Below are 72,089 nucleotides of genomic sequence, written 5' to 3' on the forward strand. Positions count from 1 at the left end.
TACCAAACAGATTTGTTGTTCCGTTACTGTTTGGGATACGAACCAAAGGAATTGTTCCAAGTACGTGACTTATTTATAAGTTGGAGGCGTGGGAATACAGAAGGAACTAGGTGAACTATAGGGTTAGTTACTTGGTCTCAACTATAAGCAGTTAGTGTAACTTTGTGTAGCGGCTTAATCCTGAGAGTATTCAATTATGGACTAGGTCCCGGGTTTTTCTGTATTTGCAGTTTCCTCGTTAACAAAATCTTGTTGTGTCATTTACTTTTATATTTCGCATTATAATTGTTTTATTATAATTAAAGTAAATTACACAAACTTAATTCCTATTTACTTGATAAGCAATCGTATTGTGTTTGGTTAAGTCCGAACCTTTGTATCAAGTAAACATACTTCGTTGTTGTATTGTCTCGATCTCGTATCCATAGACGATCACACGAAGTGTGAACCGATTAGTAGTATTGTCTCGACTCAGTCCATAGACAATCACTTTCAGAGAAAGGACTTATAGGTAGGAAAAGTTTTAGCTTGAGGTATATTTGGGTACCCTCGCCTTTTCATAGACTATTTGTAAATCTAAAAATGTCTTGCGATAATCCAATGTTAACAGACTCCGTTCTGTGCGTGATTGATTGCAAGAGATTCAAGTTGATTGTGTGCAGGTGTTTATTGAAGATCTAAGAAGATTTGAAGACAAAGAATACTTTGAAGATTTTTGATTTGGGATTCATAATCTTTGGTGTGCATAATACTTTTTTCGGTAAAATAGGATCCAACTATAATCGGTTTATCCTTGTGGTAGATTAGATTGATTAATTGTGTAGATCGGCTCAATACAATTCTTTGTGATTAAAAGTATTGATTGCAAAATCTTAACAATTACTTCGGTAGTTGATAATAAGATGGATCTAAGAACCTGACGAACGAGTTTATTGAGATAAACAGAAGATCCTTTGTCGAACTCATATCACTTGGTTGAAAAGAGTTGATACCAAACAGATTTGTTCCTTTACTGTTCGGAATACGAACCAAAGGAATTGTTCCAAGTACGTGACTTATTACAGGTCGGAGGCGTGGGAATACAGACGGAACTAGGTGAACTATAGGTTTAGTTGCTTGGTCTCAACTATACGAAGTTGGCTTAATCCTGAGAGTATTCAATTCTAGACAAGGTCCCGGGGTTTTCCTGCATTTGCGGTTTGCTCGTTAACAAAACCTTGCTGTGTCATTTACTTTTATTTTCCGCAATTATAATTGTTATTATTATAATTTAAAGTAAATTACACAAACGTTAATTCCTATTTACTTGATAAGCAATCCTATTGTGTTTGGTTAAGTCCAAACCTTTTATCAAGTAAACATACTTCGTTATTATATTGTCTCGATCTCGTATCCATAGACGATCACACAAGTGTGAACCGATTTGTTGTATTGTCTCGACTCCGTACATAGACAATCACTTTCGGAGAAAGGAATTATAGGTGGAAAAGTTTTAGATTGAGGTATATTTGGGTACCCTCGTCTTCTCATTATGAATAAATTATTTGATTTATAATTTTTCTTGTCATAGTTTTTGATTTACATGGCATGTGCTTGCATGCTTTTATCTTATTGATATGTATGTGTATGGGATGTTTGATTTCGGTTTTATAACCTTGATATTCGATCTCATATGTTGTGAACCCTTATGGTTTGGGTGAATTTTTGGTTTAGCAGGATTAATTTCTAGCCCTTGTTGGTAGGATTTATCAAAGGATCATGAGGGGTTATGATTGAAATAATATGTGAAAAAGTCATAATATGTTGAATCGTTTGGTTTAGCATAAAAGCATATGTATTTCACGTTTTTCAACTTTTGCTTGCAATAGTTAAAACCGGTTTTCAACCTTTCTCTGGTAAAGGTTGGTTGTTGTTATTCTTTTGTTTTGCATAAGGATGACAACATAATGATATTTCGATATCAATTCTCCCTGAAAGAAGATGCAAACATATTGGAGAAGTGGATAAGAAATTTGAGGCAATGACTTTGTTAGTTAATCGTTTTCCTGTTTAAGAAAAGCCTGAGTTTATTGCATTTATTTAATGCTTTTGCTTAACAAAATTTCGGTACAATTGATGTTTTATTCCATTATTTGTATATGGATGTGTGTGTGATTCAATTGGTTCCGGTTAAGAAAAACTATTGTTATCTTGCTTTATTGTTTGGTATCAATTGTTTAGGCTTACAAAATTTTGGTGCAATTGCGGTGCTTTAATGTCTATGTTGTTTCAATTGCTTCCGGTTGAGGTGAATAATTATGCAAGTTGATTTATTTGGTTTGTATGAATTGTTTATGGCTTAACCAAAGAAAAGGTTTACGGGATGAATTGTTTAGTCCAATTCGATTTCGTATAAGAGAAACTAATCTTAGTTAGACTTATCAAAGTGGAGGTTTCGGTTATTCAAGTCTAATCGAATGCCTTAACAAGGAATGCTAGTTAACTAACCTAATACTTGTCTTGTTTAAAATTGAAAGGTCTAAGTTATATGGATAATTAGAACCTGATGAGAAAAATAGAGTTATCTTTATTATGGTCTTATCGAATAAGCGATTGTATTTGTACAATCGGTTTAGCAAAGGAACTAAGGTGCTTAGTCGATTTTTGGTTTGCTAAAATATTAGGGAAAATTGCTTCGGGCAATTGTTTCCTTGGTAACATATTAAAACAAAATTACTTTGTAGTTTCGGTTTTGATATTGGTTATCAAAAATGGTGTGTGGAACCCTCGTGCTTAACTCTTATAGGTTTGCAAGTCTATTTTGATATTTGTAAGATCCTTACTATTAGTCCTTTATTTTTTCGTTTCTTTGTCATTTTGTGACAAAAAAGGGGAGAAATATATGGAGTAAACAAGTGATACTGGTATTGATTTATATTGATTGGTATCACTAAGGGAAAGGACATTGGTGCTAAAACGTTTATCTAACGAAAAGGGTAAAGCATAGACTAAGGGGGGTAGCATATCATATGATAATTGTAGTTATATGGACTACAAAGGAGAATAACAAAGACGTGCGGATTGAAAATCTACCTATCTTACCTTTAGGGGGAGTATTAGCTTTTTTATTATAATGTCAACAACGGCATTTATAGATTGAATGTATACAGCTCATTGTGTTGTTGAATTCGGGAATCAAGCGTATCTGTAATGAATTCTTATAATTTTTTTATCCATATGATGTAAGAGTTATGTCACTAAAATTGACAAAGGGGGAGATTGTTAGATCATAGCTCGGTTGAACCCACCAAGAGTTGGTATGTCAAGTTTGGTTGTCATATTTTAGTTAACCAAAACTCATTTAGAGAGTCGCTTGATTATGTACTAGAGTCAAATTCGTATAGGTTAGCTTGAAAGTATTAGGGTATGAGACATTACAAGTATTGATAAGACTTGAAGAAGTGAAGAAGCAAGGAGATACAACGACAACATCATCCTTCTACTTGAGGTTAGTGATATTTGACTTGAATTGTCCCATTCCCTAACGTATCTTTCATATCGTGCATATTGAAAACATAACTGCGAAGCATGAATGATTATGTTAGAGCATTTCTCGGTCAAACTCGCATGTGTTGCTATCTCAAGCATGTTTGTCAATGTTAGTGATCAAAAATATAAGTCTTGATTTCTAGTCTACTATAGCTAAGTCTTGGAATAGGATAGAAAGTGTAGTTGATCTCAAGTACTTCATGGCGATTCATCATACAATAAGAAGAACTACTCAAGGAACTGGTGGAACTTCTCGACAAAAAGGTATGTGAAGACTTGAGCTTATTTGTCCCTCAAAAGTCTATCTACTCTATCTCCTACTTCTTGAGACAAAAAGTCGTATGCTATATATAGACTTAGATTATACACATTTTGTATTTCGAGCCGAGTATACCTCGCCTATCTATATCTCGAAATATGTGTTGGTAAGCGTTTATCTTAGACCATGTTTATCTTTACCTAGTGACGTATGTCATGATATGTTTCAGTCACTTTGAAAATTTCTTTGACGAGAAATGGTGTAACAACTGTATAACGTCCTCTAAGAATGTTTCAATGGTTGGAATGAGAGTTTACATTACATAACCAATGATGGACATAAGTATTGTTGTGGAAACATATATGTGCATAAGTCTATCCCTTGAACCAAATTTTGCGAACTTTGTTGATCAAGAGAAATCAGAAGAATGGCTTGTTGCCAAGTCCGCGAACTCAGTCGGCGAACTTCCAAACTTCTCATCCCGAGAAATTTTGCTGGAGTTGTCAAACTTGTTGCGTGAGTACCAGTCTGCGAACCCAGTCTGTGAACCGGCGGAAAGTCTTTGCCGAGATTTTCTGCTGGAGTTTGTAAACTCTGCCCGGTTGCTTAAGTCCGCGAACCTAGTATGCGAACTTAAGAAGGTTATATATCTGAAGATGATTTCTGAACTTAAACGTATAAAGACTAAGGAATGCAATTTGCAAACCGTGGCTATAAAGTTCATGAACCGATTCGAGTGAATTAAATCATCTTTGCTTCAATTGTGTCTTGTGTAGTACATAAGATTTCCTTGCAATTGAACAAATCTCTAATTAGTTCATTTGAGTCATTTAAACTAGTTATGGTGAAGAAGAATATGGTTGGTATGAAATGATCATATGGCTAACCTTTTGGTTAACTACTGTTGAACCAACAATGTACACATTTGGGCAAGATGAGCAGAGTCTCAGATTTAAATACCCTTGATAAAGGAAAAGAAGAAGTAAATATTGATGAGCAAGATGCTCATCTTAATACACCATGACTACTTGAAGCTGCATCCCTCTTTTATGTAAAAGGTGGATGCTCCTTGTTCTCAAGATGACTCATCTTGGAAAAGTTGTCGAGGTTGTATTAAATTCGTTGTTAAGTTTTTTGTTTTTTTTTTGGTCCTCGGGTTCCTTCATCCCTTCTCCGAGAGTCTGTGTCTCGGCAATTCTTTGAATAATTGTGCTTCTCCTTTCCCCGGGTCTCACATGTGTGATTGAACAAGTACACATACCGAACCCACACGAACGTCATTGTTCCTAGGGATTCTTGGAACACCTTATAAATACTGTGTTCCATAAGGTCAAAAGATTCTACTGGACTCTTTTTGTACACAATGGATGGAAGCAACAAGGTAGATGAAGTTGAGAAGGACAATTTTCTTGAGTTGAATCCTGTTTCTATAACATGCTTTCATGTTGTTGATCATGAAAAGAAACTACCAGTTCAGATGTCATCATAACTGGTAGGAAATCTTCTTCGAGACTTTGAAGTAGTACGTAACAACTCGGAATTGCAACAAGGAATCTTGATTTTCTGAAAAAAACTGAAAAAGGCAACTGATGAGCTCGTCCATTTTCAATCTCTAGTTGCTGACAGAGTTTAGAGTGTTTTAATCATGTTTCTTGTTTTAGTTGCCTAGTATTTCTTCTTTTTGGTTTAGTTGGAAGAATAACTAGTGCTTGAATAGCAATGATTGTGACTACACGTAGCTATCATTTTTCATCTTCTTGTTCTTTTTTAGGTTTATTGGTTTAAATTCTAAAAATATTTGGAGGATGATGGTACGCAGTATTTAATCTTTATGATTTGTTATATTACAATTTGTTATGGGATATTGGTGTTTACGTCCCTGAACTATGTTGTCCCATATTTTGTCAAAGTAAAGTCGTTCGTGATCGGTATTCATGTATTTATTTATTTAAGGATGAATAGACTTTTGACATATACAAAAGTTAAGCCTATATTGTCAATTCTTTGATGGAAGATAGGTTAAAATCTTTTGTGTTCAAGGATTATGTCTATTAAATATCTTTATGCAAATAGTGATGGAAGATAGAATGAATCCTTGTGTATTTCATAGTATTGATCTTCAATGATCCATATTTTATGTAATATTGTGAGGCTCCGTAATGTGTCTTATGTTGAGCACGATACAATCAAGTTGATTAATTTTTGATTAGCTTTGTTGGTTGTTCCGTAAGGTACTTTATGTTGAGCATTATTGAACTAAATTAATCATCTTGTTTGGTTATTTAGTTATTGCTCCATAAGTCTTTTTATGTCGAGCAAAACAAATGACAATTAAATTGATTACTTTTGTAATTAGTTTGGTTGTGTATTCCAATTAGATTAATTATGGGTTCTATTGTAATTAATCTAGTTGAGTATTTTCATACTCCGTAAGATTCCTCTTATGTTGAGTATATGAACGACTATCCTATTCATTTTCTAATGGTTATGTTAGTCGTATGCTCCGTAAGTTCTCTTATGTCGAGCATAATCAATTAAGTTGATCACTTTTGTGTTTAATTTGATTTCATATTCCGATTAAATTAATCATGGGTTTACTTGTGATTAATTTGATTGAGTTTTTGGATATAGAAAATCATTCTCATGGTTTTTGGTGTCCAATCAAAATCCTTCTTTTCTTTTGAAATTAAGGTCGCTCTTGTTGTTCCCTTGGGAATGACATCAAATGGGGGAGAGTTCTTTTGAACTTGTGCTTAATGGTCATATCTTGAGGGGTGTGCGGATGTGGAATTTTAAAGGGGTTATCTTGTATCTTTAAACTCCTTGATGAATGATGTTGGCTTCGGCTATATGATTGCATCTAAATTAGATGGTATGTATTTTATTTTAGTCATGAAATGTCTCTTACGAAAATTTCATTATGATCCCATTCTTGTACCTTTGCAATTTTATTGACAAAAAGGGGGAGAATTAATATGTAGTTCACACTACAAATACATATGATTTTCGGATCATTGTGTAACGAGGAGTGGTTTCCATGTGAGATGGAGTATTGACTAAGGGGGAGTGATACATATCACCATAGTATTATTGTGAAAGTTGTGATACAATTGGACTTTGACACTGTGTAATAATACTATGACATTGTATAACAATGATCGAGATCGATGCTTTCTCATTGTTATAGCTACAGATCTTCAACAACGGTGATGCTAAACTTACAACCTTTGGGATCATTGGAGTACTTGGAAGTGACGAAGATTTCGAGGAATGTTGAAGATTAGACATGTGGAATAGGAGCTACTAAAGTTTCTTTATCTATTTTGTATTCCATATGTATTGATAGTTTTGTCACTAAAATTGACAAAAGGGGAGATTGTTAGAGCATTGCTCGGTCGAACTTGCATGCGTTGCTATCTCAAGCATGTTTGTCAATATTAGTGATCAAAACTGTAAGTCTTGATTTCTAGTCTATTATAGCTAAGTCTCAGACTAGGATAGAAAGTGTAGTTGATCTCAAGGACTTCATGGCGATTCACCATACAAGAAGAAGAACTACTCAAGGAACCGGTGGAACTTCTCGACAAAAAGGTATGTGAAGACTTGAACTTATCTGTCACTCAAAAGTCTATCTACTCTATCTCCTACTTCTTGAGACAAAAAGTCGTATGCTATATATAGACTTAGATTATACACATTTGGTATTTTGAGACGAGTATACCTCGCCTATCTATATCTCGAAATATATGTTGGTAAGCGTTTCGCTTCAACCATGTTTATCTTTACCTAGTGACGTAAGTCATGATATGTTTCAATCACTTTGAAAATTTCTTTGACGAGAAATGGTGTAACAATTACATAACGTCCTCTAAGAATGTTTCAATGGTTGGGATGAGAGTTTAGATTACATAACCAATGATGGACATAAATATTGTTGTGGAAACACATATGTGCATAAGTCCTATCCCTTGAACCAAAGTTTGCGAACTTTGTTGATCAAGAGAAACCGGAAGAATGGCTTGTTGCCAAGTCCGCGAACTGCCGAACTTCTCATCCCGAGAAATTCTGCCGGAGTTGAAAAACTTGTTGCTTGAGTACCAGTCCGTGAAACCAGTCGCAAACCCAGTCCACGAACCGGCGGAAAGTCTTTGCCGAGATTTTCTGCTGGAGTTTGTAAACTCTGCCCGGTTGCTTAAGTCCGCGAACCTAGTGTGCGAACTTAAGAAGGTTATATATCTGAAGATGATTTCTGAACTTAAACTTATAAAGACTAAGGAATGCAATTTGCAAACCGTGGATATAAAGTTCATGAACCGATTCGAGTGAATCAAATCATCTTTGCTTCAATTATGTCTTGTGTAGTACATAAGATTTCCTTGCAATTGAACAACTCTCTAACTAGTTAATTTGAGTCATTTGAACTAGTTATGGTGAAGAATAATGTGGTTGGTATGAAATGCTCATATGGCTAACCTTTTGGTTAACTATTGTTGAACCAACAATGTACACGTTTGGATACGGTTAACAAACCTAGAAGCGTGAATTTCATTTGTGTATAACAAGATAAGTTTTCGATCTAACGGTTGAGAAATATTAGCTTGAATCTAAATCAGGTTTTCATCTAACGGTGAATATTGTTTGCTTTTTGACCAAGGAGAAACCTTGATTTGAAAGACTATATAAGGGGACATCTAGCAACTCTGCTAAACTAATCTCCAAACTTCACGTGTGATACTAGTTTGTGTGCTAGAGTCGTGTCTCCTTTAACCTTTGGTTTTCTTCTTCTAAAACCAGGTTAACGACTTAAAGACTTCATTGGAATTGTGAAGCCAGACCGATACTACTTTTATCGTAGTTGTGTGATCTGATCTTGCATCTTCTATCGTACGAGTACAATCATATTGATTGGTTTGAGATTAATATCTCCGATAGGCAAGATATAAAAAGTAGTCACAAACATCTTCGTCTCATTGTTTGTGATTCCGCAACATCTTGTTTCGCTACCATACGATTAAGATTGTTATGAGGTGATTGATTTATCTAGGATGTTCTTCGGGAATATAAGACCGGATTATCAATTGGTTCATGTTCACCTTGATTATTATCAAAAGACGGTACAAAAACTTTAGGGTTTTTATGTGGGAGACAGATTGATCCTTTGATAGACTTGTCTGTGTGAGACAGATTTGTTTATTGTCAAAGCCTACGATTTTGAGTCGTAGAAACTCTTAGTTATGGGTGAGATCAGCTAAGGGAATCAAGTGCGCAGTATCCTGCTGGGATCAGAGGCGTAGGGAGTACAATTGTACCTTGGATCAGTGGAAGACTGACTGGGGTTCAACTAAAGTCCAGTCCGAAGTTAGCTTGGAGTAGGCTAGTGTCTGTAGCGACTTAATATAATGTGTGTTCAATCTGGACTAGGTCCCTGGGTTTTTATGCGTTTGCGGTTTCCTCGTTAACAAAATTTCTGGTGTTTGTGTTATTTCAATTTCCGCATTATATTGTTTTATCTTTAGAATTGAAATAATACAGATTGTGCGTTTAGATCGTCAATTAGAATAATCCAACCTTTGGTTGTTGATTGTCATTGATTGATCCTTGGATATTGGTCTTTGGTACCATCCAAGTTATTCCTTGTGTTTGATTAAAGACTCATTGATTTCTATTATCCCGAGTAAATCAAAACAAGAGATAGATATTAACTCCTTGAGATACTTTTACCTAGATTGATTCTGACTGTCTAGTTGATTCTCTAGAAAGTATTTCAGAGTTAGTCCATACAGATTGCTAAGCGAAATATTGGATGGTGTTGTTAGACCCCCGCTTTTTCAGATTACACTCTAGTTAGACGTAGTATTGAGGAATACAATACGAAGTTTATTGCTTAAACCGTTAAACTTTGTATATAAGACATCGACATAATCGTTTGAATGTTATTGTGATTATGTATGGGTATGAGGTGAAGATTTCATCCTAGGAAACAATGTTTTACATTCGTTTAAAGGAAGTACATTCATGAACTCGTTTTGTGAATCGAAAGGGAAATCGCTAGGCTTATTAGTATTATGATTCATTGCATATCTTTTGAAATACCAATATGTGTGATTAGAATATCCGCTCATGACTTGTTTATGTTCTTGGTAAAACTATTCACAAGGCCTGACTTTTGTATTGGTATGACTTTTATTAGTGAAACTGATCTTAAGTAATCACCTGAAATGGTATGATCGATTTAGTGTTATTGGTATGACCAACTCCAGGCAAAGGGGAACCGATCCTATGAAGAGGTGCAACCGATCACAAAGGGGAATCGATCCTTGTAAGAGGTGCAACACATTTTTAGCAGATGGGGGAACCAATCCTATGAACATGTACAACACATTTTTAGTGAAAGGGGAACTGTTCCTATGGATATGTGCAGTAAATACAAGTAGTTACCATAAGTATGTGGGGAACCGATCCTAGTACCTAGTCAACCGAATTTTTGGAAAGCTAGTGTGACTATGCACAGTACTCATATGGAGGTAGAACCGAAAATTGTTTTGGTAGAACCGTTAAACCTATGATTTGTGATTGAGTGTTCTTAATCAATCACATAGTTCTTGAAAGTCAGATGAAACAATTCCAAACTTGTTTGTGAGTGTGGAAACTCGGTTTCAAGATTGTAAGTATGAAAGAGGACTTACAAAGTAAAGATTTTGGCATTCTTTGAACATGAGAAATAACGCTTATCTTTTATTGTTCAAAGATATTCCTCAATAGCTAAAGGAAAATCCCGGATCGAAATATAAGTTAAGAATCTTTTAATTAAGGTTGTTAATTTTACTTTTATAAAAATGAAAATTCGTAATGTGCATTTACTAATTGGAGATTTTCTAAGAGATTTCCGGTCAACGTTTAGACAAAGCATTTCCAGGAATTATGGAAACCGAATCTGGAATATATTGCATATATTGAGAATATTTTCGGTTTTGGAAATTCCTTGGTGTCCAAACTTCCTTGGTCTATAAATACCAAAGTTTGCATTTCGAGCAAACTAATCCTCAGAGCCAGCAAAACTACCTAATTGTGTTGTTACTGGTGGAACCGCCTATTCGAAGAGAAAGTAACCTAATTAGGTGAAATCTCTTACGTCCATTCAGTTTAAAGACTTCTTTGGGATTGAGAATCTCTATTAGTACCATTGGTGGGAAACTAGATAATTGCGGTTTATTATTAGTTTTCAATTGATTTGATTGACTAACGGTTGTTGAACTTTTATTGCACCTAGTTTGTTTATGCTTGAGAATCTTCTCTTCTGATATAAGATTCACTCAAACTAGATCGAAGTTTCGACGGAGATCTTTAGACTTTTTGTAGATCTAAAGACGTCTTGTGATAATCCATTGTTAACAGACTCCGTTTTGTGCGTGATTGATCACAACAGATTCAAGTTGATTGTGTGCAGGTGTTTATTGAAGATCTAAGAAGATTTGAAAACAAAGAAGACTTTGAAGATTTCTGATTTGGGTTCATAATCTTTGGTGTGCACAATACTTGCTTCGGTTAAAGAGGATCCAACTATAATCGGTTTATCCTTGTGGTGGATTGGATTGATCAGTTGAGTAGATCGGCATCAATACGATTCTTTATGATTCAAGGTATTGATTGCAAAATCTAGGCGATTACTTTGGTAGTCATTAGTGGATAGATCTAAGGACCTGACAAAGGAGTTTATTGAGATAGACGGAAGAGCCTTTTGTCGAACTCACATCACTTGGTTGAAAAGAGTTGATACCAAACATATTTGTTGTTTCTTTACTGTTTGGAATACGAACCAAAGGAATTGTTCCAAGTACGTGACTTATTCATAAGTTGGAGGCATGGGAATACAGACGGGACTAGGTGAACTATAGGTTTAGTTGCTTGGTCTCAACTATAAGAAGTTGGTTTGATTTTGTATAGCGGGTTAATCCTGAGAGTATTCAATTCTGGACTAGGTCCCGGGGTTTTTCTGCATTTGCGATTTTTTCGTTAACAGAATCTTGTTGTGTCTTCTTACTTTTCTATTTCCACAATTATAATTGTTTTATTATAATTAGAAGTAAAATACACAAACTTTAATTCCTATTTACTTGATAGTAATCCTATTGTGTTTGATTAAGTCTGAACCCTTTATCAAGTAAACATACTTCGTTGTTATATTGTCTCGATCTCTATCCATAGACAATCACACGAAGTATGAACCGGTTAGTTGTATTGTCTCGACTCTGTCCATAGACAATCACTTTTGGAGAAAGGACTTATAGGTGGAAAAGTTTTAGATTGAGGTATATTTGGGTACCCTCGTCTTTTCACTTTATTATATAAGACATTGCGTAACCATGTTCGGTGAGTTTTTGTAGTTATGTGTTTCCTTGCAAAAGCAAATAGCAGAACCGTATCTTTACGAATTTCATTAACAGAACAATGCATTCCCGTGCCGTTATGGAATGGGTTAACCACTAGTTTCCACATGAAACAATGGCATACAAACAAGTAATAACTAACTGAGATGGTGTTTTTGTGTCAGTGTGCGTCAACCTGCATCCAAGCAATCTTTGTAATATGAGTTTGTCTTTGGAACGTTGATAGCTTATGCAAGGACTATCATCTAGCCTACATTTTCTGCTAACATTTAAGAAAATGATCTAGTTGGTTATAGAATTCGAAGCATGAGGTCTTCTGTTCTTTTCTATACTCAAGCATCTCCATGGTTAAGTCTGCTCAAGTGCATACAGGATTATCTAGAGATCCTGAATTTCCAAGTATCTCTCTAAGTTTAGGCACGGTCTCTCTCTGATTCTTCAACAATTATTTCTTTCTTCCGGCTTACAGTAAAATAAGTATAGGTTGCAATTTATAACCCCAAAGAACCTATATGCAAATGATACGAGCCCCCGAAAAAATGGTATCCCTTTATAAATTACCAAAATTAAATACAACTTGGAGTTCGCAAAATTAAAATCTGATAAAATTTGTTACTTTCCACCAGTAACAAATAGTACAAATATTAGGTTCTAGTTATACTGTTGTGTTCCACCAAGTTTGATCTAAGTCAACCGAATTTGATATAGTTCCTTCCACTATGTTGAAAAGGGCCAGACATCGTGTATGTAGTGGTATGCTGGTAGCACATTACACATTCCCTGGAGTTATTCTGTTTTATAATTTCACTGAATGTAGAATGCAAAAGTGGGAAAAACCATTTGAAGATCAAATCCAAAGAAACTTATGCCCAAGAACAAAATCAATAAACAAACCCATTAATATTAGTAGGAATTAAATGTTTGGCCCTCTCCCCAATTTCTCTTACCATAATGTCTTTAGGCCTAAAATCCATTTATTTATTTTTTAACCCACTTTATTGAAATGAACCCTAAAAAAAGGAGGGTGCAATTTGACATAAACTCTATCCTTATGTGTAAAAATATAATAAAATTTGATATTTTTTTTTTAAGGTTGCAATTTTCTAACCAACTTAGATATATTTAGAAAGGTTGTTGAATGACCTACATAACGAGCTAAAATACAAATACCAAATATTCGTTTTTCTAGAATTTTTTATTCCTTAAATGATTTTGAATTTTATTTTTTATTTTTTAGTGACAGATATTATCCACATAGTTTTCTAGAGTATAACTATTTTTCATCGTATTTTTTTTTATGTGCAGATATTATCTACAACTTCTTTTAATGTGCATCTATTATCCATAATGTTTTTCTAGTGTCTAGCTATTATCCATATTGTAAATTAACATTCCATAATTTTGTATACTATAGTATATACATTATTATAAGAGCTAAAAAAAAAAACTCTATTGATTCCATAATTTGTGCAATATATGCACACAAGTAAATATATGCAAAAAAATATGTACAATCAATCAAATCAAGAAAATGAGTTTATAATACATATTTTTTAAAATGAACAAACACATTAATATGAAGTTATGTAAAAAATATCTACAACAAGAATTATGTGCAGGAAATATCCACAACTAAAAGATTATTTTGGTCTTCCAATAAAAACAATTGTTTCAGGGTTATGAGGATAATTTGCATAATTATTTCTATGACCCTAGGGCCAAGAGAGTAAGACCCGTATTTTCTAGGGTCATAAAAATAATTAACTCTTTTTTATAATCAATTGAAAAATTAAAAAAAAAACCCCTGAATCTCTACTTAATTTAATAACATCCCCGCTACTCATCATTACCATCAAATACCTATACTAACTTACAGAACATCACCAATATTACTCATCTTCACCGTCGAACACCCATGGATTCTCACTTTCAACTTTTGCTTCTTCTTCAAGAGAGCAGCCACTCTTGATATTGAAACCCATTCAACTAGCGTATCTTTAATAAAATCAGCCACAGCTTTACAAGCTACATCCTCTAAGCATTTAACACCTAGATAATCAATTGGAGTAACTAGTTCAAAAAGATATTTCTAGTCATCACCCAGTTTCTAGATAAATTTCTCATCCCACTTACCTAATTATTCTTTCTCAATCTCTTGATACCCATGTTTTCTAAGAAACTCCACAACTTTCTCCAAGGTCTCATTTGAAATATTTGGTAATGGAATATTGTCACTATCAGCAACATTACCAGTTTCAATCATGTGGGTGATAGTTGTAGCCAACACAACAGTTAATTTTTCGATTTGAAAGGCGACCTCCTTTTTATCATGTTTAGGTTTAGTTGAACCAACTACCGATTCTTCTTCAATTTATTGAATATTCAGATTCGTCATTTGTTGTTGTTGAGGATGAAGTAGCAACAGCCCTAGCTAGAGTTTTCTCACAATTTTCTTTCAGTTGTAAGTTCTCCATGGTTTTACCTACATCTAATGTTTTTGGCGACGAAGATGAAGCCATTGTTAATGAAAGAAAAACCCTAGAATTTAACTGCTCACATTAGCGTCACAAGAACGCAGTAGGTTTTCTGAGGTGAAATGAAATTATATAAGCATGTTTTATTGTCTTTTATGCAACTTTTCAGGGTTTATGTCCATGTTTTATCGAAATAGAAATTCTTTACGAAAAAGTAACTCCGAATCAAAATCGTTTATATTTTTTTCGGAAATCGAATAGGTTTCAGAAGTCACAGTATTTCCAAATCCAACGGGGTTTTCTTTCTTTTATTTAGTGTGATACTATTTTGCATCAGATTCCAAAAACTAAATAAAAGCTCGAGCACTATCAACCTTGAATAGTGACCTTGCTAGAGGTGGACCAACAGAGATAAATCAAATTGGTTCACAGACCCTATAGGGGTATTATATTTAAATCATTGGTTGGACCCATTATGTTAATTTAACGGTGGAGAAGTCTCGTCCACCATTTTAGTGTCATAGTTAGTGCCTTCAGATTTATTTATTGGGGGCTAGTGCTCTATGTATTAAATGTTTGCCGAGATGGACGAGATCACATTGAGATGTGTTTCTTAGTCTCAAGATTAAATCATGCCGAGACAGCCTATGTTATGCCAAGACAAGTTAGATAATCTAGGTGTACTACAAGTATTTAATTGCATAAAAGATATACATCCCTAAAAAAGTTGATTTTCTTGATGTACAATATATATGAAACTAAGACATTACGAGAGAGCGGGTTCAAATTTAGAAACAAACACACTAAGATTTCACCGAGATAATATTGTCAGTATGTCTCGATCCAAGACAAAACCGAGACTCAAAATTCATTATACCGGGACTACTTGTTTTGTATGGGGAATACCAATCGGTTACCATCAAGAGAAAAAGATAACGAGTGTCCCTGTGGTAGGAAACTACTAAGTTACCCTTAAGTTTGAAAGCTTAATCTAAATTTAAATCGAAATAGAAAAAATTCAAATTAGTTTCTACCCTTTCCTCCTTCCGCTTATTTCTGGACATCGTTGAATCCAGAAAGATTACCCACTAAATACAAATTAGTTTTGTTTTTTTCTATTTCTTTTTATTTTGTAATTACCGGAAATATACATCTTTCTTTATTAATGGATTTGATACGAGTCCCAGAAGTAAATGTTTTTATAATTTGAGAGTTAAGTGTTCGGCCTTCTCCTCATTTTATGTTACTCTCAATTCCCTTGGCTTGAGAAGGCTTCAAAAAATTTGAGCTTACTTGAAAATTGGAAAATAAAAAAGGATCAGATTTGACCTTTGTCGCCACCCTACCTACAGAAGGTGGGTATAAGCATATATCCTAACCATACCCTATATGTCATAGCATAGGGTCGGTTTCTACTTAACCAATCGTTTGCTTAGGCCGGGCCGAGCGGGTTTGGTTATAACTCCCGTTTTTTTTTTCTTTTTTCTGCAATGTTAATAAAAAACACCCACGAAAAACAAAATCAAATTTATCACCACTATGTTTATCATCATCTCTGTCATCATTATCAAAGTCTTCTTCTTCATCATTAACGAAAATAAGAGTTACTTTTATTATGATTACTAGCATTGTTATTATTGGACGAAGTATATAAGTAGATCGACTAAAATAAGAATAAAAATACTCTTAAGAAGAGCATTAACAAATCTACCAACTAATAAGACTAGTATGCAACTCATGTTGCACAACGTTTCCAGTGGGAGTTGTCAAATTATCATGGCAGAGATTTGCCTCACACCCGTTGCCCAGATACATTAGATTATTTTGTTTATAATTAACCTGGTTATTTACATGGATATACATAGTTTAAAGGACTTGCCACACATGATTAAGAGCTAAGTTACCTATCAAAGAATTCTGTGTTAGAAAGGCTTAACCATAATAGAATATCAATTATAAATTCATTTACCATGTACACCCTTGTCAATGGAAAGTAAATGCATCTAACCAAAATGTATATTCTCGAATTATTGGTAATCTTTAAAATATTTTTAAATATTGTCATTTGAACAGTCACAAGCTTATTCACCACCGTTCATACAGACATACCGTGGATAAGGTTAGCTAAAATCGGCAGTCATTCCATATACCGTAAGACTCTGAGCAGGAACATGATCAAACTAACCAACCTCAATCACCTTAGTATGCACAACAAGTAACATAACAAAAATCATCTCAGAAGCATAGACGGAGCGGAACAAATTAAATCCATGGGAATCTGGGATCAAGTTTTTGAAATCACATATTTCCTTCTGTTTCAAGAAGACAGTTCACGACTTTGTCAAGATATTAAGGAGACCATAATAGTTTACATGCCTACCCTTAAATACTGGTCTAGTTTATTTCAATAAAACTGATAGTAATAAAAACTACCAAAAATTATTATGGGATTGTAAATAGGAAATACAAAAAGGAATGAAAGATATATTTGTTTCCTTAATTACACAAATTTCATTAATATTTTAGATTGGTCCCATTAAAAAATATTTTATAAATATAAAAACTCAAAGATATATTAGGGAGTTCACTGGAAAAATATGACTATAAACAGAAGTTGGACATAATTTTAAAACAAACCAAAATGGAATGAAAGACGGTCTTTTTGAAACAGAGGGAGTATCTAATAGCAAAGCGTAATTTGTACTTCTTAATGGGCCGGTGGACTGACCACCTTTTTTCATTCCCTTGGTGTTCTATTATTATTGTTTGTTAGTGTTTTTGTTTCCTTATTAGTTGGTAGAGTCATACCGAGTATAGTCGGTTCAAAAAGATTTTCCTTAAGGCCAAGCACTATGTTGTGCTGTATCCCTTCCCTATCCCTGTTTGTAGAGAAGGGATATGGGCCACAAGGCAACTTCATTATAGTTTATTTTTTGCCCTTCTCTACACTGTACAGAAACTCAATTTTCATGTAAATAGTGCCAAACGGATATTGAGTATCCGTTTTTTTTCGGTTGGAATATTTGTATAGGTAAAAAAAGATAATTTAGAGTAAAAAAGAAGATATAATAGGTAAAAGAATAGTTTTGGTAAAAAAAGAGTGGAAAAGGAAAGTTTTAGTGTAAAACTTGGAAAACCAGAAACGGATACTTAGATTCCGTGTAAAAAGTCATGGATATTGAGTATCGTTTCAACTAAAAAACGGATACTCAGTTTATGTAAAGCAGAATTTTACACGAAAACTGAGTTTTCGTGCCATTTTCCTTCCTTACTGCCTGGATCAGATCTGATTCACTTTGAAATGTAGGGAAGGAATATCCCTTCCCCATCCCCTATTTGTAGATAAGGGATATGGGTCACAAGACAACTTCACTACGATCTGTTTTTATTCCTTCTCTAGAATGCACGAAAACTCAATTTTCGTGTAAATAATTCCAAACGGATACTGAATATCCTTTTGTTTTTGTAGGAAATACCATATGGTCCTAGGAATAATATATTAGATAGAGTCTAGTCCAGTTGACTCAGTCATGTGTCTGTTTGGTCCTATTTGGGAAAATATATTATAGTTTGGTCCTAGAAATTATGGTTTGGCCCTAGGGTGATGTCATGGATGATGTAATTTTCATTGTATGGTGGCAGAATTATCCTTATATTATTGTTTGGTCCTAGAAAATAATGGTTTGGTCCTAGGGTGACCACATATATACCAAAATTACTAGAAAATATCTCATTCTCAGATTTACTTTCTCTCTCATCTTCTTTTCTTTTTCAGATCTACTTTTCTCTCTCTCTTTTCTTTTTTTTTTCTTGATGATTTGATCAGATTTGATGTTGAAGACGATGACGAACCCGATCTACTTGATGAAGACGACGACAATCTCATGTTGTTGTTGCTGCTTGTGTTGAATATGAAGATGAACTCTGTTTTTAGGGTTTTTCTGTTGCTGTCTTGATAAAGAAGAAGGTGAAGACGATGTTGTTGTTTGTTTCTGTTGAAGACGACGTTGAAGATGATGTTGAAGACGACGATGAATATGATGTTGTTGAAATCGATGAAGAAGATGAAGATTTGGGTGTTTTTCGTCGTTTTTTGTTGTTGTTGTTGAAGATGAATGACGACGATGAATTTTGATGAAGTTCTTTGCTGTTGCTGTTGTTGTTGAAGATGAAGATGATGCTTCTAATGTTTTTATATGGAGTTCATTCCAGAAATGAAGTCTGGTTTGTATAGGTTTTTGTATGGACTTCATTTCTGGAATGAACTCTGGTTTGTATAGGTTTTTACATGGACTCTCTTTCTGCGAGTTGCAACACTTTGATGTTATTTAGATTTTAGTAAGAGTACCCAATTGAATTAGTTGATTCCATTATCAAAGTCAGTCTCACTTATAGAGCCAAAAGGGTATAGTTCATTTCTGGAATGAAGTCTGTTTTTTTAGGTTTTTATATGGACTTCATTTCTGAAATGAACTCTGGTTTGTATAGGTTTTTATATGGACTTCATTTCTGTAATGAAGTCTGTTTTTTTTTAGGTTCTTATATGGACTTCATTTCTGGAATGAACTCTGGTTTGTATAGGTTTTTATATGGACTTCATTTCTGGAATGAAGTCTGTTTATTTAGGTTTTTATATGGACTTCATTTCTGGAATGAACTCTGGTTTGTATAGGTTTTTATATGGACTTCATTTCTGGAATGAAGTCTGTTTTTTTAGGTTTTTATATGGACTTCATTTCTGGAATGAAGTCTGTTTTTTTAGGTTTTTATATGGATTTTTTCATTTCTGGAATGGACTCGGATTTGTATAGGTTTTTATATGGATTTCATTTATGGAATGAACTGCTACAAGAAAATAAGTAAAAATTAACACGGAAGGGTACTTTTGTCAGTTTAATATTTTTAAAGAATTATGGACCAAACAGTAAAGGCGTTTTCCTAAAGGACCAAACAGACATGGGCCCACCTAAAAAAGGACCAAACGATATTTTTCTGTTGGAATATTTGTATAGATAAAAAAAGATAACTTAGAGTAAAAAAAGAAGATATAATAGGTAAAACAAAGAGTTTTCGTAAAAAAAAAAGTGTGAAAAGGGAAAGTTTTAATGTAAAACTTGGAAAACCAGAAACGAATACTTAGGTTCCGTGTAAAAAGTCACGGATATTGAATATCCATTTCAACTAAAAAACGAATACTCAGTTTCCGTAAAACATAATTTTACACATAAACTGAGTTTCCGTGCCATTTCTCTTCCCTACTACCTGGATCAGATTTGATCCACTTTGAAATGTAGGGAAGGAATATCCCATCTGTAGATGGTGAAATTTGGATAAGGGGCAAAAGTATCATTTCAAGACCATAAATGAAACTCAACTCTCATGTGAGAGATTAATCCCTTGTCCCTCAAGGCGCCCCTAGCCATGATTTGTAGTATACGTCCCCGCAAGACACTGCTGGTCGTGATGCCGTGATTGCTAACGCACATCCCCACGAGATACTGCTGGTCACGTACGTTCTGTATAGCGTAAAACGTCCCCGGTAGACTTATGAACCAAAAGAACCACAATTCCAGCATGTCTTTGCGAGACGCAGCTGATTGTGATGGTATGATTTATAGTATACATCCTAGACAAGATACTGCTTGTCGTGTAGGCTCTGTAGATGCGTAAAAACGTTCTTGGCGGACTTATAACCCAGAGGGGAGACACACATGTCTTTTGTAGAACGACTCATCCTATTTGAGATCAAGGATTATTCCTAGCACATCATCACGAGATACACTGGTCATGTCTACCCTAGGCCCTGTCTTGACTTACTGAGGTTTCCGAATAATTCATAAGGCATCCCCGCGAGATACGTTAGTTATTCTGCCTCTGGTCCCTTTCGACAGATTCCTAGAACATCTTTCTGAGATACACTGGTCATGACGGCCCCATAAATACGGATACAATTGATTCCTAGCACATCTTTGCAAGATACGCTGGTCAAAGAAAAGTGAAACGACATCTCGCAGAGACATTATTAGGCGTGCAACAATTATTTTCTCTCCCAAACATGTCCCAGCTGATTTCAGAGAGATTCCATCGTGTTGGCCAAGTCTTGAACAGACTCCATCCCGTTGGCCAAATATCAGACAGTCTCAAACCCTTCAGATAAATATCAGACGGTCTCAAACCCGTAAGCCAAATCTATGACGACCTCAAACCCGTCGGCCAAATCTCTGACGACCTCAGTCGCGTCAACCAAATCTCAGGTGGCCTCATCCGAAACTGAGCCATCTCGTGTGAAGAGTTTCATACACGCATAAAACTCAGGCACACGCCTCACTTAAGGCTCAAGCCTATTTCTCAGCCTCTCAAACATACTCATGTCTAGTAAATTGAGCATGAACTATACATGTCTATCCAAAAACATGGATAAGCTCTCTTGAGCTCCGCATGCTCAACAACGGGACCCACAAGCAATAATACGGTCATACTCTGCAAACAATTTCTGACGCATTACATGCCTTTTCACATGACTCATCCTAGTCATTCTCAAAAATAAGAGAATATATCTCTATCTTGGCCAACTCGGCTAAAGAGAATATTTCTCTCTCTTAACACATCATCACAAAAGCTGACTCAACTTCACAAAAATGGGAGGATATCAATTAGGGTTTTGGTCTGGCGGTCTACGACACGTGTGAGAAGTACTCGTCCTATTTCTCACCATAGAATAAAGTAAAGGCGGTGGAATAATGAGATAAACTCAATCTAGTTTATCTCTATCTATTCCTGAAGAGATGGGAAAATTGCTCCGCACGGCATGATAAAAAATCTTTATCTTCACCGACAGGAGATTAGAGAATTCAGCTATGAATAGGTCATCTACTTCTCCAAGATAACACACAACTTTCTCATGAGCTCTCAGAACAATTCTTCTTCAAACTTTAGAATTCTCTGATCTCTATCTTTATCTGTTTTCCTCCCTAAGACCAACTCTAACCTCTCCTATGACTGAAGCAGCCTTTGAACGACCATTGTGCGTGGTTTAGGTGAAGATTGTTCGTGCTGAATCTCTCGTAACTCACTTTCAGAAATCCTAGAATCTCACTTTAACCTCTCACCGATTTTAGGTAAATACATTTTGGCGACCACGATGGAAGGTTGTTCACTCAGTTATAGGTCTCAATCTTGGTCACTATTAGTAAGGAAGTTGTTTCATCAATCCAAATATAAAAGCATTCCATTTTGTATGTGCTTCTTATTGAGGAAGGTGAAGATTCATCAAGATTGATATTATAGGATAGCAAAGGACAAGTTGATATCCTTTGACTTTAAAATTAAGTGTTTTAAGGAAATGTATGATGTTAATTCGTGTAAGAGTTTTAAGGAAATATATGATGTTCCTCCGGGTGTTTTCATAAAGGTATTTCAATACATCGAAATACTCGCTCATGCTTGAATATTAGTTTGAAGCAGCCAAAAACAAAAAGAAGAAGAAAAGAAGTCCAGAGAGATTCTGAGAGTGAAAAATGTCAGAAAGAGGAAAGGGATTAGGCAAAGGAGGTTCAAGGAGATACAGGAAAATATTGATAGACAATATTCATGGTATTACTAAACCAGCTATTAAAAGGTTAGAGAAGAAAAGGTAGAGTGAAACGATCAGTTGATTTATTTATGAAGAAAGACACTTATTGCTGTGAATGCATGTTTTTAGATCAGGGTTAATTTGGGGGTTTGTAAAGGAATAACTTTGATCAGGGTTCAATATGTTCTTGAATAAGCGGGGGTCTAACAACCACACCCAATATTTCGTTTGGAAATCTGAGAGAATTTACTCCAATATACTTTCAAGAGAATCAACTAGACAGTCAGACTCAATCTATAGGAAAGTATATCGAAGAGTTTATATCTCTATCTCTCAATTCAATATGCAATCAACAAATAGGAATTTGCGAGCTCGATTGAATATAAGAGAAGTAACTTGAACGGTACTAAAGACCAATGTTCAAGGATCAATCAATTTCAATCAACAAAGAAAGGTTGTATTTACCAATTGATCAATTCAATGCACAACCAATGATATTTCAATTATATAACAAAATATAATGCGGAAAAGAAATAACATAGACACCAGAAATTTGTTAACGAGGAAAAGCGCAAATGCAGAAAAACCCCGGGACCTAGTCCAGCTTTGAACACCATACGATATTAATCCGCTACAGACACTAGCCTACTACCAATGGACTTCAGACTGGATTGTAGTTGAACCCTAATCAATCCCACACTGATTCAAGGTATAGTTGCACTCCTTACGTCTCTGATCCCAGCAGGATACTACGCACTTGATTCCCTTAGCTGATCTCACCCACAACCAAGAGTTCCTACGACCCAAAATCGAAGACTTGATAAACAAATATGTCTCACGCATAAAAGTCTATTGGAATAGATAAATCTGTCTCCCACATAAATACCTATGATTTTTGTTCCGTCTTTTGATAAATCAATGTGAACATGAACCAATTGATAAACCGGACTTATATTTCCAAAGAACATCCTAGTATTATCAATCACCTCACAATAATCTCAATCGTATGGAAGCGAAACTAGATATTATGGAATCACAAACGATGAGACGAAGATGTTTGTGACTAATTTTTATCTTGCCTATCGGAGAAATAAATCTCGAGCAAATCTTAGAGAAGATAGTACCAAAACGATAGAATCAAGCAAGATCAGAACATGCAACTACAGAGAAAATAGTTGGGTATGGCTTCACAATCCCAATGATGTCTTCAAATCGTTAACCTACAAGGTTAAAGAAGAATCAACTCTAGCTTATGCAACTAGTATCACACAAGAGGTGTGGGGATTAGGTATCCCAGTTGCTAGAGTTCTCCTTTATATAATTTTCAAATCAGGGTTTTCCGTCTAAGTTACCTTGGTAACAAAGCATTCAATATTCACCGTTAGATGAAAACCTAATTAAACCCAAGCTAATATCTTTCAACCGTTAGATCGAACTTAGCTTGTCACATACAAATGAAATGTACCTTCATTTAGGTTTGAGTAACCGTACCTAAACGTGTACACCAAGTTGGCTCAACAATAGTTAACCGAAGTTAGTCATATGAACACTCTCATATCAACCTTGTTTATCTTAACCATAACTAGCTCAAATGACTCAAATGAAACTAGTTAAAGAGTTGTTCAATTGATATATTATCATAGAGGTGTATAAGAACACAATTGAAGCAAAGTCGGTTTGATTCACTCGAATCAATTCATGAGCATTATATCCACGGTTTGCAAAGATTTCATTCCTTATTATATATAAACGTAAGTTCATGTACACAACCGATTTTAGAACTTTAACCTTCAAGTATGCAAAGGGGTACGCATACTTGAAATATCCGGACAAAGATTGGGTTTCGCCAGTACGCAAACGGGTACACGTACTTCCAATCCCATCATAAAAACTCGGACATGAACCTCACGCCAGTATGCATACGGGTACGTATACTTAGGTTCCCGAATTTCTCAAACCAACAGGTACGTATACGGGCATGCATACTATGGTTCCCAGACATGGATTACATATGTGCAAGAGTGCACAACATGTCACATTCCAATAATGGTTAAGTGTTATAAAATCTTATTTTAATCATTGAAACTTTCTTAGAGGATGACAATAGCCGTTTTCACACATTATTAGCATCAAAGCAATTTTCAAGTTATTGAAATAATCATTACGAAACATTCCAAGTCTACACCAAATGACTGTATCACGCAAACCATGTAAGATGTTACTCGGCAATTTTCACATGATCATCTTTTGACTTTCGTCAATAATATAAGATCAACATTTTTTTGATGAAGTTCCACAAGCTCACCTTAGTAGTTCTTCGTCTTCAAATGATGAACGTCGTGAAGTCTAATGCTCAACTACACGATCTATGTCCTAGTCCGAGACATCTTTAAGTAGATTATAAATCAAGACTTATAGTTTTGATCACTAACATTGACAAGCAAGCTTGAGATAACAATGCTTGTGATTTCGACCGAGCAATGCTCTAACAGTTCTTTCAGTTTGTTAATGAAGTAATACGAAGCTATTATAAGCTTTGTCATATTGGGTTGTAATGATTTACAAAATGAATTAGAATTGTAGCTTTTTATGGTTACATTACACTGTCTAGTGAAATTGTTATAGTTTTTGTTCTTAACTTGTTGAGTCAACTTGAGCAGTGCATTCGAGTTATCAGTTTCTCTCAAGACCGGGGAACTGTGGTTATGAGCAGTTTATTCATCAACTTAGGGTGTATCTAGAAGTATACCTACAAGATTATATACGTACAAACCAGAGGTGAGAATTATTTTGAGGAGTGCCAAAAATTTCGAAGTATATTCTTGCACGGTTCGGTTGTAGGACTGCTTCAAGTTGTACCACTTGAACCATCTCTCCTCAAGGTAGCCAACCAGATAAAACTGTTTCCTTACAATTGTCTTGAATATTTTCCACGACAATACTCCCTTACCTAGGTTTTTTCCTTGACAAGGTTTCCACCAGGTTAGAGCATGCTTTTGTAGCTTCAATGTCGCGAAAGCAATCTTTTCCTTTGAACCATATTCAAAGAAGAAAAAAAACGTCTCTAGACGTTCAATCCAATCATCCAATTTTTTTACATCGGCACTCCCATCGTGAAGTGGAATGTCAACACGAAAATCAATTTTCAGATTCTTACCATGAAGTTCAGTTGATGTAATACTTTTAAGAAACTCGTTTTTCTTCTTTTCTTCGTCCTCATCTTCTTATTCTTCTTCTTCTTCCTCGTTCTCTTATTCCGAAGCTTCAGTTGAAGGTATAATCTTTTTCTTCGTATTCGGCTTGGGTATGAGAAATAATATACATTCAGTCAATTCTTCAGGGTGGTTTGAATCGACTTTATATCTGTTTGTAGCGTAGCCACATTTTCTTCCATAGTTTGTGGTTCCCTTCGCTTAGGTTCATCACCTGACTTCGTCATCATTGATCCCCTTATTCTCCCAACGTCTTCTAGCTTCTCTATTACCTCACCAATCTTTCTGCAGAGAGATTTAGTGAAAACCATAAACCACAGAAATTTACCCTATAAACTAACCTCTCGTGATGCCAACTTGATACATATGATCTTTATACCTTGGTAACTATTGTTATAAAGGCGAAATTCAAAATAATAATAGACAGAAACTTGGAAAACAGAACATAAGTAGTAATTCAAATAAATGTATCTTCTCTAGATTATGAACAAGAAAACGATTTACAATGCTCTCTTTGTTATGCGCACAATCTCTCTAAACAATAGTTAAGCCTAAACTATTTGCTAAAGCTTGCCTTTGACAATAACACAAGTATTTGTCTACAAGCTTTCTCTAGGTCCGTGTCTAGTTAACAACAAAACCTCCCTATTTATAGCTTTCATCGTACTCAGCCGACAAGGTATTCTACTAGGAATCTATTTCCTAAACTAAGAGTGTTTCCTAAAACAAAACTCTTGATAACAAGGAATTATGCCCACATAAGGTTTCCTCCCTAATTTAGGATTCTTCCCTCAACTTAGTTTGAGGTTTACTAAGAGAGGAGTAGGGATACACCTGTATCACTTATATCCATATATATTTATTCCCTGCATGGAAGCTTTTAGCAGGATGTTACAAGCAACTGAAATTTATGGTTTAATCTCTCCGGTACATCCAGTTTAATTTCCGATGGTCCTAAAATTTCTAATATGTTTTTTGCCGATGATTGCATCATATTTCGCCTGCTTCAGGAAATTCTCTTCTTATTTTGATGAATATTATTAACCAATTATGTGAGGTATCTGGTCAAATGGTTAGTCTCCTAAGTCTAGTATTCACTTTAGTAATAATCTGTGTGAGTCATCTAGAAAGATCTCACGGCATAGATGCCATTGATGGAAACATATTTGGGTATCCCTCTTTTTTATATGTAAGAATAAGAATGATCGCTTTGCTGAATAGATAAAATAGGTTATCATCTTCAATCTTGGCAGGGGAGATTAGTGAATCAGTCTGGCAAAAGTACTCAGATTCGGGCTATAGTTGGTTGTATGGATCCACACCAAATGAGTTGTATGCATGTTCCGGATAAATCAATTAAGAAAATGGAGGCTCTACAAAGGAATTACTGGTGAAATGAAGTGAGAAGTTCTCCATGACTGGTCGCGATTGTGCCCTCTGGAAATGTAACAAGTCCAATCATGTTTCAGATTTTCTCAAGGCTCTACCCATTGAGGGACCCAATCAGAGGCTTGGGGCGCGCCAATGTAATTAGTGCAATTCTTTATTATCGTTTGGGTATTCCCCTTTTTAAGGTAGATAGTTTTGGTACAAGATCGGTACATGGATTGTTTTGGAGATCACGCTTTGCACTATGCTCATGAGGTGGGCTCAAATTTCGGCATGACCTTATTAGAGACACTATTGCTGATATGTGTTATCGTGCTGGGGAGCATGCTAGGAAGGAAGTCGCTTTGGATTTCTTATCTAATGAGTGTGGGGCGCTGAGACCTGCGAATATTCTGATTTATAACTGGGATAGGGGCCGTGACGTCTGTTTAGATGTGACTGGGGTATCTCCTTTTACTGGAGGAAAAGTTTGTGATTTTCAGCCAGGTTTAGCTTTGAGGAATGCTATTTCACGTAAACATAAAAAAATACTTTGATACATGCTTGGTTCAAGATTTTGGCTTTGACACCTTAGCTTTCACAATATTTGGGGAACTTGGTTAGGATTTCATGGATCTATTGAGGAGGTTGCACAATCATTTATCTAAATTTGATGTTAGCGCAAACAAATGTAATTTCTTTTTACTACTCCCTCCGTTCCTTTTTAATAGGCTAGTTTTTATAAATAAGTGTTTCAGAAAAATAGGCTGGTTTCCTAATTGGGAAAGTAAATGTTACTTTAATTTTTTTGGACCACTTTCTCTTAACTTCTTTTGATAATATCATTTGACCATTTCACTTTACTTCTTTTATTGACATGAGGACCACTTTCAATTATTAGTTTTCTTAATTTCTTTAAATTTTTTCTAAAAACAAAACCAGTTTATTAAAAAGGAACAGAGGGAGTAGTTTTGTTGTTGATTCTCTTTTAGAAGATGATTAATTTATTAAAAAAAATACTCCTAAAAAAGAAAAAGAAAAAACTTTTACAAGATCCGTATTTTTCAAGCTAATCCGGTCCAAAGGCGAACCATATCCAGGTGTCCACTAAAACCCTACATGGGGCTACAGAAAAGAAACCTTCTTCTTCTCCTTCTGAAACAAATCCTGTAACACACTCCCATTGTGCTTAAGCCCTAATCTCGCCATGGCTGCTACATCAAGAGGTCTCATTTCAAAACTTGGATCATCTCTACCATCGATAACAACAAGAGGGGTATATCAGTTTAGAAGATTATTCAGTTCAGAGTCATTGGTTGATGATAGTAATGGATCAGAAGCAAGAACAAGAGTAATGACACCAAATTCAAGAAGAACGGGAGCAATAGCTGTCAAGTGTGGAATGACTGCAGTTTGGGATAAATGGGGAGCTAGGGTTCCAATTACTATACTCTGGTTAGATGATAATATTGTTTCTCAAGTTAAAACTATTGATAAAGAAGGGATTACATCTTTACAGGTTTTGTAATTTTGATTTCAATTTTTCTTTTATGAAAGCTTTGGTTCTTAGGGTTTGATTTTGAAAATGTTGTATTTTGGTGTGTTAGCTAGGTTGGGTGTGGGCAAAAAAAGGAAAAACATTTGACAAAACCTGAGGTTGGTCATTTTAGAGCTCAAGGTGTGCCAATGAAGAGGAAACTGAGGGAATTTCCAGTAACTGAAGATGGACTTTTGCCTGTTGGTACTCCTATCACTGTCCGTCATTTCGTTCCGGGGCAATACCTTGATGTTACAGCAATAAACCTTGGTAAAGGTTTTCAGGTACTTGCTTCCTAGTCAACCCAGTTGCATACATTTCTTATTTGTATATATCTAAACTATTGTTAGTTGAGCGTATCTCCAGATTCTTATGCAATTTTCTAAAAGTAATATGTTTCGTAATTGAATTTGGGCAAATCTAGGGCGGTTGCTTTAGGCAATCACTGCAAGCGTTCAACCCCCGGAATTGTTTTACTAGTTTAACATTACTGTCAGACGTTGCATGGTTATGCTGCTTTAGGTAATCACTGCAAAGTCCAAACCATTGAAGACACAAACTGGTTGTCATAATTTTATTTTTGAAGTCTTTTTGTCGGTTATTGCACCGGATCATAGTTCGCGGGGTTTTGAAATTGATTGGTAACATCTTGGGTTAGAGCTAGGAGGATGAAGAGTCTGGAGTCCATATGTAGGGGTCAAAATTATTGTTTCAGCTTGTGTAACTGTGTCTGTGCTCCTTAATGTATACACGGTGGTAAGGCAGTAGGCCTTGCAATAGGGACTGAGATTAGAGCGAGTAATTTACTAATTTTATGGTGCCTGGTATCAGTAGAAGTTGTAAGTTGAGATAGAGAGAACCAGCAACTGCTCTATTATGTTGTTTACCATGCTGCTATGTATGTTTTTCAAGTGCTCTTCCAAAAATACAGATGGAAGTGCATTTTCTTGCTGATCAGCTGATCTTTTGGAAAGCTAATGAAACCTGTATTAATCTTAATCACCTCACTAAAATGGCTGAAAGCCGAACAAGAGATTTGGACCAAATCATACATTGATAAGCTGTTTTGGTGCTTGTTAATGTTAGTATTGCCCATTCCAAATGTAATAGTAGGATCAGTTCTAGTTTTTCTGTTATATGATTATGTTTTACCATGGTAAGCTAAATTCCCCCTCTCTCTCAATCTCAAATAACGGTAATGCATATTTTTTCGTGTTGTACACAGGGTGTAATGAAAAGACACGGTTTTGCGGGAGGGCCTGAATCTCATGGTTCATCAAAATTCCATAGAGGTCCTGGTTCTACTGGTCAAAGGGATGCTCCTGGAAAGGTACTTGTTAAATATGTAACATGATGGTGATATGAAACATGTGATTTACTTTACTGGAATCATTGATCTTAAGAAAATTGGGATTATTGTTTGCTGTTTCAATAATTGGAATTTGGGTGGAGGGGGAATATGGTAGATGTTTATAGCTGTATAAACCTTTTTGGATGAGATTGGCAAGGGTGGTCGTGGAGGCAGAGGGTGAAATTTAGACAACATATCAATTATTAGCTTACCATGTTTGTTAATTAATTAGATAATTGTCATTGGTATTCATATTCTTTCGAGAGAGAGAGAGTGTTTCAGTTGTCTTGAATTTTTGAGTAAAGAAAAATAATCCTATGTTTTGGTGTTTTGCTGGAAGATCAACTTGAACATTAGTTTAGTGTAACCGAGAAGTCAGTTTGTTTAAAACCTACATGGTTAATTGATGAAATCTTTGCTGCTGTATGTAACAAAAGAGGACTCATGGGTATGTCAGCATGTTGGGTATTCAAGTGATTAGAAGTTCTCCTTTTCTTCAAGTAGTTAATTGAAACATAAAGTGTTATGTATGATGCATGTAGGTCTAAAGGTGGGGTAGTCAACAGGTATGTGCACTAAAATTTTGGTGCATATTTGTTCTAGTTTACTTTGTACTCAAAATGTTGATTTCAGAGATTGATGTAGAGCTTAAATCCTTCTAAAGTTCTAGTAAATTAGTAACACACGACTTAGCTTCTAAGATAAAATGCTAAGAATGTAGTTTATAGTGGCTGGAATATCTAGAAGGTTTTACCTTAATTTTGCATTGGAATTCGATTGAAGTAGTTTATCAGTAGGATCTTTTATCTTTGAGTTGGAATTTGATTGAAGTAGTTTATCATTAGGTTCTTCATGGTTCATTGATTTTGGTTACAATTGATTCGTTTTTGTTGAAATTCTGATGATATATTCCATGTGTAGAAATCATTCTTGAACAAATTATTATTTGCATTATGTATGCTCTCATTTACGCAACAGTTTTGGAAGATTTCGTGAACAAATTTGATTTAAGCTGGCTCTCTCTTTTTGTCCTTGATATTTCTAGGCTGATGTCTAGAGCGCACAGTGGATGGTAGTTTTGAATACGTTGTCATGCTTAGTTGCAGAACATTGTGTATCTTGAGGCATGTTGATCTATTCTTAAATCTGTTTCAGCAGCGGTTGGTTTACCCACTGGTGTTGGGTTTTGTCATGACGAAGAATATTGAACTAAGACTGTTACGTATTTTCTTTGAGATTGGTTGCAAACTCCAGAGCATATGATTTTTATATATGCAACTTTACGTGAGCAATATATCTCTAGATCAGCTTTGACATAATTGCAATCACTCACGTTTTGTCAGTTGGATTTTAGATTTGCTTATGCACCTTTACTTTTATCGTGAAGTTTGATGCAATTTTGCATGTTGTTGGGATGTCATTTTTCGGATTTCTTAAAGTTGGGTTCCTGGTCATAATCGGCCCACATGTAGCTAGGCTATGGGTTGAGTCCTCTGATGAGAAGATTGGCTGAGGCACCTTTATGTTCTATTACCATTCCTCTTCTGCTTTTGTTTTCTGTTGTATAATTTGTTTCTTTAAGTGATCCCTGGTCTAAGTAATCCTTAAGTTCATTCAAAAAAAAAAAAAAAAATCCTTAAGTTGGACCAGATTTTTATGGTCTCAAGTCTTAACTGTACTAAGTGCTGTTTCACTGTGGTTCTGTGATAATGATGTAAATTTCTCTTGGTACCTGAAGTACTTGAAATTTAAACTTTCAAATGGGTTGCTTTGTAAAATTAGCTTTTTTTGGTCCAGCTAGGAGTTTTGTACAGTTAGATATTAGTTATGAAATTACACACGGCACACTAACATGACATGACTTCTGCTCACCCTGCTGACACTGTCTAGTGTCCTAAAATATTAGGTACATGATTACAATGGAAGAAATTGATCCCAGACACAGGCCTGTTTCTTGTTTTCATTTCGTATATAACTTGGACTTCTGGGAGTTTTTTTGGTAACAGTTTTGGAAGTACTTTCTGCATTTTAAGAAGAATGAATAGAGAAACACTGTTAAGGCATAAGGGTGCATTATCACAGTAAGTATATGACGTAAGAACTAGGTTGTTTTAGTCGGATCAGTTTTATGAACTACGGGTGCATTTGGTCTACTATGTTGCATAGTTGGATAGTGGTGTTGGCACTAATTTTCGAACTGCATCTTTTGTTTGTAGAATTTTTCTTTTGATATATCTTTACAAATGAATGTTTTTTTAGTGAATGTTAAGGAATCTAATGAACTGCATATTTGTTGCATCATGCACTATTCTGTCTTATTTGAATTCCATTGTTGTTGCAGGCAGATAGCTTCTATGCAATGGTTATCATCACACTTTCTTCACTATAGGGTTTCTGGGCACACTTTCCTCACTATAGCATCTAACTTTCACCTTTTGTTTTTTCTTGCGCTAGAGTTTGTGGATTTTTTTCCGATAAATAGGACTGTTTTTGCAGTTCTCTATATATATCTATAAATTAACGACGGTTATTGTACTGCTCTACACTGATCATATTCATTTAGGATTATTGGATATGCTGATTAGTTCAGGAAAGTTTTTTGGAACGTGTGTGTTATTATTTTTCAGACATTCTTTTTGGCATCTAATTTAGTACTTTGTTGCTATCAATTGTGGGTTTGGTAGTCACATTTTCTTATTCTTTTAATGTGAAACAGGTTTTCAAGGGGAGAAAGATGCCTGGGCGAATGGGTGGGGTGCAAATCACGGTGAAAAATGTTTGGGTCTACAAAATTGATCCAGCAAGGAACTTGATGTGGGTGAGAGGCCAGGTATAGTTACCTAACTACGTGAGTTCTGTTTGATGCAAAGAAGATCCTTGTCTCGATAGATGGTAATAAAGCAAATATTCGTCTTGGTCATGTGGTACAGACACATACAGGAAAGGCAATGTCATCTTATGAGTTGAAAGACTCGTATTTGTTTGATCATTATTACCAACTGGTATTTTTATTGTACCAGTTGGATGATAAAGTGAATATGCTAGTATAGCCAAATGTCTTCGTTATTAGTTTCATGTCACACCAAACACAGAGTACTACTTATAGTCTTCTTAAATAGGTCTACGTGCACCTTGTCTTATTACAATAGCATTTGGTTTTACCTTTGCGTTGCAGGTTCCTGGTGCAGAAGGAAACTTTGTAGCTTTAAAGGATGCTTGGTACAAGAAACCAAATATCTCAACTCTTCCATTCCCAACTTACTTTCCCCCCCCAGAAGAAGAAACATCAGAACTGGAACCTCTTGTTGCTGATCTTGGAGAACTAGATCCGTTTATGGCTGCAGATTAAACAACAAGTTTCATATACCGAAGCTGGTCTTTCTTTCTTTATAGCTGTTGCACCAGTTCGATTGCAATTTAAATATAGTTGTCAAAATAGAAGAACCAGGCGAGAAAATTCAGTGGTTCTATTATTCTCATAATACTTAGGATTACGTGGAGATTCCAGAGACAAAGAGAAGGATAGCCGAACTTGTAAATTGTTGAGGTTTATAACTCTGATTTGTGAGACTAGCTAGATTTTCTGCTAGTTTTTTTTTTTCCTTCAATAAGTATTTGAATTTTTTTATCAGTTCTTAAATTGTATTTGCTTTTGAGTTCTAGAGTTTAGAGTACAGTGGTGAAAATCATTGAGAAAAAGGAAGCGTCCCTCTGCTGCTAATTGTCATATGCTTTGTGCCAAAATTGCAATGGGCAGCCTGGATTCTAAACTAACTCATTTTGGGATATCATGTCCAGTCAGATCTTCTTATTTATTATGTAAGAATCAATTGTATATCCTTGTTTTCCAGTTTTTTAATGTGATTTCAAGGAGTAAATGTCACAGAAATGATCACCCATACTTGAGCTGTATATCTCTTTTCATTACTTCTTAGAGTGTCAGAAGGCAGCCTCTTCGCATACAACAACTCGGTCATTACTCCCCAGACCCAGAGTGCCCTTCTAATACTTATCAGGGATGCCTGGTCTGTCTACTGAATGTGCATTCGACTCCTTTTTATCACCTAAAATGGGGACATTTACAGTTTTATACTATGTGCCATCAGCTGCATCTGGTTTGGCAATTCAATTTTCCAGTGTCTGAGACAAAGTATTAAAAACTGTTGTTTCATCAGAATCCAAACTTAAGTGGCTTCAAGTTGGAACAACTTAATCCGCAACCCTATCCTATCCTATTCTAACTTTTACAAGGATCACTACTTTCCAAACTAATCCGGTCCAAGGCGAACCTTATCCAGGTGTCCTCTTTAGTTAAATGACCAGATTACCCTCAGACCCTAAAACCTCCTCTTATTTCATTTCTTCGAAACCCTAATCCTTTAAATACCGAGCGAGAGTTCAGCCTCCATTCCTTTCTCACACACAACAAAAGTTTTGAGGAAGAAATAGACGGAGAGGAGGAGCGAAGATGAGAGCTAAGGTAAGATATCTCTAGTATCTCAGTATCTAGATTCATAGTATAAATCGATTGATCTATGCATGATATGTGATTCCATGAGCTTTTATCATTCTAGATCTGTTTGTTTTAGGGTTTCTCTCTGCGTTTTGTATGCTTTAAAATGATTTCTTGTACTTTTGTTTGAGCTTGTAAGTAGTGGCTATGAAAATGTTTAAGAAGATAGTGTTAACTGTTTAACATAATCCTGTAATCTGTATGAGTTGTTTTTGCTGCTTTTTAAATGTGGATTTCTTCTCGCAGTTGTTAGATGTGTTCTTTACATGGTTAAGATTTGGGTTTTTTCCTGAAAGTATTTAGGGTTTTTTTTCCTGAAAGTATTTTAGGGTTTTTTTGTTGTTACGGTGCAGATGATGATGTTTAATTTATATTTCTTCACTTTGAACTTAATGGAGTTGTTTTATTAACTTCTCCTTGAGGATACGTTCAATTTCTGATGCACAGTCTTCATAAAGTATCTTTTGCTGTTTTTATGTGTTTTTCTAGATTTTTTTCTGTTGGGTTTGTATTTGAATTGGATTCGACCATTATAGTAACTGCGGTAAGGATTATGCAAAAAACTACCAAGTCTTTTGCATTTGCTGTTGACTTTTATTATTTTTGTTCTTCTCCCCTGTGATTGTAGTGATTGTGTAGCTGTATTACCTCTGCTGTTTTTAACTAGTCATGCTTATTTTATAATAGGCTTGTGTTTTGCTTTCTCAATTAGTTTTGGTGCATGAAATGATATCTGGATCTGTCTTTTAGCTTGTAAGCAATGTTGGATTCAGTATACTAAATATTATCTTGTAAGCATTGTTGGATACAAAATTATTTAGGAAGATAATGTTTAGCTTGACTTCTCAAGGGTTTATAAATATAGTTGATTCAAATCAAAGTTGAAAGGTGCAGATGATGAAGTTAATTTAATATTTTTTCACTTTGAACTTAATGGTGTTGTTTCATTCACTTCTCCTTGAGGATCAATTCACTTTCTGATGCACAGTCTTCACGGTGTATGAGCTTTTGTATTTTGAAGTCACATGTCTGAAGTTCTGAACTGTATTCATTTGAACTTTGTTTTTTCCCAACACTGCTGTTGCCGTGCCTGTTCTGTATACATGTCATGCTTATTGCTTGTACAGATAGTTATTTTCTCGCCTATGCATGCTTGTCCGATGATATATACAGGACTTTTTTTTATGTCACAGCTTTATGTAAACTTTATGCTGTAGTTTGATTGTAAATTGAGTTTGGGTGACTGGTCCTTTAAGAAAATCAAGTAAGATGTTTTCTACTTTTCTTGTGACTCTTTGCAGTGGAAGAAGAAGAGGATGAGGAGACTTAAGAGGAAGCGCCGAAAGATGAGACAAAGATCCAAGTAGATTACTTTCGGTTGAAGAGGGACGTTGTAGAATGCTGGTTCTTTCTTGACATGCCTGAAGTATCTTGCTCATCTGCAGAAGCCTGAAGTATCCACCGAAGCTGCTGTAGTAAGGAAGATAACATGGTACCTGATAGTTGGAGCTGAGTTTTTTAATTGTTCCCAAGACATTTTGCACTTTTAGTTTCTTCCAAACAAACAGATGTCTCTTGCTTGATTCATCTGTTTGACTTCTGTAGAGACCTATTATATAGTAGTTCTGAACACAGTGGGGATGCTATCTTATCTTTATCTAAATACAATGGGGTTAAAGATGTTTGAATTTCTATTGTTGGTCATAATTTAGGTTCGATTATGTTTTGATGATTTTTGCAGTGCTTAGTGTTTTTAAATTTGGGTTGATAAACCTGAATGGCATGGTTCTATCTGAACTTTTGATGCTTGAGCTGATCATGAGATGGGCCATTTGTCTTATGGTCCATTGGTAATTGTGTGCTTACATTGTTTTCAACTTTATCATGGATTGTCTACCTTGTAAGTTGTAACTGATAACCTTTTATGGATCTTGTGTGTTAACATTGATTTTGCAACTTTGCTGTGGAGGCCAACAAAAAACTTGTGTGTGGACCTGATAATTTGTACTGCTAAGGAGGAACGCTATTGCTCTATCCTTGTTGGAGTTGCTTCTGATTAGTCTTGCGAGTGTAAATCAAAGAATGAATGAAACTGGGCAGTCAAAGCACCTTGTGTGAATAGCTCTCCAGTTAAGGATAAGTTCTCCCATTAACATTCTTTGCTCTGCCCAACATATGCCACTGTTTTGAATGAAAAGAGGATATAATTTGAATCACAAAATCGGATCATGATTATCTGAAACGATTCCGAGTTTAAATGCAATTAGACATATCATCATTATCTGAAGCGATTCCGAGTTCAAATGCAATTAGATTTGAGTCATAGGATTAGACATTCAAAGAGGCCCGCCCTATATCGAAGGCGCGTATATCTCACAGAACATTCGGATTTTCTTCTGTTAGATACAAAGAGATGGAATAGGGATTTATACCCCCAACAACCGAACCAAAGGTTAATTAGCTGTCGCATTAACCTTGACTGAAGGAAAATTAGTTAATAGTCAAACCAGATATAACTAACTAAAGAGATTCCAAAACGTTTCATTAGAGCAACGGCTCTTAATATTATTAAAAAAATCACAAGGAGAATAATTGAACAAAAGAATATTTGTTGATTTTTAAATTGATTGGGATGAAGATGAGTCTTCTTCTTCTTCAGTGAGAGAGGAGAAGACTCTATCTCTCACCAACAATTCTCTTCCCATAACAAAAACCCACTGAAGAAGATCCTTTATATTATTACTCGTAGGGAAACAGCTGGCCATATCTTTCTTTATTTATTAATAGTATTATATTATTGGAAACCTTTGATTCAATGGGGGAAGCAGCAGCAAAATCCTCTGAAGCTGAGGAATCTGGGAATACTTCTTCTGTGGTGGTGGTGGTACCTCAAGAAACAGAGTCAGAATCGGCAATGAGAACGATTCCGGTTGAGGGGTCATCTTCTTCCAAGAGTAGTAGTCCTTCTTGGTGTACCCCCATTAGGTACACACTGTCTCTCTATTATTAACTTTCTATCGGTATTCTCGGTTTTGTTATGGGGTTTTCTTAGGGTTTCACATGTGATTTTCTTTTCTTTTTTGCCATCTGATTTGTTTAATTATCAATTGTGATGCGAAAAAATAGTTATTGTATGACATTGAAGATTTGTATGTTGAATGGTAAAGTAAACTTTTTTTAATTAGAGCGAGGATTTTGGTGGGAGTGATGGTTGAATGTGGTAAGTTTAGGGAGTTTAGTGAATTGCAGAGAAGGAATTACTGCGTTGGCCGAGAAATTTATTTAATTTGAGACTCATTTCAAGTATTGGTGTTAACTGTTGATTTTTTTTTTAGGTTGCTTGTGATCTTTTGTGTGATAAACATGTTAAATTATATTGACCGGGGAGTAATTGCAAGCAATGGTGTGAATGGAGACCGTAAGAAGTGTGACAAAAATGGTGTGTGCACTGCTGGGACCGGAATTCAGTAAGATATACTAGAGTTTTTTCATTACATCTTGTGTGGAATACTTGTATGCATATTATGTTATGTGACTCAGGAGAACTGAGTTTGTTAATTGATTGATTTGTACTAATAGAATCACATGTAAATTCTGAAAAGAGCTTCCAACAGTCTAATTAGTTTGTCTTTGCTCACTTTCATCGTTTTACAGGGGAACCTTCGACTTAAACAATTTCGAGGATGGAGTTTTGTCATCTGCTTTCATGGTTGGCCTTCTGGTGGCCTCTCCAATCTTCGCATCCTTAGCAAAGAGGTAAGTCTTGTGAGTTATGGTGCTATTGCTCTGTGTGTGTCGCCTTCATTGGAATAAGAGTTTGCATTAAGCCCCTTGTCTTTCGTTTAATACTCTGTCAAGAGTTTAAACAATTTTGCACACATACCAGTTTGCTCATGTTACGGATTCTATTGTACAGTAACGAAGAAGAATCTCTGAGATTCTGTGAACATCAATTGTTGTATGTTGTTTATTGCAGCCACAATCCTTTTAGGCTTATTGGTGTTGGATTAGCTGTTTGGACCTTAGCTACAGCCGGTTGTGGTGGTTCATTCAATTATTGGAGCATTGCAGTTTGTCGCATGTGAGTACCAATATCATGAAATTTGAGTAATTTATGCACGTGAGTCATCTCTCTAGAAACTACTGAAATATGATATCTACTGTTGTTTTCAGGTTGGTAGGTGTTGGTGAGGCTTCTTTTATAAGCCTCGCGGCTCCTTTTATTGATGACAGTGCTCCAGCTGCTCAGGTTTGTGTTTCTTATTCTAAAACATTAAGTTTATCGTTTTATTCAGTTTACCATTCTATATGTTGGGCGCATTTTCCTATGCTGCATTAATACATATGGTTTGCAAATAGGCTAGCTTTTGATATAATTCGACACTGTTGTTTCTTTTGTTTTTACCAGAAAACAGTATGGCTTGCGCTCTTTTATATGTGTATACCGACTGGAATTGCAATTGGCTATGTCTACGGTGGATTGGTAAGCTAAAGCTTATTTTCTAGAAAAGTGTAAGGTTGGACAGATTAGTGATGGTATCCTCACTGAAAACCGTACTAGTTCATCTCAAATCTTTCTATGAGCGCTATGAACCTCCGGAACACATTTATGTCAGCACACTTGTTTCATACTACCTACGCCCCTCGAAAAGTGGGTCTTTCGCTTTTCTAATTTTTCCGCAAAATAGGCAGAATTAGAAAAGTGAAAGACCCACTTTTTGTGGGACGGAGGGAGTATCTCTTAACTAAAGAGACAGGGGACATATGAAAGGAAAATGAAATTCTTTCAAGTTTCCCTCATAGGTTACTAGTTAAATGTTCATTGTGTTATAATTTTAAGCTTTACAATGAAGTCAGTGATTTACTTCTTTGTTTCTGTATATTGCTAGGTCGGAAATCATCTTGGTTGGCGTTATGCTTTCTTCGGTGAAGCAATTCTGATGCTCCCTTTTGCTGTTCTTGGCTTTGTTATGAAGCCTTTGCAGTTGAAAGGTGATATTTTTTGACTTTCTTGCTATCAGCAGTTGAAAGGTTATAGTCATCCTCAAATTCTAAATTTTATTCTGTGAGTATAGGTTTTAGTGAAGCAGCCAAGACTCTGACCTCTGCAGAGATAGTTGAACCTGTATCTGGAGTGAAAGGTACTGCACATGCAATTGATTTGGATTAGCGATTTTCAAAATTTTCCCTTATCCTGTTGAATCTCTTAATTTGTGTTACATTGTACGACACAAAGAGTCCAGTTTTGTGTTTATTCTACATTTCCATTGTTTTTTCTCTGTAAGCCAAATTTCATAAGCAGTAGGTCGTATCTGACTGGCACATTTTTGGGTCTGTGTTTCTCTTTAACTCGATCTCTGTTATAGAATTGTAGTCTAATTTTTTGTATAGCAGCAGAGGATGCTAGGGGCAAAGATGATGTCCCAGCTAGACAGGGGCAGTTCAGCGGCAAGATCCCAAAGAAAACATCTTGGTGAGTATGTAGTGGACAACCAAGATTATGTTGCTGGATTTATTCTATTCAGCTGGATACTTGTTCAGAGAAAACTGTTCTTCATGTTAAGAACGTTCTGTTTTTTGAGTTTGTGCTTTCTAGTTATTTTGTATTACGGTATTTTAAGGTTTTTTAAGGATACTCCAGAAGCCTAGGTTCAATCCAATGTCGTCCAAATTTGCCGAGTTAGTTAACATGAAGTAAAGGATGCAACATATCATTCCTGCAGTAGATCTTGATGAGCGCCAAAATATTTGATGATATAAAGTGTAAAATATGACATATTCATGGCAAATTTGTTTATGGCAGGTCAAAGTGTACTTTCCGTCAGATTTCAAGGTTCGGGAAAGATATGAAAGTGCTCTTGCTTGAAAAGGTTTATCTGGTTAATGTTCTAGGTACTTGAATGTAATCCTACTTGCTACAGTGCAATTATTTGTTTTATTATTATAATACTGGTGCATATGCTGTACACTACTTCAAGGTGTCACGGTTGGTGAGCTAGATAAGGCTAAAAATGCGGACATGGTCGTACACATATTTAATTGTCCTAGACTCCCAGTAATTGTGTGTTTTATGTTTTGGTTATAAGTTGTTTTCTTGGATCAAACACTTGCCACATATATGTATGAAAGACATTTACCTATGAATCTATGATATATAATGTCCATGCACAACTATGTGCAAGTACATGCAAGATATGCACACAACTTTAAACATTATTATTATTTGCAAATACCTGCTGAAGTATTGGACGCGTCCACTTGCCTGACACTGGCAAATCTAGTTACCATTGTGTCCTTCTATTGTAGAAAATGACCAATGTGTCCTTCTACTGTAGAAAATGACCAATGGAGCTTTGCAATATTCCTGGTCATGCATGCCTATGCTCTCATAGTTTTACTGCTGTTTAAGGTTGCTTACGTAGTTTTCCTGGTAGTGATAGATGTTGGAAACTTGTTGGGAAAAGCAAACTCTGTATGTTTTTTTAGGTTAAGTTGTAAGTTTCTGATTAAGTTTATGTCTGCAGGTTACGTAGCATACACCTTTGTTATAGGGGCTTACTCGTACTGGGGGCCAAAGGCTGGTTACAGTATTTATCAGATGGTAAAGTTTCCAAAAAATCATGCACTGCAATCACTTGATTGTCACTAATGCCTATCAAATCTTTCTAAAGATGACTCTTACTGTCCAACATAATATGGCTTAAGCCTCTGATCTGTCGTTGTAGCCCATAACCTATATCTCATTTCTTGCTCTGGGAACAATCTTTAATCCCCCACAGCATCAGAAACTTCTGTGGCCATTCTTCTTTTCATATTGGTTATGGAGGAGTGGTTAGTGATTAATTGGTAAGCTAGTTTCAACCTTAGGTCACAGATCCGGCTCCCAACAATTTTACCATCTATACTAGAGAGGCACCTACAGAAAATGCTATGTTTTGTTTCTCCTTTACCAGTGTCTGTCTTGTTACTAAAGGTTTCCTTTCTCCAGACCAATGCCGATATGACGTTTGGGGGGATCACAATCATTTGTGGAATAGTTGGAACGCTGGCTGGAGGTTTCTTCCTTGATCGAATAAGTTCCACAATTAACAATGCATTTAAGGTAAATGGTAATGCACACAGAATGAGGGTCTATGGATATGGTTTGTCTTATGTTGGTTGTTTGCCTTCTCAATATTCTTGCACCTTATATTCTAGTCAGATGGATCTGAACACCAATAAGTCTGATTATCTAGCTCAAAATGACATTATTACCACTTCAGTCCATGATTTGTCAGGGTATCAAAAGGAACTTGGTTTTTTTATTTTCATTTTTTGGCTGTTTGTTATTGTGGGGTGCACTTCTTTATTTCATCATTTTGCATACTTCGAACCTTGTTTGTTCCTAAACACCATCTTTATTCTGTAACAGCTTCTTTCTGGAGCAACGATTCTAGGAGGTGTACTTTGCTTTGGTTCCTTTTGCTTCAAGAGCATGTATGGATTCATAGCTCTTTTCGCACTCGGTCAACTGTTTCTCTTTGCAGCTCAGGTATTTCGGAGTTACCACATAAATCTGCTTTTGGGATTATACTTGCAGTTCTGAATGATAGCCATGATTGAATCTTGTTTCTGAAGGGGTTATGTGATAATAACAAGAAATAATGGTTATTTTGATCCTTGAACAAATGATCATCAATGTCTTGTCAATCTATAATATAACAACAGCTTGTGACTATGCATGAATTGGGTGAAACTATCTTTTTAATTGACGTAAGGTGTCCTGCTGATAATACTATATAACCATTACATTTTCTTCCATGTTCCAGGCACCTGTAAATTTCGTATGTCTTCATTGTGTTAAACCCAGTTTGAGGCCGATCTCTATGGCAATGTCTACAGTTGCAATTCATATATTTGGTGATGTTCCTTCTTCACCACTTGTTGGGCTCCTTCAGGTTCGTCATTCCTGATTTGGAACTTTATAGCTTTATGATCATTGTTGCAGCAATTATGAATCATCTGCTTATACTTGGCATAGATTAAGTTTTCTTGTGATTTGATATGTTGTACTAGGATAGATAGAGTAAAGATTTATCGAAGAGTCATGGAACAAACCAATGCATTCCCATAGAATCCAATTTCCTAACATCTATATTTAACGCTGGACAATTATATCAAAGTATGAATAAGCTTATCTGAAATTTGATAGGTAATGCTGTTCTTCTCGTATTTCTCACTTGGGATATAGTTTAATCTTCACTGTATGCAAAGTGCCATTTATACTGCCAAGTGTACCAAATGATTTCAAGTTGACTACTGTTATCTTATCTTTTCACCTCTTCCGTTCGAGAAATTAGTCAACGATTAGTCTGTTGCTGCATCTGAACTTCTCTTTAATAATATTATTATTTTGGTAAACCTCCTACAGGATCATCTCAACAATTGGAGGAGCACTGCACTTATTCTCACATCGATCTTTTCTGTAGCAGCAGGTGTATGGTTTATAGGTATGTTAACTTTAACAAAGTCGCTACGTATTAATCTTTTAGAGTTTAACCAAAGTAATCTAATTGTTTCGAGGGGTTACATCTGTAACTTTCTTCCTAACAATGGATTTAACCATGTTTACAAAGTAGAGTTTTAATGTTGTTGAATATCTTTGGCAGGGGTGTTTCTTCACAGCGTGGACAGATTCAATGAGGAGGAGAACGAGGAAGAGAATGCTGACATGGTCAAGAGCTTGACCACGAAAACATCGGTTGAAGAGAACCCCAAAAGAGTAGAGCCTTCTGAACCATGAAGAACCTAACACATAGTTTAGATACCACTTCTTTCTGCTCTGTCCAAAGATGTAACTAATAGATGTGATTAGATGATACACGAAAATCCACGAAAACTCTTTCGAAGTTGCTAACAATAGGTTAATTTTTTTTGTGCATAGTAATTGTTTTCCACAGTTATGTGAATAAGTGACTGATTCCTCAGTTTCCTTTACTGAGTTTCAATAATTATTTGTTTACTCTAGGCAGCCAATGTGTAAATGATAATTACCTTTTGACAGTTTTTATATACAATATTTTTTTTTACATTGTTCCTCTAAAATAATACTCCAAGTTGTCCAAGTTATCTGTAAAGTTCTTTTTCTTCGACAGGCTATACCAAGCTTTTCACTTCAAATATGATAGTGTTCGGATACAGGCTATATTGTAGACCCTGCATATGGGATCAACATCTAAGGACAAGATTGCTTGGATACATGCAGTCCTTATATCATTTTTTCTCATGGAAATTTTCAAAATGAAAAATAGCACTGAAACAAATGCCACAAAACAGCCACAGAAAAGGAAAGATGGGATTATATTCACTCTACAATTTTGAGCATTCAGGCAGTGTTATGAAAGAACAGAATTACACTTTCCCTTCAACCAAACCACGCGTTTCTCCATTTTTAGAGAGACAAATGTTTCTCTGAAATTAGGGTTGTCAAACATATCCAAAGCTGTATAATAGAGGTAATCATCAATACCTTGCATTTCATCCAACGCTTTAACACAGTTTGTAATTGAAAATCTATCCTCACCTTCTCTAACAGCAGCTGCCCTCAACTTTGATGATGATGCCATCTCTAGTATAGCTTTGACCATCACATCTTCAATTGGCACACAAGATTTCTTGTTTCCCGAAGTTGAAGACTTTGTAAGTTGTCTGAGGTTGACAAAGACTTATCTCTCGAAAGCACCAATGGTTCTCCTGTATCAATAGTTAACCCTGCACTTCTATGACACGGGCCCTCCTCCATTTTAACCAGTTGATTTGCTGAACCGTCATTTCCGTTTGTTCGTGAGTCCAGAAATATAATGCTTAGTTGTTTGTAGAGCGGACACCCATTTGCTCTAATTGTCTCAGCATCAGGATGCTCCTGTATGTGTGTGTAAAAAGCAAAGTTAAGCTTTGAAATAACAATTAAGTGACACTTGTATATTTCTTGGGGTTGTTTGTTTACAATTTTAAATGGGTGATGCGGCGACGGCAGTACGGTACCCTTTCCACTTTCTTTTCCTTTTGGAATAGACTAAAATCCCATCTTACAAATTGAGAAAGAATATATATAAAGATTCAGCTCAGATATGGGAGAAGCTATACCTTGATGTATGTGTCCCAAGCTTCATCTGTCGCCACAACAACCTGCCTGGATTCATCCCATGTAAAGTCATTAAGGTCAAGAAGTGACTTCGTAGTATTGTACTGCTTCCTAAGAACAGCATAACGAATCTTCAATCGCTCATTCTCCCATTTCAGACCTGTTTTATTGTTAAATTCGTCACAGATGTTCTTCCATGCTATCTTTCCAAATGAATTGTTTTGCTTATTTCCCTTCACAACCTCCTCAACCATCAAGTCTACAAGTGTTGTTGTTAAGGGTGTTGTCCACTTTGCCCTTGCCTGTTCCTGATCCGGTTGTGTGTAACTTGGCTTGTTCCTCTGAACAGCACCTCGTGTTGACCGAGTTGGCCTACTAGCCATCTACAATTGCAGGATGGAACTTATTGAGAAGAGTGAGAACAAGTTTAAAACAAACAACGCTAATCCCTTTCAAATAATAAAATGATAACAAAAGCGAAATCTTGCCAGATGGCCAACTTACATACAAAATTCAAAACAACCGTACATCACAAACGAAAAAAAAAAAGGGAACGAATAGAAAAAATATACTCCGCCAACAATTCCAACCTCATACATGATCAAAACAAGCCGACAAAGAGAAATGGAAGAAGCCACATATCCAAATTCTAAATAAGGTAGCAGCTCATACGCTAATATAAGTAATTAACAAACTATATGGGTGCAACATCTGATACAACATCGATACCAACTATAGTGAAATAATGTTAAGCTTGCAACAACGTCTACATAATTTTTATGGGTTGGGAGCAAGGAGAATTGGAGTAACATCAATACCACCAATTGGATGTTTGCCAGCAGCAATTACTTTGTCTGGTTCTGGGAGTAATCAGTGTGTGGATAGGATCTTACCACATTATAAAACTTAAAAACCCATAATCGTACTTGTGTCATCTGACTAAACTGGAAGGCAAAACTTATGTAAACCATTGTTCCATTTGTAGAACAGGCATTTCGATTATCAAGAGCATCTATTTCCAAACCTCCTGCAGGACTAATCAAAGGCACTGGAAAATTGGATAGAACTAACCTCTAACTTTCCCTGCCTCCATAACCTTTCCTATGATGCACTACTTTCTTACTAACATCGTGCTTGTACCACGACTCCCAGAATATTCTAAGTACATATGGTGCGAGACGATTCAAACTATCGAAGTCAGCATGGGATGGGGTCTTTTCTTTATTTTCTACCATTTTCATTAAAAAAATTCTAAGTCTCACTAGTCCTAACATTTCAAGTTTTTGATCTTCCTCAGTCTCTGTACATGTTTTCGTCTGAAATGGACCAGAATAATGTACTCTAACTACTCAATATCTGCACTAATCAAGTTCTTCTTAAGGCAACTCAATTGCATTTACAAGTATTCTCAATTCATAGCTAGTACAAAGATGAATATCAGAAGCCAAAAAAGCAATGAAAACCCTAACTTCTAATGATATTTATTTAAGAAATTGGCAAACAAAATGATGGAATTCAGATTAACAGAGAATTTGAGTGAGACCTGAATTACCTGGTTAGAACCCCTTCCTTGTTTCCTGTCTCTGTGGAGAGAATGAAGTCAATAACGCAGTGTTCTTCCCCGGGAGAATTCTCTACTGCAACACCAAACAAGGCTTTTACTTGACTAGAAACGGGCCGGGTTGACGTTTTGATATGTTTGTAGCGGATTGGTATAACAAGGTACCGGTCTTGCAAATCCACTAATCCTCAACGATAGATTTCTCCGATGCAAATTCTAAAGATTTAAAGGTTTCGACAAATAAAACTTTCGTCTTAAACGATGAGAAAATTCTCAATTTTTATCGGTCGAAATAAGCTTTTATGAGTTTGTTGAAACGTGGGTTTTGGTGAAGACATTTGGCAATTTATGATTGATTTAAAAATTACAAACTCAAAAGAAAAACTTAACATAGTGTGTTTGAAATTTTATGGAAGTCAAAATTCAATTTAGAAGTCGAGTACCTACAATATTATGACTCTTTTTTTACAAATTGGGCTATCTTGTGTTTCCTCCCCTCCCAAGATCGCTAATTATCGTTTCCTCCCCAAAAAGATCAAAATTAGTATTTCCTCCCGTCGTTAGTTTTTCCATCCCATTTCCAGTTATCTGAGTCAGCGAAACTATATGCGTGGCAAATTTATACACGTGTAGGAAAAAGTTACCAAAATACTCTCATCTGTTTGGCAAATTAAGCCCAAGCAACCATCCCGTTCACAATCAAAATTGATTCTACTTCTGCTTATCGTCAACAAGTTCTGGTTCTCCGTCCCAATCAAAAAAAAGCAAAAAAAAAAAACGTCGATTCTTCGTGAAAGAATAAAGTATAAATCAATTACAGTTAAAGGAAGGTAATAGCTCCAGTTTTATGGTGAAGGAAGAGATTAACTTGATAGTTGGAATTAATGGTGAAGGATCTCAAAATAAGGGGTAACCATCTGTGAATGAATCTCATCAAAAACTCTAGATGGGTTTGATCGACGAGAAGAAGATTTCCCAACGATTCATGAGGATAATTAGTGAAGATATATGATCGAGAAGTCAGGGAAGAACAAATCTTTGCCGATCGAATTGAAGATGATAATGGTGTTACTGTTGGATTGAATGAATGTTATTGTTTATGAATGTTGTATGGTCTCTGAGAACAAATTTTTGCCGATCGAATTGAAGTCATTCTCTAGCTATCTCCTTCCCTGCAGAAACTGAAGTGGCCCGAATTTTCCTGTGAGTAGCAGATCTAATCAAAATAATCCCCAAACTGTTAATTTGAAATCTTGGGTTTGATCGATACGAAGAAGATTTTGAGAAAAAGAAGGAAGATTAGAGTTCGGGTTTACCTGGATTTCAATGATTAGGTTCAATCAGTTCGAGTCCATTCCAATCGGTGATGGCGTACTGGTGCCGGAGAAGAAGGAGAACATGTGGTACTCTTAAACACGTGCTTAAAGTTTGTTTTCAGTGGGTATTTTGGGTAGATCACGGAACACGTGTACAATCTACGCCACGCGTGCATAGGTGCTGAGTCAGCTAACTGAGTAATGAATGGAAAAACTAACGACGGGAGGAAACACTAATTTTGATCTTTTTGGGGAGGAAACACAAAATAGGCCTTCCAAATTAATACATAAAATAAAAACAAAAAACCACATATTTCACATTATATTTTCTGCGAAAATAAAAGTAAAAAATAAATAAAATCTGCACATATTTCCTATCTTTTCTCCACCAATTGGATGTATCGAGACGGTTCGCCCTACCACACCAAATCAAAAATGCATAGCCACGGGGAGGAGCGAAACCCGCGCACACTAAATCAAAAATATGGATAAAAGAAAAAAAATTGGTCTTCTCTAGTAGACTAATCCTAAGTTGTTTATCATTATGAATTCTCCACTGCAAGTAAATATTAACTTTCGTATATTTTATTATTTTACAATTTTTCATGTGAATGATTGGATCGATGCACAAGATAACAAAACATTTTAAAGATATCCAAATTAATATCGTAAAAATACAAAAAAAAAATATAAAATTATGTGAATTTGGTCGATCTTACTCCAGAATAAGACAAAACAAGGCTTTCCTTGGAAGTTTTTGCGTGCGAAAACAAGGACTTATAGTGCTTCCATTGTTTATCTTTAAAATCAAATATCAAGAAAATCCAGTGTGATCCAGTATCGCGTGGTTCGTGTGAATCCTTAATAGCATCATCAAACAATCCAAATTATCATCCATATCATCTGTGAAATCATCCACCACAAGTTTTTTGTTGTCAGTCGTGCTATTGCAGACATAGATCTGTAGGTAAAAATAAAAATAAAGTTTGTTTTCTTTTTTGTTATGTAATGTATCTCAAAGTTAAACAAATATTACATATTTAAGATAAGCGGGTTATTGACTATTCATAGTTGACGCAATTGTGGTCATCCAGCTTCTCAAAACTTTTAAAGCACCTACTTTTTTTTTTCTTCTTTCGATGTATGTAAAAATGGAATAGCTCATTTTGTACATAATCATTAAACAACAATTGCTCGAGTTGTAGAGTATTTCACCGATAACGATGAATTTATAACTTCTTCGTTTAGCAACACATCTCTCAACTTGAAAAACTAGTAAACAATAAATTTTAAGAAAAACAATATGATCAGTTTAATTAAGTAATCTAATGTTCATCTTTTATTTTTAGATTGCTTCAATGTTTTTTTTTTTGGATGATGCACTAACATATGCTTTTTCTTTTTTAAGTGGGTATTTGATTATGCACTTTACCCATCTTTCTCATCCGGTATGTACAAAGTTTTTAGGTTTGTGAAATTACCTGTATAAGCAAAATGGATTTTATTTTTTTATATTGAGTTTGTCGTTGGGATTCATATTCTTATGCAGCTCATTGTATCCGAGACTTTTTTACTTTTTTCTCATGTAGATAAAAAAGTTGTGGTTCAACTTTTTTTGTAGAATTAGTTTTCTTTTTCTTTTTGCATTTTTTTGCTTGTTGTTTTCTCTTATTGGCAGGTTTTATTCTTTTGAATTTCTTTTTTCCCGTTTTCATTCAAATCCTCAATATATTTAGCAATGAAATATAAGATACATAGATCGTCAGTTATGTTATTTTCGTATTGCATACACAGATCTGCAGGTAAAATAAAATTAAAGTTGTAAGATCCTTTCCGTTTGCTTTTGTATTTTTTATGTCTTTGTCATTTTTGTGAGAAACACATATAATCATGATGTGTAGTATTTCATACTACAAAAGGGAATAACAAATAGGTTCGAATTGAATATCTATCTAGCTTTCCTTTAGGGGAAGTAAAGCTTTGTTATTCAAATATGTCAAAAACATCATTTACTTTTGAATATGTGAAGGTTCTTTGTGTTGTTGAAACTTGGAATCAAGCGTATGAAGAATGAGTTAAGAGAATGTTATGTAATGTAATATCTTTATCTTTTAATTCGTCTATTCTCCATATGTAATAAAATTTTGTCACTAACATTGACAAAGGGGGAGATTGTTTGAGAACTGCTCGGTTGAACCCACCAAGTGTTGGTATGTCACGGTTGGTTGTCATATTTTAATATCAAAACTCATAAGTGGCTTGATTAAACTACTAGATTCAACTTTGTTAGGTTAGACTACGAAGTCTAGAAATGTTGAGATATACAAGTGTTACTCTGAAGACCTGAAAAATCCGAAGACGTATCGACATAAACGAAGACATCATCCTTCCACTTGAGGTTAGTAATAGATGACTTGATATCGTGGCTTCCAAGTCGTTTCTGATTGAAAATATAACATGCGAAGTTATATACATTAAACTCTATTATTAAAGACTTGATCATCTTATTATGATCAAAGTGCCAAGGAAGAATATATCAATAGTTGTGAATGGTTTATATTGGCATATTATATTATGAAGTATAATGATTATCTTTTGAACTTCGTAATTGCGGCATCAACATAATCTTTGTAACTCGTTACTAGATTGTGCAGTGAACTTAGGGTTGATTTCATGCCTAGAAAACTATGTTTGATTAATAAGTTTAAGGAAGTAGACTTACGAACTTGTTTCATAGTGGAACGAAATTGATAAGATTGAAGGTCCAGTTTTCATTGAAGACCTAAGGTTGGACCGATCCTAACCTATTGATTAAAGATTTTTCGTGGTTGTAGTAATGAGGTTCAAACTCTCGGACTTGTGAAGGATAATTTTTTTAGAAAATAAATATATATACAAATATTGACAAATTGGTAGAGAGGTACTGGGACTAGGATTCCGCCAAATTCATTTCTTAAGGTTCAAATAATAATTCTTTTATCAATAATAGCTCGAAAAATATATTAAATATATCGACTCTAATTTATTGCCAAGATAGATTCTCAAAATATTAGATGTAAATGTTAAGCATGGGACATCAAATCATCTAAGCTAAGCATGACCCATCAAATCAAATCACAACTAATTAATTTAAATCATAATTTCAATTAAAATTAATGCAAAAGTCATGAAAAGAATTAAATATAATTACCCAAGTGTGAAATAAGGCTTCCTCCATCGCCCCAGTGTTGGGTTCTAACTCCGCATATCGGAAACACGCTCAAAGGAATTTTTCATTGCTCAAAAGAGGTGTACAAATGATGAAATGGAGATAATAATGAAAATCGGGTGTTTGCAACGTTTATAATTGTTGCAAACACCGTTACAAAGAACGATAAATGGAAAGTGCTGTAGTATACAGAATACTACGACCCACATATGACAGTCGTTGTTGCTGTAGTATGAACGACTGTCTCTGGTTGTCTAATGTTCTTCGTGTTCTTGAGTTGCAGCAGCAGAAATGGTGGCTCTGCAACTCGATTTTTCTTCACTCTGTAGCCTCCAAAGCTTCCCCAAACTCTCGACAGCCCTTCTAATCGACCCAAGGAGTTAATTTATACCCAACAACAGCATTTAATCCCTCGCAATAACTCCATATAATTCTCATTTACTCGGGAAAATATTTTTTTTATTTTCTTCACTGTCAGCCAAGATACGATCTTTTCCACCTCTTATGCCTGCGCAAATGAGTTGTAATACTTCCATAAGCCACATACAAACTTTATAAGAGAAGATATCTTCCCCTGTTTGTCCACAAACTTTCCAAATTTAGCTCACAGTGCACCCGATAATATCTTCCCCTGTTTAACTTTGATTTCCTCCCACGACTTACTTGGCCCATTTTGCTCGATCAAAATGCTTGTACTAACTCTGTCCTGTGAATTCAAGCCCAGCCCAATTGATTTCAGGTGTTGAATCTCGCAAAAACACGTCCAAAAATTCAACTCCAAATCATGCAGACGATAATTAAGTTTCCCGCCAATTTTGGAATTTGAATTTGGGAAGAAAACTGGCCTCCCCCTAATCCTGTACGGGTGTCCCTTTAGCAATTTGGGCTGAAATAGTAATTCTTGGGTGGAAATAGTAATTTTTCTGGGTTCCTCTGGGACGTTTCCGGTGCATTTATGGGGTGCCTTTAGTACTTTTCTCCGGGGTGTAAATCATCACTTTTTGAGCAACTCTTTCCACAGAAGGGTATTTTCTCCAAAAACACCTACACAAACATAAAAACACCGTAATAAGAACAAATGGGTATTAACAAAATACACAAAAGAGATGAAAATAGACACATAAATGTGTCTATCAAATACCCTCAAACTTATTATTTGCTAGTCCTCGAGAAAATTTTATTCTTGAAAAGTGACCGAGTTAATCTCGGGTGGGTTTATCAGAGGTGTACCCACAAAAACCAATACTCCAGACCCTAGCTATCTACGAAAAATCTTGGAAAGCACTAAAGAACCTCCTTGGTTGGCATACAAATATTGACTCTAAGAGGAAGAACCCTGATGCGAAATTCCAATTGATGTACACGAGTTTGCACTCAAGCATACTAAAATTCATATAAGTGACAGAGCTCTACTAAGATAGTTTCACGATGGACATCATACTCGGAGTCAGACTAATCACATGAAAATATTAAGAAGATGGGAAAAGAAAAATGTAGATGGTTGAAAAGTGAACGGTGTTTCCCATATCTGTCTGAAGGCCTCTGCCAAGGTGAACCTAACCTAAATGACTGAGATACCGGTCTGACTAATATTAACGCACTGGCATATACAAGGGAACCAGTGGTCAATAACTTAAATCTAGATCAACAAACTGGCAAATACAAGGGAACCAGCAGTTGACTACACATAACAATAACCATTTTTTTTTTTTAACTTAACGACATGAATAGATCTTTTGGATCCAAGCGCATGCTTCTTGTCAGCAGATTACACGATAGTTCCCACGGGTCCTGCATTCCACGCTTGCTTAGGCGACGGAAACAGGGAGAACACACGCATATTGCTATCCAAGTGTTAATACTTATTCCGATTGGTCTAACTGGTCCGTTCTTTTTTTTTTTTTTTTTGAAAAGGTAACTCAGTCACTCTATTTCACCCTAGGAAAGGTAACAACTTGAATCGTGTGCCCCACCAAATCACTTGAAATAAAAGAAAACTAAAAATAGAAAGTGAAAAGGACTCGACGAGATATGGCGAAACTATCATGTTAATTCTAACACCTGAGCTCTGTGCTTTTATGAATAGACTCTATAGATGTTTCCATCTAGTCAGATTGGTTCCTCAACTCCTAAAACAAAAATGTTTCCATCCTTAATTGGTTAGTGCTATCCTTAATAGGCGTAAATTTCTAGGCTCTGGAGTTTATTTATTGCAACTAAAAAGTTTCTCCCATACCCCCAAACTTAAAATTAACATTGTCCTCAATGTTCTAAAGATGAAATTAAAAGCATGAACAAGGAGAGACAGTTACTATTTGAAGCAAAAGAGTGAAGGAAGGATATTACCGGGTTGTATGAGATTGGGTTACCTCCCAAGAAGTGCTAAGTTTAAAGTCTTCAGCCAGACATCGGAAGGAATTAGTCACCTCATAGAATCATATAGAAGTAGTCGGAATAACTGTGGGTCGTCTGGATCAAAAAGTATTACCCACAAGAAGAGGAAACTGCAACAGACCAAAAAGATGTCGAACATACCCTTGTTTAAGACAACTATATCTAGTTGTGGCTCAGGTTCAGGTTCTATAACTGGGTCTAGATAACAGGTTTTCATCGGTTGGATTTCCTCAAAGCTAAGATCCGGTTCAGGTATTAGAGTCTGAAAAAACTCAACTAAGAACTTATAAGCACATAACAACAACCTGAATAACTGGGGATCCTCTAAGTCAATCAGATTTGACTCACACAGCTGACCACAATGAAAGAGGTGGTCTTCCTTAAGAAAATGTGTCGACCCTAATATCCTAAAGTGATTAGGTTTAGTCTCAAAACTTAATAACCGACACATCTTAAAATCAAAAGTTCCCACAATTGGTTGAAAAGTTTTTTGTGGGAAAACAAAGTCAATCTTGGTATCATATCCTGGGTTAACCACATCAACCATATGATGGGTTTCTAACAACTGAGCTTCTTTCTGGATATCATTAGGTTCGGGAAAACGTGTACGAAGATAATCTTGTAAGATGGTTGAGGCACAAATGTCAAGTCCTACAGGAGGGTACTTTCTAAGAGTTAAAGCACACGGAGAATGATAATCACCCCCAAACTTAGAGTTTTCTGTGTCTCTAGGAAGACTAGTCACAAATTCCCTAATTTCTAGGTCATCATATTCCTGGAAATGGTCAATAGATTCTTCTAAGTTGGGTTCATCCTCACTCATTTCTACGAGTTTATCATCTTCTAAGACTAGTGTTTCTAAATCGCTAGATTCTAAAACAGTATTCTCAGGGTAAACTCTTTCCTCTAAACCATCATCACAATCATATAAAGGATTATCAGAGAAAGTTTCATATAAAGGCTCATTAACTAAGGTGTTAATCAAAGTTACTTCCTCCGATCCATTAATAAGTTCATCAAATAATGGATTGTCCAATACTCTGTAGGCTAAAGGATCATGAACTACATCGTCTAAAACGGTGGTATCTCTAGTCAGATCCACATCCTTTTGAATAGGTGAATAATCATTAAAATTATTGGGATCTGAACCAGAAATAATATTATCATTATGAAGCTCAAATGGAGTAACTAGTTCCGGATCACTATGCCTACAAATGTATGATTCTTCATCAATATTATCTTCATCATAATCATCATGAACCTCATCTAAAGTAGTGTCTTTTATTCTAACCTCGTCCTCTAGATTGGGCAAATATTCACTATTGATATCAAGGGTAGAATTGGAAACACTATATTGGAAATTAAGACTATCTTGAGCATTTCTGTTCTGGGCCTCGAATAAAAGATTTTGAATCGACTCACATGACTTCCTTATGGTATCGTGTATAGAAGGTTCACTCATGGGTGCATTTTGTTTATTCATTTCTAACACAAACCTATTTGTATTCTCAGTTAATTGTTTGAGAGACTCTTCTAAAGGAAGAACAGGTTCAGAAGGATCATAATAGGGACTAGTTTTCAAATAGTTTGATTGTATCCTCTAGAGACGAAGAACTAGTACTATAATCTTCTTGCTCGTAAGACTGATGCATGTGTGGATAGTAATTGGGCTCACCATGGTATGACCCATATCCTTCCAAAGGATGGCGTTCCCAACCACTATTCCCAACATGGTCATAAAAAGGATGATGTCCATATTCAAATTCAGGTCGATACTCATTGTATTGGCTTCTATCATACCAGTTCGACATTCTTAATTACAAGAGAATTCTACACAACAAAAACAAGGCCGACTCGACTCCACCAAAGCAAACCTAAAGATTTCTAGCAAACAAAAAGCATGATGGCTCCACTTAGATTGTTTCTAGACCAGCTTCTATCTTTCGAAAGGGAATTCGTTGCAATTTGAGCAAACCCCTCTGGAATCAATCCGAGTCAAAATAAGTTGAACTGAGGCGAGGGAAGCTCAGTGGAGCTTTGATACCCAAGGCCTCACCGCTATCATAAGGCGGCGCAGTCACGCATTCAACTCACAGAAACCATCATGAACTTTGGAGTGTGCTTAAAGAGCAACCAATATTTTTTGAACGAGTTTCCTATTAAGCTCGTTACCCTATCGGTCTCGTTCTATTCCAAATTTTAAGCTTGGGTTCGCGTTAGGTTTCGTTTTCCTAAGGCGGGCAAGAAGGGAGCGGTGATGAAATCCGAACCCTTATCTTGTATTGGCCAGGCCTTTCCCTTTACTAGGAATTTAAAAAAACAGTCCAAATTCGTCCTCAATCAATGAATCATCTTAAGGAATGCAGTAACTCGCTTACAGGAGATTCGCGAGTGTTTCGATGGACTTACCTCCCGTACCAGACGGGGGATGAACCGTTGAAGTTGACTCGGGCCACGACTCCTATGTCATGTACGAACCCGAGGGGCCGAGACGATATAGTAATCGTCGTCCTTCCCTGCACACAGTTTATATATAATTTTTTTTTTATTAATAATAAGACCCTTCCGTAGGGTTAAAAAAATGTCCAAAAGTCCAGAATAAAGTCCAAATAAAAAGTCCAAAAAAATTACAAAAATGATGAAAAAAAAAGCCTATTTACAAATTCTAAAAAAAATAAATAAAAGCTATATACAGAAAAAAAAATAATAATAATAATAAATATTAAATCCTAAAAAAGAAAATTATGGCTTTTTTTTTTCCTTCTCTTTTCGCTTTTCGCTTTAAGCTTTTTCCTCTCCAAGTCCTTAGTTTTCACTTTGAACCTGCAAAATAAAGACAAAAAGAAACGTAAAAAGGAACAAACAATTCTAAAAAAAATAATAAACCTAAAAAAATTCTACCTAAGCACAAATCCGCGTCGGCGACGCCAAAAAGATTAAAGATTTTTCGTGGTTGTAGTAATGAGGTTCAAACTCTCGGACTTGTGAAGGATAATTTTTTTAGAAAATAAATATATATACAAACATTGACAAATTGGTAGAGAGGTACTGGGACTAGGATTCCGCCAAATTCATTTCTTAAGGTTCAAATAATAATTCTTTTATCAATAATAGCTCGAAAGGTATATTAAGTATATCGACTCTAATTTATTGCCAAGATAGATTCTCAAAATATTAGGTGTAAATGTTAAGCATGTGACATCAAATCATCTAAGCTAAGCATGACCCATCAAATCAAATCACAACTAATTAATTTAAATCATAATTTCAATTAAAATTAATGCAAAAGTCATGAAAAGAATTAAATATAATTACCCAAGTGTGAAATAAGGCTTCCTCCATCGCCCCAGTGTTGGGTTCTAACTCCGCATATCGGAAACACGCTCAAAGGAATTTTTCATTGCTCAAAAGTGTACAAATGATGAAATGGAGATAATAATGAAAATCGGGTGTTTGCAACGTTTATAATTGTTGCAAACACCGTTACAAAGAACGATAAATGGAAAGTGCTGTAGTATACAGAATACTATGACCCACAGATGACAGTCGTTGTTGTTGTAGTATGAACGACTGTCTCTGGTTGTCTAATGTTCTTCGTGTTCTTGAGTTGCAGCAGCAGAAATGGTGGCTCTGCAACTCGATTTTTCTTCACTCTGTAGCCTCCAAAGCTTCCCCAAACTCTCGACAGCCCTTCTAATCGACCCAAGGAGTTAATTTATACCCAACAGCAGCATTTAATCCCTCGCAATAACTCCATATAATTCTCATTTACTCGGGAAAATATTTTTTTTTATTTTCTTCACTGTCATCCAAGATACGATCTTTTCCACCTCTTATGCTTGCGCAAATGAGTTGTAATACTTCCATAAGCCACATACAAACTTTATAAGAGAAGATATCTTCCCCTGTTTGTCCACAAACTTTCCAAATTTAGCTCACAGTGCACCCGATAATATCTTCCCCTGTTTAACTTTGATTTCCTCCCACGGCTTACTTGGCCCATTTTGCTCGATCAAAATGCTTGTACTAACTCTATCATGTGAATTCAAGCCCAGCCCAATTGATTTCAGGTGTTGAATCTCGCAAAAACACGTCCAAAAATTCAACTCCAAATCATGCAGACGATAATTAAGTTTCCCGCCAATTTTGGAATTTGAATTTGGGAAGAAAACTGGCCTCCCCCTAATCCTGTACGGGTGTCCCTTTAGCAATTTGGGCTGAAATAGTAATTCTTGGGTGGAAATAGTAATTTTTCTGGGTTCCTCCGGGACATTTCTGGGACGTTTCCGGTGCATTTCTGGGGTGCCTTTAGTACTTTTCTCCGGGGTGTAAATCATCACTTTTTGAGCAACTCTTTCCACAGAAGGGTATTTTCTCCAAAAACACCTAAACAAACATAAAAACACCGTAATAAGAACAAATGGGTATTAACAAAATACACAAAAGAGATGAAAATAGACACATAAATGTGTCTATCACCTATATAGGGAATCTTAACTTATGTTAGGAATCAATATAAAACCGATCCTTACCTATATTGGGTGTCAAGGTAGAAACTATCCCTACCTATACTGGGAGTCATGGTAGAACTGGTCCCAAAATGCAAAACCTATTTTTTTAGTCACGTACGAGACTTTAGGGTTTGTGTGATTTTGTAATTTGGGTTTGCAAAATAGGAAAGTTCAAGATGTCGATATAATAAGTAATTTAAACATGAGCACAAATTTTATATTTTATTTTTCAAAGATGTTCCTTGACACTATGTGAGATCCCAAACCGACATGGGGGAGAGTCATTTTGAACTTGTGCTTAATTTACATATCTTTGTGGGGGAAAAAATTGTTCAATTGTAAGAGATACTTGTACCTATACGTCCCCTTGAAGAAAACCAAGTTTTTTTGGTGAAATCGTTCAAACTAAAAGATAGTATGTATTTCCAGTATTAATACTCTTTTGTTATATTCATTATCATCCTTGTTTTTCGCCTTTACCAGTTTTGTTGAAAAAATAGGGAGAATTATTAAGTAGTATCATACTACTACATATGGATTTTTAGGGCATTATGTAAGGGGAACGGATTATGTTATATAGGTTTTACCTATTTTGCAAAAGATGTAATTATTGACTAAGGGGAAGAATATATTACCATAAAATTTCTTCAAATTTGGTGCAATTGAACTTTGAGGAAGGTAATGATACTATGTTTCTACATAACTGAAAAAGCGGGGGTCTAACAACCACATCCAATATTTCGTTCGGCAATCTGTATGTACTAACTCCAATATAATTCCGTGGGAATCAACTGGACAGTCAGACTCAATCAAGGAAATATATCCAAAAGCTGTATCTCTATTTCTCAATACAATCTGCAATCGAACAGATAGAAATCAGTGAGTCCGACTGATATGAGAAATAACTTGGACGGTATCAAAAACCAATATTCAAGTGTCAATCAATTTCAATCAACAACCAAAAGATGGATTCGCCAATTGATTGAACTATGTACAACCTGTGATATTTCAATTATATAAACAAATATAATGCGGAAAATAAATAACACAGACACCAGAAGATTTGTTAACGAGGAAACTGCAAATGCAGAAAAATCCTGGGACTTAGTCCATTTTCGAACACCACACTGTATTAAGCCGCTATAGACACTATTCTACTACAAATTAACTTCAGATTAGAATCCAATCTCACACTGACCAAGGTACAGTCGCGTTCCTTATGCCTCCGAATCCCAGCAGGACTCTACGCACTTGATTCCTTTAGATGATCTCACCCACAACTAAGAGTTTCCACGACCCAAAGTCGAAGACTTATAAACAAATCTGTCTCCCACAGAAATGTCTATTCAGATAGATAAATCTGTCTCCCATAGAAATACCTATGAAGTTTTGTTCCATCTTATGATAAATTAAGGTGCACAAGAACCAATTGATAATCCGCTTATATTCCTGAAAAACATCCTAGAAATATCAATCACCTCACAACAACTTAACTATATGGTAGTGTTGATGGTGGTTTTTAGTTTAGGGCGAAAATTGTAAAAGTCAATCTACCTGACCCGACATCAGAAGTAATAGACCTTGAAATGTCTATATTCTGAAAGGAATTTGAAGAATATATCAAAATATGATGAGTGACTATTCCGCTCTTCATATTGTATTGAAACTCAAGCTCCTAGATGAATTGTTCACTAGTATAGAGCCTAATGAGTATTTAAGCTCCTAGTTGCATTATTCACAAATGAAATGGAGCCATTTAAAAGTGTTGAGTGCCTAAAGCCTCTTCGCTCATATATGTATTGAGAAATTCAATATATTTATGTATATAAAATTTACTCGGAATGGTGCATGTAGCAACAATCCCAAATATTCTATAAATTTTATCTTGCACCAGCATTATTCACTAATACATAGCCTGCCTAGTGTTTTCCTATGCTATATTCCACAGCCGAACTCTCAATATTGGCATGGCATGACGATTAATGTTCACTCGCAACGGAGTAGCATGAATCTCCCGAAGTGTCAGTATTTAGACCTGCATGAAAACACCCACATAGGCTACACCACTCTCTGACAAAGATATCGGCGCGTTCGCACACCTTTTAATTAAAAACTTGGCGCGATTGAACACGCTTAAATTCCTTAAGGAAAATCTAGACTGTTAATATCAGTCTCAAAAATAATCACGGCCGCACGATTTGGCCGCGTGATTCAATAGACCTAGCATGCTCCTAACGAAATTAGGCAATCATTACGATGGCCACCGGCGGGCCCACTAAATCCCTAGTAGATCGAGTTCTATTTAATTAAATCCGAAGCGCCCCGAACGTCAACTCTAAGAAGGGTGTTCGCGCAAGATCAAACGAGCTAAGACCGTTAAAAACGGTCTTAGAAGCATCACGAATGTCCAACTTTGCCAGCCTGGTTAGACGGCTTGGATTCTCATACGAACAGTTAAGGAAGCGCAAGCATGATCATCAGTGGGCCCATTAGTGCCCTATTCGATCGAATTGCATGCGGCAAACCTATAGAGTTCTCAATCGCTTACCCAAACATCGGCGTTCACGCTGTGTAAAATAGCTCAAACGAATTGAGATCGACAAAGATGGTCTCAAAACGCATCACGTCCGTCCAACTTAGCCGGCCTAGTTGGAGGACTTAGATTGCATCTTGAGCGATCAAAGAAGCGCTGTCGTGTCCACCGGCGAGCCAGCTACACCCATGGTTGATCGACTTTCTCACGACAATCCGATAACGTATAGAATCGTTCACCCAAAGTAGGGTGAACGCGCTGCTTTGGAAACCCTAAATTACGTTTGCGGCAACACACTACTGCCGCAAATCGATCATAAGCATCCAACTTCGCCAGCCGAATTGAGTGACTTAGATTTAATTTTAGGTGACCCAGGGGATGTCAGCATGCTCGCTGGCAACCCACCAACATTATTCACTAATACATAGCCTGCCTAGTGTTTTACTATGCTATATTCCACAGCCGAACTTTCAATATTGGCATGACATGACGATTAATATTCACTCGCAACGGAGTAGCATGAATCTCCCGAAGTGTCAGTATTGAGACGTGCATGAAAACACCCACATAGGTCACACCACTCTCTGACAAAGAGATCAGCGCGTTCGCACACCTTTTAATTAAACGTTGGCGCGATCGAACACACTTAAATTCCTTAAGGAAAATCTAGACTGTTAATATCAGTCTCAAAAATAATCACAGACGCACGATTTGGCCGCACGATTCAATAGACCTAGCCTGCTCCTAACGGAATTAGGCAATCATTACGATGGCCACCGACGGGCCTACTAAAGCCCTAGTTGATCGAGTTTTATTTAATTATCTCCGAAGCGCCCCGAACGTCAACTCTAAGATGGGTGTTCGCGCAAGATCAAATGATCTAAGACCGTTTCTTGGATTCTCCTACGAACAGTTAAGGAAGCGCAATCATGATCATCAGTGGGCCCATTAGTGCCCTAGTCGATTGACTTGCATGCAGCAAACCTATAGAGTGCTCAATCGCTTACCCAAACATCGGCGTTCACGCTGTTTAAAATAGCTCAAACGAATTGAGACCAGCAAAGACGGTCTCAAAACGCTTCACATCCGTCCAACTTAGACGGCCTAGTTGGACGGCTTAGATTGCATCTTGAGTGATCAAAGAAGCGCCGGCGTGTCCACCGGCGACCCAGCTACACCCATGGTTGGTCGACTTGCTCACGGCAAGCCGATAACGTATAGAATCGTTCACCCAAAGTAGGGTGAATGCGCTGCTTTAGAAATCCTAAATTACGTTCGCGGCAACGCACTACTGCTACAAATCGATCACAACCATCCAACTTCGCCAGCCAAATTGAGAGTGTATTAGATTTAATTTTAGGTGACCCAGGGGATGTCAGCGTGCTCACTGGCAACCCACCTTTGTACATGGTCGATCGCTCGCTCAAATGGGAGTTGATTGATCGACCTCCAAACCCTAAAAATCGCGTCAACGACGTTGAACAACTGTCGCAAATCAATCACGACCATCCAACTTCGACAGCTTAGTAGGACGGTGTAGATTTATTCTCAGAAAATTAACAAAGTGGCACTGTGAACATTGGCCATCACTCCTCCATAGGGAGTGATCGACCAGATGGTAGTTTTCCTATAAGATACTTAAACTATCACCCAAAGTGGTCGACCCCGCTACCCTTTTAAGACGCTTATCCGCGACTTATTCAATCAGGCTCTAAAACAATGATGCTTCATACACATCGATTAAATTGATCTGCTTAAACACGATGCTTCACATGCATCAAATACATATGATATTTTATGTGGGCCTCATTAACAACTTGGTTGTTTCACCTAATAACACCATGCTATTCTCCACGGCAGGTCCCACGACTTGACCCACTTATTCGAGACATCAAACATGTCACAAACTGGGGGATGCTTACTGGGGTATCGGTGTGGCGGTTTACAACGTGCAGTGTGCAACGCGTCCATTACGAGAACGTGACAGGAAATATGGACGGTTAACAGTAGTGAGAGTAGTGGAAGGACGTGTGATCAGTTTTCCTTCATAACGGAAACGCGATAATCACTACCTTCCGCACAAATCCACTTCTCCACTAATTCACTTCCTCCACTTCCTAAGAGATCAGGGTGTGCTCAATGACTTGTATAAATAGATTTTCAATCTATTTCAAAAAAGGAGAATACAAGTGTTATCCACACAAGTAGCCAGAAACCACTTTCTGATACACAAGTCATAAATAACCACACCTTTATAATTCAACAGTACTCTGATCTCAAATACCTTCTCCGCTTCCCTCCCTAAGATCAACCAATCTCCTTCACCTTGTGACCGAATTGAATCTGGAACGGCCATTTCTTGGTTTAGGCCAGAGTCTTACAGATCGATTTCTCGAACCTAAAAGCATTCCCCTGTAGTGCATTTGTTTAGGGTTTGAATTCGTTTCTCATCAACACACCCCAAATTACCAAAAACATCAGAATCAATTTTTACCCCAAAAAAACTGGCGATCACGGTGGGACATCGATCTCTCAGTTGCAAAAAATCATTTTCCCTATCATGTTTTCAATTTCCTAAAATTCTCAATATGGTTTATTTTTAGGAATGGTTCAGTAACCCTCAATCCCAATTTTACTTCTCCCAGCACTGACAATACTTCACATGTTATTCATGAATCCGTTCTTTCATTCAAAACCCTTGTCGAGGCTATGGAGTCTCGATATTTAACAACTATTCATGATTTGATTAAAATCCTGAATGATATTGTCAGGAATCAAGCTACTATTGTCAAGACACGGGACGAAGTATTTGCACTCTTGAAAGTCCTCACGGATCAACTATCGAAGGAACCAACACGCATTAATTCTGAAGGAAACGCCACCAACAATCCATTTGGATCAATACTGATGGTAGTAGTCCTTTTTCCAAGATTCATATTCCTATTCCTGGTGAGGAAGATGAAGCCTATGATCGTGTTGAATGGAAAAGTAGCCACCAACCTAACTTGTCTGCTCATGAAGATCGAGAGATACTTCCTCAAACTCAGAAAGAAGACTCGTGGGATTTAGCACGATCTCATTAGAGTCCTCGCAATGAAAAGGTGTTTTCATTATGTGCGTCCTTCCTGGAAAGTATCAATTCCCATATTGTATCAGAAGCTGTTATGAGATCCGATGCTGCTTTACTCAGTCGATCCGAACCTTCCCAGAATGAAGAAACTCATAAAGATGTTCAGGAAAGCAGGTGTCCTTCCAATAAAAGTCCCAACCTCCAATTAATCACTAGTGAGGGTGGAAAGAGAAAGCATCCGGGGAACAACTATCAACAATCTAAGCATCCGACTCCCATTTCACATAGGACAAATGAGACTCCACCATTCCCAGATTTTCCCTTTCCAATGGAAGAGGTGATTGAACTCTTGGAGGTCTGGATACAGGATGACATAATCAAGCTACCTCGTGTCAAATGTCCTCCAACTAAACAAGAAATGGAAGATCCCAAGTACTGCCGCTTCCATAGGTTTGTCAACCATCCTACCAGTGACTGCAACAAATTGAAGCACATCTTCCATGAGAAGATTGACTCAGTAGAACTTCAACTAGGCATTGAAGGAGTGTACAAATACCATCCTCCTTTTAGAAGCTATTGCATGCATTCTAGGGACTCCGTTTACAAAACTGCGCAGTCAACCATGGAACATGTGTGTGAAATTTTCTCTTTCTCCAAGGCACAACGTCAAGATATCTTTTCCGCTCTAAATTGTGTTGTATCGGGAAAGCAAATACCTTCGATCGATGAAGTTTCCCCCAGACCTAAATCTCTTCTGGAAGACATGATTGGCATAAGCGGCTGGGGGATCTTAACACTGCTTATCTTAGAGATGTCGAGTTGGGAAAAGCATTGATTAACGCAGGGAATACGAAGGGAAGTCCAGAAGCGCCATATTGTATATCCAGAGGATCAAACACACGAGTAAGTCTTCTCTAACAACCTCTTTTTGCAGTCTGTTAATCCTCATCTCATTAAGAACTGGGGACTTGATCCGATCGTCAATCCGAATGCGACTAGGAGATGTGAAGAGGAAGCTGGTCGCTCTCAATATTTTATTAAATATTTAGAAGAAGTCTCGATCGAGGATAAGAGGTCCAAATGTCAAATAGCAGGAGCCTTATCTAGTTTCTGAAATTAAACAAGGTGCCTATTGCAAACTCCTTGGTACTGACAGCTGGGAGGAGTAGTAATACACACTAGATAGCTCCCGCCAGTTCCTGAAACATTATATTGCCATTTCCCTAGTATTTCCCTTGTTTTCATACAATACTTACGATTCATCCAAAATGTTTGCACCAATTTGCATTTATAGTTAAGATTTCAGTGAAACACCATTTCTTTTACAAAACAAAAACCTTTATTCTTCAAGAGCAGCCGCCCACCTGTTCAAAACCAAATCAAACCACAAAGGAATGTCTCGTTTTTCTAAAACACCTAAAAGGAAAAGTCCTGGGAAGGAAATAAAGTCATTCAAGGAAAATCATTCAGCAACATTTCATCTTTTTTAGAGAAAACACTTTTTATATCCCGAAGAGTAGCCTGCTTCAACTTCAACTCCTGAGACAGTTTCTCAATGTAAATTTGGGATTTTGGAAATCCCTTCACATAACCAGGAAACATTAAATTCGAAGTCCACTCACATGTCTTGAGGATACTTCCGATATTCGATCACTCATTCAGAAGCAGCGTGCCTGATCATACTACACATTTGGTTACAGAAATGTGTCCATACTTCTTCAATATTTGGGCATACAATTCAGCATACTTCGCTGACACGTTGAACCCCCTAATTAACACGTGATTTACACGAGGAGCATCAAATTGAGGGTCGAGGGCGCAGTCACGTCCTCAAAACCGTCGGTCGCCTCCATTACCTCTCGGTTCTTCCTGCAACGTCATCCCGGATACATGTAAGTCCAACAAGGGGGCGTTCATCTTCTCAAAGCATTAAAACTACGAAAGAAGTTGAGCAAGATTAGTTCAAATCTATCCAGATAATTCGGCCAATCAAACAGAAGAAAACATGTACATGCACGTACATCAAAAGAATTGGAGATCACTGTAGCTTCTCGAGCACCACCTGCAATCCTCTCTGATAGAACCTATTTTTTTCTGGGGACTGCCTCCACCTTGCCTAGAGGATACCACTCATACGCCCACCGAACAACTTAAAGTCAAGGCATCTTTCTATAGAGCACAACGGAGTTCAAAATTTTTTGAAATTTACTGGAGAGGCCGGAGACATAAATTACACATTCCAGAGAAGGTCGATGGTACAACTTCTACACCCTCTGGTCCAGGAAGAAGAATCGTCACATGATTAAGATGAGTCCTAACAATTGTATAGGACACTTCGAAGAATTCATCATCCATATTGGGCGTGTCTTTGGAATCATTAATTCCCCTTGTCTTAGTGGCGTAAATATCCCCAAATTGCTTTGTTGCTGTTGATACTCGCTCTGCTGCTGACAAATAAAGTCAATCACATCGAATTGAACGTGGATATTGCACTCACATTAAGAATATGAAGACGATATGGACTTACCTTGTTTGGTGTACATGAAGATGGGTGGGTCTTGATATTCGTGCAAAACAGGAAAGAGCATAAGCTCCCTTTACACCCGACGAAATTTTAAAGATGGAAAGGGTTTCTTCCTCTCGCTCATACAAACGGGATTTAGAGAATCTATTTGAGCTCCAAAGACTTGACCAGACATGCCGCTTTCTTTTTCCTACCATTGATGAGCAAGAGCGGTGATTTGTTGGTGTCCCCTGATTGAAAGTTTTTTCGCCAGTACGACTGCAAAGGAAGTTCAAACCAAGCGATATACCTCTGGTAACATCTATCTACTTCATCTTATTGGTTTTGTTTTTCGTCTATCACCATCTAGTGCTTACCCCGCAATAATGTCACTGTTACGTGCTAAGCAGGGGACTTAATGTTGATGATGGTTTTTAGTTTAGGACGAAAATTGTAAAAGTCTATCTACCTGACCCGACATCAGAAGTAATAGACCTTGATATGTCTATATTCCACAAGGAATTTGAAGAATATATCAAAATCTGATGGGTAACTATGCCGCTCTTCATATTGTATTGAAACTCAAGCTCCTAGATGAATTGTTCACTAGTATAGAGCCTAATGAGTATTTAAGCTCCTAGTTGCATTATTCACTAATGAAATGGAGCCATTTAAAAGTGTTGAGTGCCTAAAGCTTCTTCGCTCATATATGTATTAAGAAATTCAATATATTTATGTATATAAAATTTACTCAGAATGGTGCATGTAGCAACAATCCCGAATATTCTATAAATTTTATCTTGCACCAGCATTATTCACTAATGCATAGCCTGCCTAGTGTTTTCGTATGCTATATTCCACAGCCGAACTCTCAATATTGGCATGACATGACGATTAATATTCACTCGCAACAGAGTAGCATGAATCTCCCGAAGTGTCAGTATTGAGACCTGCATGAAAACACCCACATAGGCCACACCACTCTCTGACAAAGAGATCAGCGCGTTCGCACACCTTTTAATTAAACGTTGGCGCGATCGAACACACTTAAATTCCTTAAGGAAAATCTAGACTGTTAATATCAGTCTCAAAAATAATCGCGGCCGCACGATTTGGCCGCACGATTCAATAGACCTAGACTGCTCCTAACGGAATTAGGCAATCATTACGATGGCTACCGACGGGCCCACTAAAGCCCTAGTTGATCGAGTTTTATTTAATTATCTCCGAAGTGCCCCGAACGCCAACTCTAAGATGGGTGTTCGCGCAAGCTCAAATTATCTAAGACCGTTAAAAACGGTCTTAGAAGCATCAAGAACGTCCAACTTTTCCATCCTGGTTGGACGGCTTGGATTCTCTTACGAACAGTTAAGGAAGCGCAATCATGATCATCAGTGGGCCCATTAGTGCCCTAGTCGATCGACTTGCATGCATCAAACCTATAGAGTGCTCAATCGCTTACCCAAACATCGGCGTTCACGCTGTTTAAAATAACTCAAACGAATTGAGACCGGCAAAGACGGTCTCAAAACGCTTCACATCCGTCCAACTTAGCCGGCCTAGTTGGACGGCTTAGATTGCATCTTGAGCGATCAAAGAAGCGCTGGCGTGTCCACCGGCAACCCATCTACACCCATGGTTGGTCGACTTGCTCACGGCAAGCCGATAACGTATAGAATCGTTCACCCAAAGTAGGGTGAATGAGCTGCTTTAGAAATCCTAAATTACGTTTGCGGCAACGCACTACTGCTGCAAATCGATCACAACCATCCAACTTCGCCAGCCAAATTGAGAGTGTCTTAGATTTAATTTTAGGTGACCCAGGGGATGTCAGCGTGCTCACTGGCAACCCACCTTTGTACATGGTCGATCGCTCACTCAAAAGGGAGTTGATTGATCGACCTCCAAACCCTAAAAATCGCGTCAACGGCGTTGAACAACTGTCGCAAATCAATCACAACCATCCAACTTCACCAGCTTAGTAGGACGGTGTAGATTTATTCTCAGAAAATTAACAAAGTGGCACTGTGAACACCGGCCATCACTCCTCCATAGGGAGTGATCGACCAGATGGTAGTTTTCCCATAATATACTCAAACGATCACCCAAAGTGGTCGACCCCGCTACCCTTTTAAGACGCTTATCCGCGACTTTTTCAATCAGGCTCTAAAACAATGATGCTTCATACACATCGATTAAATTGAGCTGCTTAAACACGATGCTTCACATGCATCAAATACATACGATATTTTATGTCGGCCTCATTAACAACTTGGTTGTTTCACCTAATAACACCATGTTATTCTCCACGGCAGGTCCCACGACTTGACCCACTTATTCGAGACATCAAACATGTTACAAACTGGGGGATGCTTACTGGGGTATTGGTGTGGCGGTTTACAACGTGCAGTGTGCAACGCGTCCATAACGAGAACGTGACAGGAAATATGGACGGTTAACAATAGTGAGAGTAGTGGAAGGACGTGTGATCAGTTTTCCTTCATAACGGAAACACGATAATCACTACATTCAGCACAAACCCACTTCTCCACTAATTCACTTCCTCCACTTCCTAAGAGATCAGGGTGCGCTCAATGACTTGTATAAATAGATTTTTCAATCTATTTCAAAAAAGGAGAATACAAGTGTTATCAACACAAGTAGCCAGAAACCACTTTTTGATACACAAGTCATAAATAGCCACACCTTCATAATTCAATGGTACTCTGATCTCAAACATCTTCTCCGCTTCCCTCCCTAAGATTAACCATTCTCCTTCACCTTGTGACCGAATTGAATCTGGAACGACCATTTCTTGGTTTAGGATAGAGTCTTACAGATCGATTTCTCGAACCTAAAAGCATTCCAGTGTAGTGCATTTGTTTAGGGTTTGAATTCGTTTCTCATCAACACACCCCAAATTACCAAAAACAGCAGAATCAATTTTTACCCAAGACAGGTAGTAGACAAGTTATTGTGGAATCACAAAGAATGAGGCGAAGAGCTTTGTGATTACTTTTTATATCTTACATATCAGAGATAAGTCTCGAGCAAATCTTAGAGAAGATAATACTCAACATGATAATAAAAGTAAGATAAGAATACGCAACTACAGAGAAAATAGTTGGATTTGGCTTCAGAATCCCAATAAAGTCTTTAAGTCGTTAACCTATAATGGTTTTAGGAAAAACCTAGGTTAAAGGGGAATCGACTCTAGTCGCAACTACTATCACACAGGAGGTGTGGGGATTAGGTTTCCCAGTTGCTATAATTCTCCTTTATATAACCTTTCGATTCAGGGTTTGCTAAGTTAGCTTAGAAACAAAGCATTCCATATTCATCGTTAGATGAAAATCTGATTTAAGGTACAAGCTAAGTTTGCTTGAAACTAAAGCAAAATCTCTCCACCGTTAGATGGTCTTAGATTGTCACACACCAATGAAATATACTTTCATTTAGATATGGGTAACCGTGCCTAAACGCGTATATTGAGTTGGCTCAATAATAGTTAACCAAACTTAGTCATATGATCACTTTTGTGTTAACCACATTCATCTAACACATCTAGATCAACTATGAATATCAATCAATCATGAAAGATAATCAAATGAATCTAATTGTGTTTCATAAAGTTGTTCAATTGTTGACAATCACATAGAAGTATATATGATCCAATTGAAGCAAAATCAGATTGTTTCATAATGTACATAGTACAAGAATCAGTTCATGAACATTAAACCACGGTTTGCAAAAACTGCATTCCTTATTTCATAAATGTATTTGTTCATGACTAAACATACTAAAATAGTTTTAGAACTTTAACCACTAAGTTTGCAAACGGGTATGAAAACTTTAGTTTCGGACTTTGGTCTTGACCAACAGTTTGCAAACGGGTACGCAAATTGTCGTTCCGTACCCAACTCAGATAGAAACGTTCGCATACTGGTATGCAAACTTGGTTCCGGATTTTAAAATTTAAAACCGTTCGCATACTGGTATGTAAACTTGGTTTTCGGACCTAAATCATACCAACACAGTTTGTACACTAAGTACGCATACTGTGATGTTTTCCAGACATAGGTTTTAATTATAAACTTCCATTTCAATCATTGAAACATTCTTAGAAGACGGCAATGGTTGTCTCACACAATCCATTATCCTATAAGAAATTTTCAAGCGATCGAATGATCATTATGAAACTTTCCAAGTCGATATCAAATGATTGTCTCACACAAATCATGTAAGATGTTTCAAGGTAATTTTCACATGGTCATCTTTTGACTTATTATTTAGTTTCCAACAAATAAATTGTCTCCAACTAAACTCGTCAAGAATAATGATGAGTGTACCTAAAGCAAAAATATACCAACACATATTTCGAGAAACAGATAAGCGAGTTATACTCATCTCGAAATAACAAATGTGTATGATATGAAGTCTATACGACTCGAAATAGATAAGCGAGTTATACTCATCTCGAAATAACAAATGTGTATGATATGAAGTCTATACGACTTTTGTCTCAATAGGAGATATAATAGAACAAAATAGACTTCTGAGTGATAGATAAGTTTTAGTCTCCACGTACATTTTGTTGATAAAGTTCCTACGAGTTCTTCAGTAGATCTTCGTCTTCAGTTGTAAGAACTGTGAAGTCTACAGATCAACTATACAATTTATCCTAGTCCGAAACTCCTATAAGTATACTAGAAATCAAGGCTATAGTTTTGATCAACTAAACTTGACAAACAAGCTTGAGATAGCAACGCTTGCGATTTCGACCGAGCAATGCTCTAACAATCTCCCCCTTTGTCAATTTTAGTGACAAGACTATCAATACATATGGATTACAAAATAAATAAACTTTGCAGCTTCTCATCCATCATGCTTGATTTCCTTGGTTCTTCAACATTCCTTTAATTCTTAGTCGCTCCAAATATTCCAGTGATTCTGAATGTGTTCGACTCAACATCATTGTTATTGAAGATCCGTAGCCATAACAATACGAAAACAGTTGTTCTCAAATATTTATAATACAGTGTCATAATATTATTACACAGCATCAAAGTCCAATTGCATCACAACTTTGACAATAATACAATGGTGATATGTATCACTCCCCCTTCGTCAATACTTCATCTTACAGTGAAAACCACTCCCCCTTACGTAATGATCCGTAAACCATATGTATGTAGTGTGAACTACCAAATAATTCCCCCCCTTTTTGTAAACATAAATTGGCAAAGGTAAGAAAACTAACGGGATCTTAATGAAATTCTCATAGAGATACTTCATGACTAAAATAGAACATATCAACTTTGTTTCGATGATTTCACATAGTCGAAACTTAGTGTATTCATCAAGGAGTTAATAAAGATACAAGATAACTCCTAAAATATTCCACAGATGCACTCCCCACAAATATTTGGCAATTAAGTGCAAGTTCAATTAAGAACTCTCCCCATAAAATGTCATTACCGAACCAACAACAAGAGTGGCCTTACTTTTACAAGAAAAGAAGGATTTTTTTGGACATTAACAAATTAAACATGAATTTGTATCCAGAAAACTCGAATAAATTAATCCACAAGAGACCTTATTGATTAATTTAATTGGAAATGCTGAACATAAGAAAACTTACGGATCCATACAGTACTTTCACATAAAAGTGGACCAGGAAAAGATCAATATTGCAGAATATTCAAAAGTTCATTATATTCTCCATCAATACTTGCATAATTGCGCAATAGACTTAACTTTTGACGTATATGAGATAATCATAGTTCACGGACGTAAACACACATATCATATAACATATTTTTACAATATATAAAACCAATAAAGATTAATACTGCAAAATTATCTTCCAAATAACTTAGAATTTAAACAAATAAATCTAAAACATTGCAAGATGAAAATCCGTTGGCAATAGCTATGTTTAATCACAATATTTGCTATTTCAAACCCTAGTTATCCTTCTTAAAACACAAGAATAAATTCTCATAAGAAGTTTCCTAGACATTAAGATTCTTGAAAAATTCTTTATCGTCCCTGAACTCCTTGTCGTCAACAGATATTGGAATATAAGGTTCATGAAGAAATGAGTCAATTCCAACAAACCTTCTTGACTGATGCCGAACCAGGGCCTTTTGAATTTCAGGGGTTCTTAAAAAAATAACCTTTATTTGCTGCATCTCCACCTTTGTTTCTTTCAACTCTTCCTGAAAACCAGAAAACTTCTGAAGATTTGAGGGGTTAGCCCTTGGTTTCTTCATATTCTTCCTTTTTCTCTTTAAAGTTGTAGAGGGATGAGATTCACCTTTTTCCTTCTTGATTGATGAATTAACAATCATATTAACATCTTTTTCATCAAAAGGCGTGATGCTTGTAGTTTCCATTCAATTATGGAATTGTGAGAGAAATACACAAAACTAGCACCACAAGCAATCTTTTGATAAAAATAGTTTTCAGGGAAGGAAAAAGAATGTAGGGTTACAGAACCTATATACAGAGTAAGTAGGATTCACGCAAACGCAACTCTCAACCCTAGAAAGGGTAACGAAATTAACCCCTTTTTTTATTAACCAAACAGGCTAAACCTTTTCAATACAATTTGAATATGAAAAGGTTAACAGAAAACAAAAATATAAATAATAAATTTTCTTTTC

General features: G+C 36.3%; 2 protein-coding genes, 1 long non-coding RNA gene and 1 pseudogene across 5 annotated transcripts; 3 read left to right on the forward strand and 1 right to left on the reverse strand.

Annotated features, from left to right (window-relative positions):
• The first annotated feature begins 27,909 nt into the window (after positions 1-27,909).
• On the forward strand, positions 27,910-33,578 carry LOC113288444 (50S ribosomal protein L3-2, chloroplastic-like). Its single transcript, XM_026537481.1, has 5 exons — positions 27,910-28,320; positions 28,413-28,622; positions 29,564-29,668; positions 32,406-32,519; positions 32,865-33,578. The coding sequence occupies exons 1-5, from the start codon at positions 28,009-28,011 to the stop codon at positions 33,036-33,038; spliced, it is 915 nt and encodes a 304-aa protein (XP_026393266.1). The 5' UTR covers positions 27,910-28,008; the 3' UTR covers positions 33,039-33,578.
• Positions 33,579-34,063: 485 nt separating this feature from the next.
• On the forward strand, positions 34,064-35,934 carry LOC113288446. Its single transcript, XR_003330631.1, has 2 exons — positions 34,064-34,169; positions 35,504-35,934. It is a non-coding gene; the product is annotated as an uncharacterized LOC113288446 (long non-coding RNA).
• An 830-nt stretch (positions 35,935-36,764) lies between these two features.
• Positions 36,765-43,270, forward strand: LOC113288447 (probable sphingolipid transporter spinster homolog 2). 3 transcript variants are annotated; one of them, XM_026537482.1, is made up of 16 exons: positions 36,765-37,187; positions 37,538-37,669; positions 37,857-37,958; positions 38,179-38,283; positions 38,376-38,451; positions 38,611-38,685; positions 39,092-39,194; positions 39,278-39,343; positions 39,594-39,675; positions 40,006-40,094; positions 40,727-40,803; positions 41,191-41,304; positions 41,614-41,733; positions 42,011-42,139; positions 42,613-42,691; positions 42,851-43,270. In XM_026537482.1, exons 1-16 carry the CDS (start codon positions 37,018-37,020, stop codon positions 42,982-42,984), a joined length of 1,653 nt encoding a protein of 550 aa, XP_026393267.1. In that variant the 5' UTR covers positions 36,765-37,017; the 3' UTR covers positions 42,985-43,270. The 3 variants fall into 3 exon arrangements, with proteins under 3 accessions (XP_026393267.1, XP_026393268.1, XP_026393269.1); XM_026537483.1 differs by having other exon boundaries at positions 39,597-39,675; XM_026537484.1 differs by having other exon boundaries at positions 39,600-39,675.
• Positions 43,271-43,516: 246 nt separating this feature from the next.
• LOC113288448 lies at positions 43,517-45,987 on the reverse strand (annotated as a pseudogene).
• Between the last annotated feature and the right edge of the window lie 26,102 nt (positions 45,988-72,089).

The sequence above is a fragment of the Papaver somniferum genome, chromosome 6, assembly GCF_003573695.1.
Source record: "Papaver somniferum cultivar HN1 chromosome 6, ASM357369v1, whole genome shotgun sequence".
NCBI classification, from domain to species: Eukaryota; Viridiplantae; Streptophyta; class Magnoliopsida; order Ranunculales; family Papaveraceae; genus Papaver; species Papaver somniferum.

Excerpts from the sequence above, each read along its gene's own strand:
- LOC113288447 (XM_026537482.1), top strand. The coding sequence starts at position 37,018 with ATGGGGGAAGCAGCAGCAAAATCCTCTGAAGCTGAGGAATCTGGGAAT. Across the intron at positions 38,284-38,375 it reads AGCATTGCAGTTTGTCGCAT|GTTGGTAGGTGTTGGTGAGG; the intron begins GTGAGTACCAAT and ends TGTTGTTTTCAG. Across the intron at positions 41,734-42,010 it reads TGTTTCTCTTTGCAGCTCAG|GCACCTGTAAATTTCGTATG; the intron begins GTATTTCGGAGT and ends TCCATGTTCCAG.
- LOC113288444 (XM_026537481.1), top strand. The coding sequence starts at position 28,009 with ATGGCTGCTACATCAAGAGGTCTCATTTCAAAACTTGGATCATCTCTA. Across the intron at positions 28,623-29,563 it reads ACCTTGGTAAAGGTTTTCAG|GGTGTAATGAAAAGACACGG; the intron begins GTACTTGCTTCC and ends TGTTGTACACAG. Across the intron at positions 32,520-32,864 it reads TGATGTGGGTGAGAGGCCAG|GTTCCTGGTGCAGAAGGAAA; the intron begins GTATAGTTACCT and ends TTTGCGTTGCAG.